The sequence below is a fragment of the Saccostrea echinata genome, unplaced genomic scaffold (genome assembly GCF_033153115.1).
Source record: "Saccostrea echinata isolate AGI-Se365-2 ecotype Australia unplaced genomic scaffold, CSIRO_AGI_Sech_v1 ptg000033l, whole genome shotgun sequence".
Lineage (NCBI taxonomy): Eukaryota > Metazoa > Mollusca > Bivalvia > Ostreida > Ostreidae > Saccostrea > Saccostrea echinata.
In genome coordinates this window covers 24,356,662-24,427,500 of record NW_026889782.1, presented here as the reverse complement: position 1 = coordinate 24,427,500, position 70,839 = coordinate 24,356,662, and the positions used below count along the sequence as shown (strand labels likewise).

At 34.5% G+C, this 70,839-nt stretch overlaps 1 protein-coding gene across 1 annotated transcript; it reads right to left on the bottom strand.

Annotated features, from left to right (window-relative positions):
- Nucleotides 1–33,532: 33,532 nt before the first annotated feature.
- Nucleotides 33,533–35,101, bottom strand: LOC133198782 (uncharacterized). The gene is made up of 2 exons (XM_061334774.1): nt 34,727–35,101; nt 33,533–34,166 (listed from the first exon to the last, which is right to left on the bottom strand). Exons 1-2 carry the CDS (start codon nt 34,995–34,997, stop codon nt 33,652–33,654), a joined length of 786 nt encoding a protein of 261 aa, XP_061190758.1. The 5' UTR covers nt 34,998–35,101; the 3' UTR covers nt 33,533–33,651.
- Nucleotides 35,102–70,839: the final 35,738 nt, after the last annotated feature.

Sequence of the window (70,839 nt, the reverse complement as noted above, 5' to 3'; positions counted from 1 at the left end):
TTAAGAATCACATACGACCAGTATCAATTATATCTTTCATTCTGATGAAAATAAAAAAGAACTTGATTTTAATTTTAACCTATGCTTTACATCGTAAGTGATCACGTTAATGTTGAAAAGTTTTTGATTTACGTTTTAATTGACATGAAGTTATTTTTATTCATTTTGTTTATAACAAAAATTATACAAAAAAGGAAGTTTTATTCTTATACCAAGGACTAGAAAATATTTCTCATCTTTTGAACAGTTCGATGCATTTAATTACATATACTTTTCTTTGGACTTTAGAAGTCACATCAGAGAAGCACTCTAAACCGGAACTGACGGCTACGGTTCCGATCAGCACTCCTCGTCTCTCCGATCAGACTCACCACAGTGACATTCCATCCACACGCACGACTCCTAAGCTTTTACAGATATTAATCAATTCACCACCGAAACAAACACAACCCATTACCGCACACCATATAATGTCACCGACTCATTATTTGTTACCCCGTCTTACCTTGCTGCGACTATGTATGATAAATTAACTAACACAACTAATGATTCTATTATAACTGTTTTCAAGACTAACAATCCGCATGTTTCATCCCCCACCCTGCATGACATCACTGCGGTGAGTCGAACAACCCCTCCTCTTATACCTGAGATGCCTAATAGTAGTTTCAACGAGCCGGATCCTGTGGACTCTCTGGGTATTTAGCATGATGTGTATATAAGTCCATATATATATATATATATATATATATATATATATATATATATATATATATATATTCATTCGCATTTATTTATTTATTTTACACATGTATTCATAAATTTCTAATTCTCTTTGTATTTAACATTTTATTTTCAGTCTTAGTTGCATGCTGAAAATAATTTTCCATCAGTTCATTTAAAAAAAAAAATGAATACAAGTAATTATAATGCGTGTTTTTTTATATGTACATTTATAAAGTGAAGTTCAGAGGAAAAAAATAGGAATCGGAAATTGTGTCAAGAAAATCTAATTAATAAAAATCAAATAAAAAACAAAGATTATATAATTTTAACGATGTGATGTTTCTCTTTTTCCGAGAAAATTTTATGTTAAAAAGAAGCGTAAGTTTATTATGCATAAGAAACTTATTTATGTTATCTTTTGTTCTAGTAAACGAGACCTTAGGAGTCGGAATTAGTGGCTTGGTGGTTGCCTTCGCCCTGTGTCTGCGCTATGTCCTAGAGAGATGGCGCAGACACAGAAGTCGGAGATTGTCAGCATTTGAGAGGAGTGTTCGATACCGCCACGGGGACGAGGACACCACCCCAAAGTGTGTCCTCGACATTGAGATGGGTGGGATGAAGACTTCAGGGAAGCGCCGCGCACCACCGCCCCCAACACCCGGCAAGTGGGAAAGGAGCTCGAGGCCACGTACACGGAGCATGGGTCCGATTGTGGATGTGTAAATTTTTTGTACATGTATTAAAGAAATCCTTGAACCCATGGGGTGTTATTGTCTGTTTATTCAAATCATTCAGGAAATGAAGGAAATTGTAGTCGAGTATTACGGAATACGTTTTAAAATTCTTGTTATTTACTTGAAATTTTTTTAAAAGAAAAGATGAACTTTTATTGTATATTAGAAGTGTACATAATGTTTTTTTTTTTAGCTCACCTGAGCCGAAGGCTCAAGTGAGCTTTTCTGATCACATTTTGTCTGTAGTCCGTCTGTCTGTCTGTCTGTCCGTCTGTAAACTTTTCACATTTTCGACTTCTTCTCAAGAACCACTGGGCCAATTTCAACCAAACTTGCCACAAAGTATCCTTGGGTAAAAGGGGTTCAAGTTTGTTCAAATGAAGGGCCACGCCTTCTTCCAATGGGAGATAATTAAGAATTCATGAAAAATTAATGGCATCATTAAAAAATCTTCTTCTCAAGAACCACTGTGCTTGAACACATGAAACTTATGTGGAAGCATCCTCAGGTAGTGTAGATTCAATTTTGTTCAAATCATGACCCCCGGGGGTAGGGTGGGGCCGCAATGGGCGATCAAAGTTTTACATAGGAAATATACAGGAAAAATCTTTATGAATCTTTTTCTCAAGAACAGCAAAGCCATAATTGGTCATATTTATATGGTAGCATCCTCAGATAGTGTAGATTCAATTTTGTTCAAATCATGACCCCCGGGGGTCAGGTGGGGCCACAATGGGCGATCAAAGTTTTACATAGGAATATATAGGAAAAATCTTCTTCTCAAGAACAGCAAAGCCATGATGAGTCATATTTACTTGGAAGCATCCTCAGGTAGTGTAGATTCAAGTTTGTTCAAATCATGACCCCCGGGGGTAGGGTGTGGCCACAATGGGCGATCAAAGTTTTACATAGGAATATATAGGAAAAATCTTTAAAAATCTTCTTCTCAAGAACAGCAAAGCCATAATTGGTCATATTTACATGGAAGCATCCTCAGGTAGTGTAGATTCAAGTTTGTTCAAATCATAACCCCCGGGGGTCAGGTGGGGCCACATGCAATGGGCGATCAAAGTTTTGCATAGGAATATATAGGAAAAATCTTTAAAAATCTTCTTCTCAAGAACAACAAAGCCATGATTGGTCATATTTATATGGTAGCATCCTCAGGTAGTGTAGATTCAAGTTTGTTCAACTCATGACCCCCGGGGGTCGGGTGGGACCACAATAGGCGATCAAAGTTTTACATAGGAATATATAGGAAAAATCTTTAAAAATCTTCTTCTCAAGAACAGCAAAGCCATGATTGGTCATATTTACATGGAAGCATCCTCAGATAGTGTACATTCAAATTTATTCAACTCATGACCCCCGGGGGTCGGGTGGGACCACAATAGGCGATCAAAGTTTTACATAGGAATATATAGGAAAAATCTTTAAAAATCTTCTTCTCAAGAACAGCAAAGCCATGATTGGTCATATTTACATGGAAGCATCCTCAGATAGTGTACATTCAAATTTATTCAACTCATGACCCCCGGGGGTCGGGTGGGACCACAATAGGCGATCAAAGTTTTACATAGGAATATATAGGAAAAATCTTTAAAAATCTTCTTCTCAAGAACAGCAAAGCCATGATTGGTCATATTTATATGGTAGCATCCTTAGATAGTGTACATACAAATTTGTTCGAATCATGACCCCCGGGGGTCGGGTGGGGCCACAATGGGCGATCAAAGTTTTACATAGGAACACATAGTAAAAATCTTCTTCTCAGGAACAGCAAAGCCATGATTGGTCATATTTATATGGTAGCATCCTCAGGTAGTGGAGATTCAAATTTGTTCAAATCATGACCCCCGGGGTCGGATGGGGCCACAATGGGCGATCAAAGTTTTACATTGGAACACATAGTAAAAATTCTTAAAAAAAAAACAATTTGTTAAGAATAGCAAAGCCATGATTGGTCATATTTATATGGTAGCATCCTTAGATAGTGTACATACAAATTTGTTCGAATCATGACCCCCGGGGGTCTGGTGGGGCCTAAATGGGCGATCAAAGTTTTACATTGGAACACATAGTAAAAATCTTTAAAAAAAACTATTTGTTAGGAATAGCAAAGCCATGATTGGTCATATATATATGGAAGCATTCTTAGATAGTGTACATTCAAGTTTGTTCAAACATGACCCCTGGGGGTCGGGTGGGGCCACAATGGGTGATCAAAGTTTTACATAGGAATACGTAGGTTAAATCTTTAAAAATCTTCTACTCAAGAACAGCAAAGCCATGATTGGTCATATTTCAATGGAAGCATCCTCAGATAATGTAGATTCAAATTTGTTCAATTCATGACCCCCCCCCCCCAACCACTTTTATATTTAAACTTTTCAACCTTTAAGATTGAAGTGATTTCTGCTTTTTTGTTCGCCATAGTGCTCAGGTGAGCGATGTGGCCCCTGGGCCTCTTGTTTTTTTTTTTGGACTCATTTTTTTTATGGAGGAGTTCATTTAGATGAAATCTACAAAACACGGATAATGGAGTCGTTGAAAGTATAAGATTATTTTTCATCAAGAATTCTTTTTCAGCAAGATGTGAATTTATCCATTAAAAATTCGGTAAAGGTGAAATGACGAATGAAACAACTGAAAAAATATCGCATAAAAAATGTAAATGACGTATCGACGGTTTGAGATGATATTGCATGAAAATGACATCTGGAAATGTAGAAAATGAATGTAATGAATAATAGATTTTTAAAAAATCTTTGCACTTGAATGTTAATGAAATTGGGCAATGAGATGCTTTTATTTTAAAGTTGAAACTCTGTTTAGAGATTTGTGAAGCTAGATAATCTGAACGTTGTTCAGGAAAAAAAATCAATAAAACAGTAGATTGGATAGGCTATGATAGAAGTGAAAAAAAAAAAAAACAGTCAATAAATATTGATGTTACTTTGTGTCATTACGAATCAATAAATTAAACACTGAAGTCTTAGAGTGAAGAAGTGATGCAAAATTTAGATTGTTTGATCGCATGAAATACAATCTTTAAAAATACCCCCCCCCCCCTGCTCCAATCCATTCTCTTAGCTATTCAGTTAGCATCCTGTTTTTTCCGCATCATCAAGAATATCCAATGAGAGTAATTTAATCACTGCAAAATAATGAATCATATTTTTTCTTCATCACTTTGTACCAGAACATTATGGAATCATGGTGAAATTATATTGAGAAGACTATGACCCTCCCCCTCCTCTTTCAAAATGTTTCAGTGTGGATATTTTCATCTAATATTCGATACATACGACAGTGTGATGAAGCATGAGAAATTACACGAAAAAGATAATTTCAGGTACGTCAATTATTTGTTTTTTTTTTTTTTTCAGTGAACCTTTTTTTTCTTTCTTTTATCACAGATGCAAGACCGTTCACGGTAGCTCAGTCGGTAGAGCGCTCGCTCCGTGATCGGGAGGTCGTGAGTTCGAATCTCGGCCGCGACTGACCTAAGTCAATAAAAAATGGGTAGAACTGCTCCTTCGCCAGGCGTTCGGCAATTTGAAGTGAAAGTTGCAGGTCCTTCGGATGAGACCTTAAAAACCGAGGCCCCATGTCACGGCAGGCGTTGACACGATAAAGAACCCTCACTGCTCAATGGCCCTGAGTGCCGAGTAAAGGTCAAAATTTGAAGCCCTTCACCGGTATATGGTGACGTCTCTATATGAGTGAAAAATTCTCGAATGGGGCGTAAAACAACATACAATCAATCAATCAATCAATCACAGATGCAAGAGCGACAACTCTGTTTTAATATTGCGTTTCGCTTTTTATTCGGATCACAGTGTAAAATCAAAACAGCAAGTGTAATACAGGGAAAGTTTTTTTTAAAACGATATTTACTCTCTTTACATCTGATGATTGTTTCAGAGAATCAAAAACAATAAACAAGAGATAGAGGAGGGGTATTTTATATAGAAAACAAACGGAATGTCGGGGGGAAAAATCAAAGAATGAAAAAAAAATCACAAATTGTCTCATAAGAAATATAAACTGAAGTAAACAATTGAAAAATGAAGGTTTATGTCCTTGAAACAAGACATTATTTCCTTTATTTACAAAGTATAAAAGATTAGTCCCGCAGATGTTATTAATACTGGTGAAAAATAAAAAAGAAAAGAAAAGAAAAGGAACTAAATTTTAAAACAAACTCAAAGAACCGAAAGTATTTAAAGCATAGGCAATTTTCCAATAAATCAAAGTACCGAGAGTACTGACAACTTTGCAGAACTGTAAATCATTAAGTCATTCAACAAAGAGAAGTTTACTTATTATTCCATTTCTTTTGATTTATTTGAGCTGTTTACTGATTTTATTCATTATTCATCAATTCATTTCATTTATTGTAGACTTTTTGTTCGAGAACAAAACTTATTTCAACAAATCGAAGACATGGACTTGTCCGATATACCAACAAGCAGCACCAAACTTTCCGAAAATGAGAAAGGTGATCAGCATTTCTGCAGACGTGAGAGTACTTCCTTACAAGATTTCACTGACATTGCAGATTCTTCTTTTCATGCAGATCATTCTCTCTTAGCAGACGATAACATTTCCAATTTTCTCGAATTCTCTGACATCGCAGATACCAGTTTTCACGAGATTGACTCCCTTTTAAAGGATGATGATTTAGATGTTTTCGGGGACCCCGTCAGATATCAAGTAGGAGCTGGTCAGGACGACTATAACATAAAACTAATCAAAGAGAAGTCTTTGAGAAATATGGGTGTTGTCGACGTTAATTACCAGTTGACATGCTATGACAGATTTTTTCAAGAACAAAAGAAAATGAAAGAAGTGAAGAACGTTCTGAAGGATGCATTCGAATAAATGATAAATCACGTGAAGACGAATCTTCGACCTGGCGACATCATGCGGGCAGCCATTCACAACCAGCATCTTGATTTACCTATCTATGTTCCATGTCGTCCGATGCAAGATATGGACGCAGAGGTCATTATGGAAAGTTTGTCCATTGTACTTAACAGTAAACAAGATCTCCCTTTCGACTCGACCTGTCGTATCGATGTCGGAGCCATCAAATACCCGCGCCGTTGTACGAATTAAAAATTCCGATAATCTCTGCTTGTTACGAGCGGTTCTCGTGGGGTTTTGTAGCGTCTGCAAAACGGAAGAACACGAATATCAAAAAATTAAAGCCTTACACCCAACTTTTTCTACAGCTGATATTCTCCTCCAGTTTGAGAAATGTCCTGTTTGGTATCGGTATCATGTACGTGATAACTACAGGGGAAGACAGGACATTCTCACCAGAACCCTGTGCCAGACATTGAACATTGTTGACGATCAGCCATTGGCCTATGCCGTCATCCCGAAGTTAGAGGAATATTTCAACATCAGTATTCATGTCATCAGTTTTCATCTAGGTGACACGTTTTCTTACGTCAGTTCGAATCGAGACGAGGAAAGAAAAAACATATTTTTGTATCATGTGATGGAATTTTCGGAACATTTTCATGCCATCGTGAAAATCAGTGGCTTCTTTACAGTTCGTATTTCTGTCAGTCTTGTCTAAAATCCTACGAACACAGACACAAACATAACTGTATCAATCATTGCAATGTCTGTTTGTCAGATACCTGTGTGAAACAACGGACCGTTATATGTCAAGATTGCAACAGGACCTGTAGATCCATGGCCTGCTTCAAGAGACATAAGATTCCAACTGAAAGCGGGACTGTACCTTGCGATCTCCTTTACAAATGTCCGATCTGTCAAAAAACCATGGAGCCGTGGGAGTGAAAGCCCAAAGACCACAAATGTGGCTATTTCTAATGTAAATCATGCCAGCAGTACGTAGAACCCGACCATCTCAGCTACGCGAGGAGTCACGCTACCTCGAAAGATAAGGGTCGACGCTACATCTTCGCCGACATAGAAGCGTCACAAAAGGACGAAATAGTTCATGGCACCTGATCCCACCTCTGATGTTTGGAGGTCCGTGTTTGCTCTGCTCCTATTTTGTATTGATTAATGGACTTTTGAGCTTGAATACTGTACGTTATCTCCATATATTTCATTCAATGCGAATGGGGTTATGTCCCTCGTCATGACGAGAACTGTGCACAGTGTCGAATAGATGAAAACAAATGCTCCAAGTGTCGACTTTGCCGGCATTGTCTGAAATCTTACTGCGGAAAACCGAGACATTCCGTAGTCTTGGCCGTTTGTCAGAGTGCCTGTGCAAAGTGTGAGGTCAAGGACGTCACTCCCCAAAGTACTTGCGAGTCTTGTGGGGATCGATGTAATCGATGTTCCAAAAAAGATGAAAAGACGAAACAATATGTAAATCCTCCATGTCCCGGAAAGTGTGGTTTTCGAGAGCGCGTATTCAAGACCCTGTACGATCTTGGATCCTGGATATTTCACGAGAACCATAGAGGGTATACGGTCCTGTTTCATAATCTGTCTTACGACGGACAGTTTCTGTTACAATACCTATTACCGCAGTCCCTGCGTCCGTCGTTCGTCATCTACAGAGGAAGTAAAATTCAAATGTTCAACGTGAACAGATTACAGATCAGAGTGATCGACTCTTTTAATTTCTTACCCATGACCTTGGCAAAATTACCTCAAGCTTTTCAGCTAGAATCGTTGGCCAAACCTTAACAAAAATTTACTATAGTAAACTATAGTTAACCATAGTGAAAACTTTGATACTTTGATTTACTAAGAAACTTTACGCTGGAACTTTTTTTGAGACTTCAAAGCTTAAAATCTTTAAAATTCGATAACAGTAATGTAAAATTTGGAAATAATGTGTGAATATACAAATAATATTTCAATTTAATATTAAAAAAAATGTGCAGATACGAATTGAAAAACAAAGACTATAACGCTCTGAAATCCATAGTAAAAATACTTTGATTTACTATAGTGAAAGAACTTTGATACTATAGTAAACCATAGTTAACTATAGTAAACTATAGTTAACTATAGTACTTTTTTGTTAGGGAAGGGTATTTTCTTCATTTCTTTACGTGTCGTGAAAACTTAAATTACGTGGGCCCTTATCCGACATGTACGGAGCAGACGGTATGTCAGTGGAAGGAAGAGAAAAATTCTATCGATGGTATAAAGAAAAAGTTGACAGCGGGGAAATGTTTGATTTCAATCGCGAAATGGTAAAGTACTGTCGGAGTGACGTTGACATTCTGCGACGGGCTTGTTTAAAATTCAAAAATCTCCTCCACAGGCCACGGGTATGGACGGAGGTCGCGCCGTGGATGCATTTGGCTCGTGCACCATAGCATCCCTCTGTATGGACGTCTTTAAGCAAAAGTTTCTCGAGGAAGAGTGGCGATTTCTAATCAATGAAAATGATAAAGATATCTGGTTGAACGCCAAAATGCTGAACGGAAAAACAACAGTTTTTTATGGTGATCGCTGGTTAAACATGGACGAATTCAAAGCACTCGGAATTGAAATCATCAAGGAAGTTTTTGTCAAATCGCCCATAGCTCGACCTCCTCCTAATGGATATCAAATTAAAGTCCAATTCAGTAAGAAATCCATTGCCTGGCTTGAATTACTGATGTATCGATCAAGATCTGCCGGCCAGAATCTAATCTAACATGCACTGAACGGCCGAGGAGAATACAGGGTTCCAGGGACCCGATATCGGATAGACGGATACGTAGCACCAACTCCAGATCATCCCTCTTGGATCGCCTACGAATTCAAAGGGTGTCTTTATCACGGATGCCCCGTCTGTTACAAAAACGGTGACGACGTTCTCCTTCCCAATTCGGGTTCGTAGCTTTCGGCAATGACGCGTCTAAAAGAAAGACAACTGAAATCTCGCGGACTGAAGGTCATAAGCATATGGGAGCACGAGTTCGATATCATGATTAAAAAAGATGCTGAGGCCAAGGCTTTTGTCGAAAATCTGGAACTGGTAGATAGACTCGATCCCCGCGACAGCCTGATGGGGGGGACGCACTAACGGTTGCGTGCCATACAAGCGGGCGACACAGGGCACTAAAATTAAGTATGTTGATTTTACTTCACTTTATCCTTTCGTGAACAAGACGTGTCGGTATCCGATAGGACATCCGGAGATTGTAACTCGTGATTTTGGAGACATCTCTTCTTATTTCGGAATTGCTAAGGTCAAGATTTTGCCACCTCGTGGTCTTTTTCACCCCGTGCTGGGTTATCGAACGCAAGACAAGTTAACTTTTCCACTTTGTCGCACGTGTGTAGAAATTGGTCAAAAAGATCCTTGTAAGTGTTCGGAAGCGGACAGAGTTCTGACGGCTACCTACTGCACACCGGAACTACAGAAGGCTGTCGAAAAAGGATACAAGATACTCAAGATTTACGAAGTCTACCATTGGAAAGAAACAAAACAGTATGACACCCATTCCAAATCCGGGGGACTCTTTGCCTCCTAAATTAATATGTTTTTAAAGATAAAACAAGAGGCTAGTGGACGTCCCGAGTGGGTCAAGACAGATGTCGATCTGGACCAGTATATTGAAATGTACGAGAAAAAGGAGGGCATTCGCTTAGACCCTAACAAGATTGAATACAACTCGGGTCTTCGGAGTCTGGCAAAGCTCCTTTTAAATAGCTTTTGGGGAAAATTCGGACAGCGAATGAATCTCACCAAGACACAAATACTACACGACTCCCAGGCACACGTACTTTTTCAACATATGGCTAACTCTACAATCCAAATCGTGGATTTCAACATTGTTGACGAAGAACATCTGATGTTATCTACTAAACGATATATTCTTTTTTTATATATACATATAAAAACCCACGTGATATGAATATTCATTTACTTGAAATGTTTACAGTGAAACTTATACAATAGAGTTAATAAACGTGAAAATGTACTTGTCGTTCCTGAGAGAGAGAGAGAGAGATAAAAGAGAGAGAGAGAGATGTTGCTAAATGATTCTGACAGATGTGCTTTCCATGAACAAGATTGTTAATTAAAATGTATACAGCTGATGATGAAACGTTCCATAGCAATCAATGTCATTGACATTTTTACTTTTACCATATGTTTGGAACGATGACTTGTCGTACGAAGGAAATAAAGAGAGGCTTTTATTATGATTAGAAAGCAATGTAAGGGTAATTTTCCATCAGTGTCATCACTGACTGTGTAATTACAGATAAAGTGAACTGTATACACTGACCACGCTATACCTTCTGCATTTTAAGTCTGGTCATTAAAGTATTCTAAACCATGGAAAAATTAAATATCTTTACCCTTTTTGTTGCCGTTACATACTCGGTGTATTGTTGCGAAGAGTGTCGCTATCTTTTCAGTGACTATGCAACCTGTACAGGGGAATCGATCTGTGTGTACGGGGCCAAGTATGTCCAAGTGGAGTGTTGGTTACGTGACATCAGATCGGATGTAATAATTGAACAATTATTAGTGAAAGGAGATTGCGGTGATGCAATACAATTTAAGCGATTCTGTAATCAAGGGGTACAATTTATCGAAATGATGAATTGAGCCTACCATACCCCTCCAACAATCGCCCCCTCTTTCTTTTCTTTTCCCATAGAAAATCAGCGCACTTTATTATAGAATTCAATAAGAAGGAAAAGTCAGAAATTAGGTATTGAAAATCTTAATTAATAGAAGAGAACAAAACCCGCAAAAATGTAGTGTTAAAATATACTTACGCTTATCTTGATTGGTCGGCGTTGTCATGGTAGTTGTCGCGAGTTCTGGAAATAAGAAAATATCATTCATATACGTGAAAATACCCTCCCCCCTTAATTAATAAAAATAATAATACATAACGACTTTCAGTGATAAAAAATTAAATAACGTTGTTCACTAAGTAATAATGAATGTAATAATATAATATACCAGGACACTGTACGCTCTCTTCGCCAGTAGCAAGCCATCGAGTGTGAGAAAATCAACTCAGAGAACGTGATCAGAGACGATGTTTTTACAGCGTCAGCTTAATTTTACGTGTTCTTATTGGTTAAAAGTTACAGGAGGTGGAGATTTCCCACGCAAGAAGATGGCTTTGAAGTATGCATGGAGTGATTGCATGAATTAGCGAGAGAGAGAGAGAAAGAAAAGAAGCATTTACCTGAACTTCGAAGGCTTTCATCTTTATAATCCAACATGACAATTTCTTGTACATTAAGATTTTCGGTTGTACAAAAATGCTGATACTGCGTCACAGGTCCACATGATCCACGAATCAATAACTATTTTATGACAACTTTAGACTGGATTGTCCGAATAAAGCAATGAACTATCACAAAATGTGCATCAAACGGACACGCATTCTCACTTGTACATTCTGCAAATCCAGACGAATGATGACACAGTTCGCATCCTAACGAATGTCCGATCACGAATAAGGTGTAGAAAAGTATGAAATACATAATAGTAAAATTACAAAAAAGAAAATATGAACAATGTAAGTACGTTTGTATCAGGCAAGCGAATGAAAAAGAAATGGGTTTAAAGGAATGGAAATATTTGATACTGTCGTCAAATGACATGACTTAAATTTGTTTAACTGATTAGATTTGACATCATTAATGAGATAATCTAGAAATTTCATCGTACCGACCCGTATAACTGTGAAATAATGTCAGGTTACCGTGATCTCATTAGAAGGTGATGATTTCAAAATTCGTTACACCCTCTTTCTATAGTCATTGTACGAAAAGTTATTTTTAAAATATCTACCAAACAATGAAAAGAACCACATGATTATATTTCTTATAAAAACTTAGGGAAACACCTCAGAACTTCACTCTGGTACCCTTCAACAGAGCTCACAAAATGGCCTCATACAAGTAAGTGTATTTTCATTAAAACTTGCGCGATTTTTTTTTAAAGAAAATTGTTCTTTTATTTTCGTTTCTTTTTTAAGTTGCACATGTGAAAAAAGGAGGAGATCCTCCGTTTGCTGAATTATATAATGGAAGATTGAAAAGAAATGGAGTGCCCGTGAGTTTTGTTCTTTTCTTTCTTTTTTTTCTTTCTTTCTCTTTTTCTCGTTTTTTTTTTTTTTTTTTTTTTTTTTTTGTTATCGTTTTTCTTATTTTTGTTCTTAAATTTTAAATTAAATCAGTATAAATCATTTACTTTAGATGTGAATTTTTTTAATCTTAGAATGGCACTCAGACTTCATAAGAGAAAGACATTTTTCAGGTATTGATTTTATAATTACGTATGAAGAAATTCAGTGTTTTATTTTTACGTACACTTTGTTAAGTTTTATAATTTATGAAATTTTTACATTCAGTCTGTAAATTTTATTTCAGTACTCCATACGTCTCGTGAGTGTATTAATTCAATCCTTACTTTAATAAATTCCTCATTCTTATTCATTTTTTTACGTACCTAGGGAAAAAAGAAATAATTATTTTTTTTTCAATATTTTTTATTAGCCCTGTTGGAAAAAAAAACCCACCAAAGAAGGGTTAGTATATTACAAGTGTATTAAAAACTCCGGTTTTGATATTCGTGCTTAAATTTGTAATTTTTTTTTAATGAAAATAAAATTACGCAGAAAAAAAAAATAATTAGAGCACGAATATTCGTCTGCATTTCTTTGGAACAAACTATCACAAAATGTTAGGAACTCTAGCTCAGTGGGTATTTTTAAATCTGTATATCTTACTGAGTATTTTAACAGATTCAATACTTAAATTAACTAGATTTCTTTTAATTCCAATTCATTAAATGTGCCAGTTTATGAGTGTATTGTTACAAATATGATTCTACATGTATATATCTGCCATGTGATTGTACTCTTGTATCTTGGTTTTTATTTAGAGGTTAATTTTATATGCCCATATATGATTGTAAATATGCGTTGATGCAGGACCACAATGAAAACTAGCTTTATGCTAATTGTGTAATCCTGGATAAATAAAGGTTATTATTATTTATGATCACAAAAGTAATACTTATATAAAGATAGTTAGATAAAGAATTCGATAGATAAATAGCTAGATCAGACAAACAGATAGATTTTTTTTCTTTTAGACCGCCAAACGCACCAAGGAGACCGGCGTTAGTGTTATATAATTTTATTTTAATATTTTTTTTATTCCTTTTAGCTAATATATAATTTTCTTTAACGTATATTTATTTATATAATTTTCTTATATATTTTTTTTTATTCCTTTTAGCTAATATATAATTTTCTTTAACGTATATTTATTTTATATATATATATATATATATATATATATATATATATATATATATATATATATATATATATACATTTTCTTTCACTTACTGATTATTGTAATGATTTATTTTCAGTCGTTTGGTGATGGAAATTATTAGCGTAGATGAGTACGTTTTTTTTTTACCTCAAGTAGAACTGGGTTTTTTTATCTTATAGAAATAATACGTAGTCTGTCGGTATTGAGAAAATCTTATTATTAAGGTCTTCCGTCTTCAGCGGAAGACCTTCTTGTTATTCTTAGGTTTCTTTTCCACAGTTTTTATTATTCTTTTTCTTACCGATTTTGTGCACGCGAGTTCTCGGAAACGGCTCGCTCGATTTTCATGAAACTTTCAGGTCTGATAGAGCATCAAAAGATCTAGACATATCTTTTTTTGTTTTGATGACGTCACTTCCGGTTTGGAGATTTCCGCATTTTCGTGAATTTTAGAGGGTTAGTTTGTCCGCGAGTTTTCTCAAAAATGGCTCAGAATAGAAACTTGGAATTTTCAGCGACGATAGGTTAATATATGTAGATGTGACAAACGTATTTCATTTTCACCGGGAGTACTGCACGCCGACGCTCGCTATGGTCCGAAAAATAGCATATCGAGAATTTCCAAATTTCTAACACGTTTTCAACAATATCTCTTTACCTGTAAAGATTTTGTTAAAACATATAAAACAAAAGTTGTGCAGAATCTTTCCAACAATATCATTGGAAAGGGGCTGGCCCCTAAAATAAGGGGTCCAGAGGGGCCGAAAGTTTTCTCTTAATATCTCAAAAAGTATTGAGAATTTGTAATACATCAAAGAAGCAAAGTTGTCTAAAATGACAAGTAGAAGCTAGTGAGACCGTCAAAAGACGTCCAATGACGTCACTTCCGGCCAAACAGGAAGTAGTCAAAAATTGTTTATTTTCACAGATACTGGCATGAAATTGAATTATACATGTCACAGAGGACATCTGACCGTATTTCCGATCAAGTAACGTCACTTTCGACCACTTCCGGTTCAACCGGAAGTAGCCAGAAATGACTTATTTTTGCAGGTATTACATGAAATCAAATGATTAACTTCAACCAAGACTTCCGACCTAATTTTCTGTCGATTGGCGTCACTTCAGGTCAAACCGGAAGTAGTCTTAAATTGCTTTATTTTACGAAAATCAGCCTAGATTTCAATCTGAATGATATACTAAATACGGATCAACATCATTTTTGGTTTAGAGGCTTTCTTTTTAACGCATGGTTTATCTTCCTTTACCAATCTTTCTAGCAGGGATACTGAGAATCGACGGAAGACCTACTCGTTGCTTTGCAACGAGCTTTGCTCTATTTATTATTTTGTAGTTCGGATAGTTTAATAAATTTATTAAACAACAGCATCTTCGAGGAAGAAAAGTAAGCAAATCTCCCTCTCGTTCTCTCTCTCGCTCTCTCTCTCTCCCTCTCAACTACTCACGTAACTACTCAAAAACAGTAAATATTAAAAAAAATACTTCAGACAAAATGAGACGTCAATGTCGATCGAACTTCCAGCGGAGAAAGAAAACAAAGACCAAGAAGAGAAGGAAAATGAATGTGAGTTTCTCTCTTTCTCTCTCTCTCTCTCACATATCAGTATTCAAATATTGAATTGTGTACTATATGATTTTTTTTTAATTTTGTAGAAAGAAGAAAAGAAAGATCGCGATATTATTGTAAAACGCGTGACAAAATTAAAATTCTGAATCCAAAATGATAATATTGTGTTCGTGTGTTTTTTTTTATACGCCCGTCTTAAGACAGGACGTATTATGTTATAGCCTTCATGTCCGTCCGTCTGTTAGCTTTTTCGTGTCCGGCTCATAACTTTAATACTATTAGGCCTAGAATTATCAAACTTTGTCAGCTGATACGTCTTGGGTAGAAGGTGTGTCGCGTATTAAAAGTAGGTCGCTCTGACCTTTCATTAAGATGCAAGGCCAAATATGGAAAAATCCTGTCCGGCTCTTAACTAGAAAACTATTAGACTTAGAATCATGAAACTTGGCCAATTTATGCATCTTAGGTAGAAGATGTGTCGCAACCTATTTCAAGGTCACTGTGACCTTTAATTTAGTGAAATTTAAAAAAAAAACTGTCTGTATACTATTAAATTTCACAATCCCCAAAAATTAAGAATGTTGCAGTATCCTTATTAAAAAAATGTTAAATCAAGAAAATACTTTTTTTCTCATTATATACTTTACAGCAATCTATAACAAATGTAATGTTATAAGAGAAATTCCACCTCTCCCATGGGTGTAATCATCAAGCACTGGTCAAGGAGAATTTTGATAACAGAAAATTACATGTCAAATTAGAGAGAAATTAATGAGTTTAGTGTGAGGAACTAACTGGTAGAGCATCTCTAATCAAGCAGGTGTTATCTACATCTCCTGGGAATTGGGGAAAGGAATCAGTGTTGTATTAAATGAATAAATGAATCTATTTGGCTAGCCTTTTAAAATGAATTTGGTGAAAATTAATTAAAACTAACTTGATAATGTATAAGAAACTAATTTGATATTGTATAATATAATTAAAACTAATTATACCCGGGGGGGGGGGGGGATTGGAATCAGCATGTCGGTTTGTCTGTTTGTCAATATGAACTGCAGTTTAAAACCAGTCTGACATTAAATCTCAAAAAATTATCAAGTATTTAAAAAAAATGTTTTATGGTAGATAGTTCCTACAAATCGAAGAGTCATGCAGTAACCTTATTAAAAATATTGCATCAAGATAACACAAGTTTTTGTTTCTTTTTATAAATAACAAATTTAAAAAAAAATCTCTGTTTTCAACATACATGTAATAACATTAATATTCATTTTTATTACATTGAATACAGAATATTAAAGCAGATAGTGCAGATCCATTCACTTTCAAGAAGTGTTTACTATTTTACATTCCATAGTAAAATTACAGAACCTTCATTGGTTAAAAGAGGGGCCATGTGATCTGCGCAGTTGGGTTGAATAATTCATTCACAAAATTATTAATCGTTCATTGGTTAAATAGGGTCATGTGATCTGCATTGATATAAGATTCATACCCATTCTCACACACATACACACACCCCTTCGTTAGAATAATATATCAGTGTCTCGGTACAAGCCCTCACCAGTTAGAATACGTCCCATATAATACACGGAATGAATTCTATCGTTAAACCAGGTCCGTAGGACAATATCATTTAACTAATACAAAACCCCGCGATTTTAAGAAGTGTTTACTATTTTACATTCCATAGTAAAATTACAGAACTTTTATTGGTTAAAAGAGGGACCATGTGATCTGCGTTGTTGGGTTGAATATTTCATTCATAAAATTATTAATCGTTCATTGGTTAAATATGGTCATGTGATCTGCATTGAGATAAGGATTCCCATGACAAGAGGCGCGGGTTGTATCTTCATAACAAGGATTTATCCATTTATCTTATTAATGTTTGATATATGTTGAAAGATAAAAACAATTACACTGATAGTTTCTACCATTGTTTAGAAATATATATCAACGTTTTCATTTTATGTAGAAATAAAAAAATATATTTTGAAATAGTCTGAGAAGATAATGAAAATCCTACATCAATATTTTACATAACATACCGAATAGTTGTACATCTATTTTTTTATAGACAGTTGTAAAATACATGTTCTTGGATCTGTCAGTTAACGTGACAGGATAAAGAGACCGGACATTGAAATAAGATGATCGTTGTTAATTCTCAAGAAAAAAAAAAGCTTGGGATACTGAAAACGTGATGTAAATATCCTTCATGATTGGGAAAAATTTGAGGTGTATTGAGGTAACAGGTTCACGTGGTAAAAAAGGCGCAATTTTTTTTTAATCCTTGAAATGAAAAGCGCGGGTACATAAAACGTGTTCCTCAATATGTATTTGGATACGTAATATATATCTTATATAGGTGGGGAAAATTTCTAGAGATAACGGGTCTACTTAAAACTTTTTTCACAACCTTGTAATAAAAACGCGGGATATATAGATTACACATGTTTCACAGAATATATGATAAATATATTTTGGTTATGTAATAAATATACATTTTTATAATTGTAATACTATTTAGTGCATACTCCATGTACGTATTTAGTGTATATTTTTATTGGTTATCACGATGAAGCTCCGTTCATTTATCTGACCAATGCTGATAGGAGTATAATAAAATATTACATATTTTTAAGTAGAGTTTTCGTTTCTTTTCGTTTTGTTTTAATTAAGATTGCAGGTGCACATCTTTTTAAAAAAGAATATGGTTAATAATGTTTTGTATACTGTGGGGGGAGATCTTGTTTTCATTTTTTCAAACTCTTCGTTACCTTTTTATGAACCTTAATTTGTTATCTTTTAACTGGTGGTTTGCACTCGATTTTTATTGGCGCTCTTTTTAAAATCAAATAATTGTACAATATGTTTTCTTCTTAAAAGAAGTTTTGTAAGAGCGTGTATTTTATTTATTTTATCATTATTATTATTTTGCACAATTTTAACCTTTTAGATTTCATGTCCCTTATTTTGATTATTTGTATTGTTAATAATTTTGGCAGCATCAAGTATATTTTTATCACCTTAATATTCATTTTTAAATTTTGTGTTTTTCAATTTCATTTCTTGTTATCATTAATATTAGCACTAGAAATACGCTTCGATTTTTTTTCTTAAACAAAAAATGGATCTATTTTTTAATGAGTAATTAGTTGTAAATGTATTTCCACTTTTTAGGTCAAGTTTGATAGCATGTATTTTGATAAGAGCATTTTTGTGTTACATACAGTACCAACCAGACCCAATCTGACACCAAAGCAGTCCCAGAAAGCAGTCCCCCGGGACTGCTTTGGGACCGCTCTGGGACTGCTCTGGGACCGCTATGGGACTGCTCTGGGACTGCTGTGGGACTGCTCTAGAAAGCAGACCCAGCAGTCCCTGGGACTGCTTTGTTCACTCATGCGTGAAAAAGGTTCTGAGTGACATGATAGCTCCGCCCCTTGTGTATTCTGAATTTGCAGCTCCTTGTTGTTGTTTTGTTTACTTTCTGCAGAGAGGTGTTTAAGATAAAAGCAAATATAAAAAAAACAAGTATTGATTTCTTACAAAAATTAAATAGAGATACAGTAGTTAAACATGTAATTACTAAATGTCTTCAGAGGGCTGTAAATTTACACAATGGTAGTCTAGAATTAATTTTAAGAAAATGAAAGTATTTAAAAAGGGAAGTCAGGGGATGATTTTTATCCCTTAAATTAAACTTCAATACAGGTGTTTGAAAAAAAAAATTATTTAGGCCTATTTAAAAAATTAATGCTGTCAAAGTAGATATGTACTCAAAGTTTGCATTAGCACTATTTAAAAAAAAACAAACAAACAAACAAAAATTGTCATTTCAGTTAGATACATGTATTCAAAGGAACGTACTGTACTGGATTTTTTTTTCTTAATTGAAAAAGCTAATACCATGCTTAAAAAAGAGCACTCCATGCTATTTTTTTTACCACTCTCAAATAAAACCTAATAATTTATTTAATGACCATGAAATAAAATTATTCTACCATTCTTCTGTCGCATAAACGATGTGAACAATTATTCCGGGATTTATTTATGAATTAGTTTTTAATTTATAAACAAGTCATTAAAAGAGTACATTTATTTAAAAAATAAACATTTGAAAATATCGGGAATTGTGACTTGTTTCTTATTTCTTTTGTTTGTGTTTACCTGGACGGCTAATACAATGGGATTGTATAAAATGGTGTCAACACCTGAGGTTTCAATCGCCTTTGGGCATAATTAGCAGAAAGTCAATGCATGTTATTTGGGTATCAGTGTTACACATCACTGAACACGCTGGTCAACATTGACACTAATTTCAATCTATGTCATGCAAAAAATCTTAGTTTCAATAATTGTGTATAAATTTATTTCGGGATTAATTAATTTTAAACATAATCTGAGGGTTCCATTTGCGTGATTTACAGATGTACACTCGAACATTTATATAATAAAACACTTAAAACTGAGAATCTAACGATAATTAAATTGGGAAGTCATTGAAAATAATCATGACTGAAATATAATACTCGGCAATGTTTAACAAAGAATTTTTCAAAAGCTCCAATACTTAAGAAAAATGCATTCAGAGTATAGTATGGAAATCGGCCTTGCTCTATAATTATTATTATCTATTTAAAGCTAATTCTGGTATAAAATAAACAATTCAAGTTTAATTTTCTATATAAAAAAATAAATATGAAAACCAATATCAATCACAAAAAATGAAGAAATTGGTTTATTTTGGTTAAAAATTAATATACCAGATAATTGTGTTTAAATATTCATGTTATTAATAGGTGTGAACGTCTTCTTCATTCAATAATTATAATTTGTTTCTATACGCGTAATGTGATTTTCTTAACAGTTCAGAAATGACTGTCGCGTAGGAATTGTAAATATTTGTTGATACTACTCAGAAAGAATTGCTCATCAATTTCAGCTGCCTTTTATATAGTTACATTGTTAATTGGTAATCTCATTCTGAGTAAGCTCCGCCCATTAAATTAATTAACCCCGCCCACTGGGACTGCTTTCTGGGACTGCTGCGACCGCTGTGGGACTGCTCTGGGACCGCTCTGGGACTGCTTTGTGTCATGTTGGGTCTGGTTGGTACTGTATAGGCAACGTTGATTAAGTAAAAGATATAATCTGAGTACGTGGTGTTTTTTGGCGCAATCTTTAACTTTCTTAGGTTTATGAGTATAAAAGACAAAACCTCTACACGTGATTTTTAGGCGCAATTTTTTAATTCGATAATTCACGTTCCTTGGGTGTATGGGTATATGAAAATTAAGTAACATCTCATCCATATAAAGACATTTTTAGTCAGTAAATGTCACTGCTTTTTTCACCCTAAATATCAGCACTATTCGAGTTATATTGGTTGAGGGAATATTAAGTACCAAGAAAAAAAAAATAAGTATTATCCTTTTTTTTCATAACATGAATTATACAAATCCCTTTTCTACTGTACTTTTTTTTCTTTCTTGGATAATATTCCCGGTCTGGAAATAAAGTGTTTAAGTATTTTATTAATTTAAATTTTTTTTTTCGTTATTATTCAAAATCAGGATGTCCTTGTCAGTGCCTAGTTCATTTGAAGAGTTCCAAAAAGAATGGAGTGAAAGAGCTGAATTGTTGAACTCCTTGAAAACGGGGTAAATGTCTAATTCCTTAAGGTGTTTTATCTACTATAAAATATTGTGACTTTAGAACACCCAAATATTCTAGTTATTTTTTATGCCCCGCCATGAATATGGCCGGGGCATATAGTGTTTGTCATGTCCGTCTTCCGTCCTTCCTTCCTTCCATCTGTCCTTCCGTCACACTTTGCGTTTAGCTCTGTTCAAAGCTCAGTTTCAAAGAAACTATCCAAGATATTTTTATCAAACTTCATGTGCTGATAGATATTGATGAGAGCCATGCAACTGCATCAACAATTTTTGACCTTGACCTTTCCTTTGACCTTGACCTCACTTTTCTTAAATTAGTGTTTAGCTCAGTTTTAAAGATACCATTCAAGATAGTGTAATCAAACTTCATATGTTGATACAAACTGATGTAAGCTATTCAACTGCATCAACATTTTTTTACCTTGACATCTCTTTTGACCTTGACCTCACTTTTCTTAAATTAGTGTTTAGCTCAGTTTTAATGAAACCATTCAAGATATTTTTAACAAACTTCATATGCTGATACATACTGATGAGGGCTATTCAACTGCATCAATATTTTTTACCTTGACCTTTCCTTTGACCTTGACCTCACTTTTCTTAAATTAGTGTCAAACTTTGTATGCTGATACATACTAATGAGAGCTATTCAACTGCATCAATATTTTTTGACTTTGACCTTTCCTTTGACCTCACTTTTCTTAAATTAGTGTTTAGCTCAGTTTTAAAACCATTTATAATATTTTTATTAAATTTCATATGCTAATACTTACTGATGTAATCTTTCAACTGCATAAACAATTTTTGATCTTGACCTTTCATTTGACCTTGACCTCACTTTTCTTAAATTTGTGTCAAACTTCATATGCTGATAAATACTAATGTAAGCTATTCAACTGCATCAATATTTTTTCACCTTGACCTTTCCTTTGACCTTGACCTCACTTTTCTCAATTTGTGTTAAAATGTTGCATTACTAATATACCCTCGGCGGGGCATTCATTTCCTAAGGACATATTTCTAGTTTCTTTAAAAATTGTTTTTTTTTAATTAAAAAGTATTTATTGCGGTAACTCCTGATAACTTTTTAAAAAGTTTGATTGGATTATAAGATTGTATGTCGTGTTATGATTTATCGGTAGATAACACTAGTAGTAAGTAGCAGATTGTTGATTTTGATTGAGCTTTTTCTCTTTCTCTGTTAAATATTATTTTAAATTTCGTAGGGATGAAACAAATAGGAATGCAAGAAAAAAAACTCAGTGAGACGGAAGATTCTTATATATTGAATGAAAGGTATTTCCTTCTATAAAATAGATTTTCATACAAAACTAAAAAAAATGTTGAAAAAATAGATATATAAACTCCCATTTCAGAAGAATAAAAAGAAGGCGGTTGAGTGGAGAGGAAGACGATTTCCTGTCTGATTTCAAGCAAGTAAATTATATTAATTTTTTTTTTTTTAATACAATAATGAAAATTTATTTTTATCATTTAGATAAATAACAGATAAGATTTTTTTAGTTTTTAGGCTTAGTGACCCACAAAGATTTGAGGATTTAGAAAAACGGGTACGGGGTGATGGAGGGTTGACCTTCATCGGATATGGAGACACGGAGTATCCTTCCAGTGCAGCTACTGAGAACACATCATGTAGCACCGCTTCAAACTTAAGCTCCGTGCTGATGGGAAACACAGATTCACAACCTATATCGATGGAAAATAACATAGGAAGTTCACGCTCTATACCAATGGAAGGTAACTCGCGCAACATGGATAACTCGTGCAGCATAATTTCAGTACCTATGCCGATGGAGAATACGGTTTCAAGCACTGTATCAATAGATAACGGTTTTTACAACATGGATTCATGTACTGGGAGTGTTCCATTAGAGCATGAACTTACTGCTCTTTCTGAACTAGTTGAAAACATGAGTCGAGTTGCTACAAACATTAATCTATATACCTATATCAAAGATTACATGAACAATTTTAGATCTTGAATTTAACATTAGTCTGAAAAATGTTCAACATGACTTTGTGCTTATTTAGTAAAAGTATTCGGCAATGATCAGTGATTTTAGATGTATATCATAAAATATGTGCTGTTATGCGATAATCATGTTTAATTTGATCGGGTTTGGAATTCCATTATTTGTACACCGATATATAAAATCACCTCCTTTGACTGAAGATTCATTAGTCCGTGCAGTTTTAGCGCCATTGGTTTGTTGGGGTAGCCAAGTCACAAATGTAAGTTTTACACTTATTGTTTTTTTATAAATTGTTCCTAGAATTTATTTTAATTGCAACTTTTTTCAAGGTTTACTGCTACGTATATTAGCATATGGAAATTTATTATTTATTTTCAAGTGTAAACTTTGTAATTCAGTCTGTAAGTTTGTAAATTTATTTTGCTTGGCTAGACAATTGTATTATTGCTATTTTTGAAGGTGAAATATCTTATTTACTAGTGTTTATATGAACTTGTTATATTTTTGACTTGTGTAACATTGTATTTATGTAAGTTACTGTTATTTGTAGCTTCTTACCATCATCATTGTACATCATCATCATCGTTCTTATCGTACACCATACGTCATTATGCTGCATACTCGTACACACATGCGTATCATCATGCTCCAAAGATGTAAATAAAGTTTTGAACAGTGCTTTGCGTGGTGTATTGATTGATGGTTAACTATGCAAAGGGCAGATTAGTAAGAAGATTTACTTGGACTAGTCTACAATGGTCGACAATCCTGTTCCAGGAGAACCTGATCCAGGCAAATTTGTGCACGGTAGGCATGAACCTGCTCCAGGAGAAACTGATCCAGTGAAACATGATCCAATAGTTCAGGATGAAGAACTAGGACAGCGTGTTTACAGACAAAGGGTATGAACAGTCGCAGGCCAAGAACTTTACTTAGGTAAAATTAATGACTATCAAAAGAAATTAAGCAAATCATGGAGAAAAATGGAAGATTCTCTGATTCTTGTTGATCAGTCAAAGGATAGTGATTTAAAGAAACTACGCAAAATTGAAGATGAACTTTTAAGACTTAACACAAAATATTCAACGGTGAGTCATTTATGAGAAGACACTCAGATCTTGAAAGGTTAGAAAACTCTACACAAGAATTGGAAAGAAAGGAAGCTGTGATAGATTCTGTATTAAAACAATAAGAAGTATTGAAGTTGGATGCGGCCGAACATCTCTCTCAAAGGTTCATCACATGGATCTTCTCGTGCATCACTATGTGCATCATCCTTAGGATCACAGATTGACAAAAAAGAATTGACCCTTTGTGATAACCCTTTTGATATCATAAATCTGATGCTATAGTTTTTTTTTTAGTAAAGGGTAGGTTTTTTTCTGAGTTTTGGAAGTTTTTGTATCAATTTTAGATCTTGAATTTAACATCGAAAATGATCAGTAATCTTAGATGTATATCATAATAAAATATGTGATAACCCTTTTGATATCATAAATCTAATAAAATATGTGATACCCCTTTTGATATCGTAAATCTGATGCTATAGTTTTTTTAGTAAAGGGTAGTTTTTTTCGGGGTTTTGGGAAGTTTTTATATACTTTTAGTGTTTGTCATGTGTATTGATGAAAATAAATTTTTTATCGTTATATGAGTACTTACTGAAATCTTGGAAATCTATAAGCCTGATGAGACCAGTGGATGTAATTTCTTGTGTCTGAGGATCGAGACTAGTGGATTTTGTCGATATATATATGTAGAGTCTTATCAGGGTGTAACTGACACCTCCCTCTCACACCATATTATGGGTGTGACTAAATGACTGTGACCTCTTTGGTGCCCTTGAGTACTGATAAGAAAATTGACTGTGACCTCTGTGTTGACTGCTGCAATAGTGTCTGTATAGCCCCCCGCTGTGTCTGTATGGCCCCCATGAATAGAGGTCTTTGTATTCCGAAATATGTACAGATAGCCATCATATTTAAAGAGAGGGTCTACGTATAGCCCCCCCCCCCCCCATGAATAGAAGTCTTTGTAACCCAGCTGTGTCCGTATAGCCCCCATGAATAAAAAATACATATAGCCCCCCCCCCCCAAAGAGGAGGAGTCTATATTTATAAAGAATCACTATTAAAACATTAGTATTTTTTAAGTGTACATATAGCACCGAGACAAAGAGGAGGAGCAAAGCTGGAAAAAAGTCATTAAATAATGGAATGTCAATATAAATGGGAAGTCTATGTGATTTCTAAATCAAGAAATCGACAGAAAATTATGGAAAGTGATTGGTGTAAAAATAAAGAACTTTGTCAACAAACGTTTAAAGTAGGTGTATCTGAAAAAGGCACTGATATGCCAGATGATTATGGTGTAAAAGCTTACATCATAAAAAGAAAGGAAATTAAAATGTTAGAAGTAAAATACTGGTGAAGAAAAAAAACGATGAGGGGGAAAGAGGTGTGTCTTAATGTAAAATGGATTATAAATATAAGCAGTGCAAGTTAAAAGTAGTAAAATACGCATTTATATGAGAGACGAAAAGAAAATAACCATGGATTGTCTGGAAAGAGAAACATTTATGTCACAGAAAAGACCATTTGATCAAAAAGATGAAGAAAAGGACATAAAGAGACTAAAACCGTATAATGAAAATACGATTATAGAACTAGACATTGGAAGTAATTGTCACGTGTCCGCACAGAGATTCCGATCCGAAGAAGATGTGTTCATACATATAAGATACTTTAACACGAGTCCCACAGGAAAACTATATCCATCGAAGAAAGGGATAGCGCTTCCACTGGACAAATTTAAACAGCTAATTGAAGACCACTTGGATGACATAGACAATGCGTTACAAGAGGCAAAGAAAGACGATGGAAAAGTCTTCTACAAAAAACATCTCGGGCAAAACATATATGTGGCTGTGGAACAGGGATACACGTGGGTAGATATAAGGAAATGGTGGCGCCCAGAGAATGCAGTAGAAGTTATGCCAACCAAGAAGGGGATATCACTACCAGTTGTGATGTGGGAAGAATTCAAGAAGGCAATACCCGAACTGAAGAAAATGTTGAAAAATGAGTTAGACAATGTGAAATACTGTTATCTTGATCATGACAATCAATTGGCAATGTTACAGTGTAAGAGCTGTAATCCAAATGAATGAATGAATTATTAACTGTACACAAAGGGACAGGAAAATAAAAAAATAATGTACATGTATCAGAGACATTTTAAAACACGTGTTTTTGTATCATTTTTTGTAATGCATTACATTTGAGAGATAGAAATGAAATATTTAAGTAAAATAAAAGAGGTATGAAATAATATTCGTTATGTTTTATTTGACTCAGGAAAGATATTTATTTATATGAAATGATTTTTTATTATCAGTAATAAACATGCTGTCAAAAGAGGAGGAACGTTATTTAAAGAAAATATGGACTAATACAAAACACCCAGCTGCATTTAATGGTCCATATAAGTTATACCAAATAGTGAAACGTGAAGGAAAATATAAAATCGGTTTACATAGAATCAAACAGTTTTTATCAGACACAGATGCCTACTCTCTGCAAAAAAGAGTACAAAGGACATTTGTTCGACGTCATATCATAACAGATTCAATAGATTCGATATGGGACGGGGATTTACAGGACGTCAAGAATATTTCAAAATACAATGACGGAACACAATACATTTTGGTATTACAAGACATTTTTTCAAGGTTTCTATTTACAGCACCGCTGAAACAGAAAGCAGCAGCAGAAGTCATAAAAGGTTTGCGGTCAATATTCGAAAAAGGACGAAAACCTAAGGTACTGAGAACGGACAAAGGAAGCGAATTTAAGAACAAATGGGTTAAAGCATTTTTAAAGAAAGAAAATGTTCATCCGATTTATACGGAAAACGAGACGAAAAGTAGTCTAGCCGAACGAAGTATCCAAAAATTAGAGAACATTTTACATAGAATGTTTGTTCAGAAGCAGTCGTACAGATTTGTAGATGAATTGGCAAATATCACTAAAGGCATAAACGCTACACCATCCAGGCCACTTGGAAACATGGCTCCAGTAAATGTGACGAAGGAGACGCAAGAAGAGGCAAGATACAATGCATATATAGAGAGAACAAAGCGAGACAAACATGCAAGACAAGAAAGAGTTTCCGTAAAAGGAAAGAAAAGACGAAAACAATATAAGTTCAAAATAAACGATAAAGTTCGAATATCACATTTAAAACATAAGTTTCAACGAGAATATGATCAGAAATGGACAGGAGAAATATTTATAATTACACACAGATATCGTCGTCAAGGTATTGAGATATATAAACTGAAGGACTATACAGATGAACCAATTTCCGGTTCATTTTATGCACAGGAACTACAGAGAGTCAATAAAAAGGAAGACGCTGTATGGAAAGTTGATAAAATCCCGAAAGAGCGGACAAGAAAGGGTGAGAGAGAAGTATTAGTTTCATGGTACCAGTGGCCTTCAAAATATAATTCGTGGATTAAAAAATCAGAATAGATTGACGTGTAAAATACCATTGATAATGGATATCCGAATGCTTCTAAAATCTTCAGATAGCCTCACTTTGTTTAGCAATAATAAGCCTCATGACTTTTACGTTCATCTTCCCAGACCTCTTACGTTAACAGGATATTGGTCAACATCATTATTGGAGGCTTGTTTACCATCAAGCAAGATCAATACGGATGTTTATATCTATACCAACTTATGCGAAGACACAATTGTTGGTGATAAAGAACTCCCATTATTAAGGTGTGTCTATTTAAACACAAATCCAAATAAAATATTCACATATCCTTACGAAGTACCCACGAGACTTGGACAAGTACACGATGTGCACATATATATAAAGGATGCAGGCGGACAAGAGGCCTCATTTTTACAAGGAGAAGCATCAGTGACACTGCTGTTGAAGTGGAGAAGTTTATAAAGAAAAATAATCATGTCTGGGTCAACGTATGTGTCCGATCCACGAATATAGAAAACATTTTACAAAAATATGGTAGAGGGACAGTTTAATCCAAGAGGTTATAAAGGGAGACAATCTGGCAGTGGAATTGCTGGAATTTATTCAAAGAAGCCTTACATGATACCCGTTAATCCACATATCACAAAAGAAGAATCTAAGGATGTTGTGGGGAAGCAGGTGACACCAATGGCAGCCGTAGAAGAGCGCGCAAAGAAGAGTTACGAGAGGAAATAAGAGACAATGTTCCTCACATCCCAGTAGGGACTATAAAAGCGGAAAACAAGCAGAAGTCATTCACTTCTCATTCAGACGTTAAAAAGAAGGCACGGAAAAGAACTGCAGAAAAATCTGCACAATTAACTACCAGAAAACGCAAGGCGGGAGAATCAAGTTTGGATTCTAATATTTTTACCTCCAAGAGAGCAAGGAAATAATTGCATTGTCAGAGATGGCTTTCCTTAGTGACAAAATTACTGAAATCGGTCTGCCTGCCGAACTATCTTTATTCACTGTTCCACCTAACCAAGTTGCAGTAGAAAAAATATATTTTGCAGAATACAGACCAGTATCATCATTTAAAACGAAGATGCCCCGATTGAAATTTCCATACCTGGTCAAGGAAACGAGTACATTGACTTGCGGAGGAGTCGCTTATACGCAAAATGCAAAATCGTTAAATCAGACGGATCACCATTAGCAGCCCAGGAGAAAACTGGAATCGTTAATCTCCCTTTGCAATCACTATGGTCCCAGATAGACACATATATGAACGGAAAGTTAGTGTCTCTGAACACTAGTTATTACCCATGGAAAGCTTATTTAAAAATTATCTTGTCCAGTGGCACCGATGTCTCAGACTCGCAATTACAATCTCAACTATTTTTCTTAGACGATGCAACGATGGACGATGGGAATGCATACGGTGGAACAAACGGCGGTTTGGCAAAGCGGTATACATTTACACAACAGAGCAGAGTGTTTGATTTAGAAGGGCCTTTGTACGAGGACATTTTCCGTTTAGATAACTACATATTAAATGGTGTCGACATAAACCTAAAATTATTTCGTAACCGAGCACCCTTCCTTGTAATGAGTGCAGAATCTTCTCCAGCATACAAAGTGGAACTGATAGATGTATCATTTAAGGCATGTATGATTAAAGTGGACAGTGGTGTTTTAATCAATCATGCAGAAATATTGAAAGATATCACTGCAAAATACCCCTTAGTGAGAACAGAGGTGAAAATGAACACGTGTCCCAAGGGATCAGGGAGTTTTATCTGGCAGAATGTATGGTCCAATAATCTATCAACGAAGGCGTATTTTGCCTTCATATCGCAAGCTGCCGTGAATGGTGACTACTCAAAAAACATTTTTAATTTCAAAAATTTAGCAGAAGATATTACAGTGTACGTGAACGGTGAAAGCATTCCTGCAAGACCCATGAAGGTTGACATCGGAGCCAATAAGAATTACGTCACACCATTCGTGAATCTTTTTGAAGTGGCCGAAAAATGGAACAAAGACGCTGGCCTCAAAATTACAAGATCAATGTTTGACGCAGGGTATGCTGTGTATGCTTTCAGTCTAGCCCCAAGTGGCCTTGGAGAAGCCTATTTAAACTTGATTCGCCAGAGAAGCGTCAGATTAGAAGTAAAATTTGCGGCTAATACAACAGAGACGCTTAACTGTTTAGCTTATGCAGAATTTCCGGCTTTAATCGAGATAGATCATTCCAGAGATATCAAGTATACCCGAGTATGAATTCCCAAGAAAAAATCTATAGTCCCCTCCGGTTTCACCGGTAGGGGACTAATAAGAGCATTTACTGCACGAAACAGACACGTATCAAACGTGACAGGAGGAGTATTTGCTTCCAACACTTTACCTGAATCAGTACCCATTTACCCTTCTGCTTACATATGTAACACCGACCATTCACATCTGCCGGGAACGCACTGGGTGGTGCTTTGGATTCACAGCGAGAAATACGCAGAATTTTACGACAGTTTTGGAAAGTCTCCACGCCACTATGGGGAATCGTTTGATGTTTTTATCCGAAACAATTGTGATGTGTGTATGTACAATAATGTTCCCATTCAAAACAAGGACAGTGACACGTGTGATTATCATGTATTGTTCTATTTGTGGATAAAATGTTATAATTATTCGTTGCCTCAAATTGTACATATATTACAAAGAAATAATAATCCAGACAAGTATGTCCAAGAATTTGTCAATAAATATTATTGAAATAAAGAAAAAGTCTTTTTTGTTAAAAAAAAAAATACAATTTTTATGACATAAGAGACTCGTCATGTCACGTCAGTGAGCAGTTGATATCAGACATTGGAAGAGGAAACAACTACAATGCACTGGTGGAAAGGAAAATCTCTTTTACCGTTTCGGTCACCTACAACCTGTCATGTATCGGGTGCAACGATGTCTGGAAAAACACATTTTATATATCGTATATTATTAAATGCAGGGGGGATGTTTGAGATACATCCTCAAAAAATTATATATTGTTATAGTCAGTATCAGCCCCTCTTTGAAGAAATGGAACAAAAGATATCTGATCTTGTCTAATTTCACGGATTACCTTCAAAAGATCAAATAGAAGAATGGGCGGAGGGCTCCACACATACGGTGTTAATTTTGGATGATTTAATGACTCAAGTGTCAAAAAGCGAGGAAGCAGTGGCGATTTTCAGCATCACTGCACATCATAAGAATTGCACAGTGTTCTTCTTGACACAAAATCTATTCGTGGAGTCCAAACATTTTCGCAGTTTATCATTAAATTGTCATTACATAATATTATTTCGTTCTTTAAGAGATTCGAGACAGATATTGTCATTCGGATCTCAAGTGTATCCGGGTCAAACTGCCTATTTTAAAGATGCATATCAAAAAGCAACATCCAAACCGTAAGGCTATTTACTCGTTGATATGAATCCTGCTACCGAAGACAGATATAGACTGCGCACGCACATATTTCCGGATGAAGACACTATAATATTTTCTCCCAAATAAGTAATAGAGACAGAATTTTTATATCGTTTTTGGAGAACCATGAGTCAACTGGTAACATCAAATGCTTCTTTCATCAAGGTGTTATACTCTGCCGATCCGAAGCAAAGAAAAGCATTATTAAAGACTATGACAGAAAATCAACAGCAGGCATTGTGTGAAATAATCCTAAACGTCTACAAGGGAACTTTTCCACTCTCAAAGTATTATATTAAAAGACTGCTTCCGTATCAGAACGCCATTCATTCTCTCAGCAGTAAGAAGGTAAAGAAGAGTGTCAAACGGAAAATTCTGTTACAAAAACATTTAGCACTTCCTATCTTAAAACCGGTACTGAGTGTGCTGAATGATGGCTCGGGAATTAATTCTAATACCAAGAGAAAAGTGTAACATGATGTTAAAGGAGAAAGAGCCAACAATTGTGAAGAATATGAACCATGATGAAGTTTTACCAGTCGCGGCAAAGAAGACGAAACAAAGACAGGTCATTAAAAGATTACCAGTCGCCGCACACACACAGAAAACGGAAAAGAAGACGAAACAAGGACAGGTCATTAAAAGACAACGTGGACAAGGATTTATTGTGAAACAAACAACAGATGGACCTCCTCCCGGACTTAATCATCGTGACAAATTACGACAAAAGAAGGAAAGAAAAACAAAAAAGACTCGTGTACAATGGCTCAAACTTTAATATATATGACTGTTTCACAAAGGTGTTTTTCGAATAACTATAACATATATTGTGCGTTCTTTGTATAAAACAATAAAAGAAAAAAATGTAACTGTGATTATATAGAGGTTAATAGCCAAAGGGTAATGTATCATAAGAGTCCTTTTGCATTGCTCGTTTGGAATACACAAGCTGATATTGTTTGTTTTCTACACTATTGTAAACTTTAACAGAACGTTTAGCTCTAGTAATTTTTTGAGGGTTAGTGACAGTCAATGTTTTGCTCTGATCACCTGTTACAATATCTAACATGGATGTTAAGTTCAAGGATTGCGCATTTTTATAATTTAAAGAAAACCCACGAATGCGACAAACCTGTTGACCTTTAAACGTATTAAAGGCATAATTTTTTGGTCCACCGGACACGAATTCCGTGATGTAATCATCAGTAGACAATTCATTAGTCAATTGACCTAGATAAGGATCTAAGCGTTTACCCGGAAACCACCCCAATACTTCACTTTGACGACTAATTTTAACTTTAAGTTCTTCTTGCAAAAATTTAGTTTTATAGACCGACATGCATACACTAGCAATGGTAATATGATTAAAGGGGTCAACACTACCCTTTAAGTAAAATTCTATATTTCCGTCTTCATTCAAGTCAAAATCAACTTTACCCGTTATGTTCATTAAGATATCTCTAAACTTCAAACAGGCTTGACGAAGGATATCTACGTCACTACGACAATAATCAACGATTTCCTTCGCAAAATCAAATATTTCCCGACTTTCAATTTAAGACCGATGCCACGTCAAGAAGGCACTGCGATCTTTGTCACTCATAGTGTCACATCCGTACTGATTAACGTCTGGGTAACAGCCAACGTAAGTTTGTACTGGGGGGTATTAAAAAAATGAGGAAAATAGCCTTTTTTAGCTCCTATAAATCAAAAGCTTTGGGCAACTGCGATAATTTGGTCGGTAAAAAATTATACGAATCGATGACTCGAATGTTTAATTCATTTGCCACCTGGATATACATGATTTTTGAACCCGAATAGATGACCTGAGGAACAATAGAATTTGCAATGAGATACTCTAGCAAAAAATATTCGTCGTAACCTTTCATATTATGAGCAATAACGGTGTAATGTTTGTTCTGCTCCGAAAAAAGCCACGGACCAAATTTTCTCTGTACGTTTTCCCCGCGAAAAACAACTTCACGAAAACCGCAGGTCTCTTGACAAGGATTCTTTCTAAAACATTTATTTTCTTTATCGTAATGGTTACACTGGGGACATCGCGTTCCGCAGAAGTGACATTTCGAGATCGGAGAAACGTTTTCATCGACACACATATCACAGACCTTTTGTGCGATAACTAAATTTGGGACGTGTTCAAATTTTCCACAGTGAGACTGTTGATAATTTGAACAGAGCGAACACAAGTCCGTTTCATTTTTACAGATTTTACATCTAGCTGCATCGTGATTATATCCGTCAGAGCACTGTAAGATGCGTGCGCTTTGTGTGCATTCAAAATCGAAAAAAATGAAATTTGGCTTTGATTTTTTTGCTTTCAGTTGCACGAATGTAGCACAAATGTGTAGAGTCTACATATTTACCACAACTTTTGCACAACCACTCAGCACACACGTGTTCATTTGGGTCTCTCACCTTTCGATCTATTACTTTCATACACGTCACACATTTCCACCGCCGATAACACGACGACTCTTTTCTTCTACCTTGAGGTTGTAAGTGACTTTCGTAACATGATGAAGATCGGCATGTCATGTGACAATTTTTACAAGATAACTGAACATCGGATACTCTACACCGTTGTTTTCTCTTGCAAACATAACAGGCAGACTCGCACTGATGTAAATTTCTGTAAGGGATTAAACAATCAGAGCAAAACTTGGACTTGCCAAAAAAACCACAGATGTTTACAATAGCATCAAAATGAGAAGTTTTTTTTTATCTGGGTCTTCAACCAAATGTAAATAAAGACGTTGTTTTTGAATTCCTTCAGGGGGAGTCTTAATAAATTTGTTTCCTCCGACAGCCCTTATAACTAAGATGTCTACATTTAAAAACTGTTCAAAAGCATCGATATCTGATAGAGCTAACGGTCGGTTTGTTGGTGTACCTGTCAACCTGCAGAGTTCGTGGGTAAGCTTTGTCTGTCGGTCCAGGTGATCATTACGAAAACGTAGCATAGAATAGTACCAATTTGGGGCTTTCTTATGTTTCCAAATTAATTTTTCTGTGCAATCATCATCATCTTCGTTGATGAGTCCGTGCCATTCTTGGGTTGGAACTGTATTCGCTTTCACGAATGCCATAGCAATAGCAAGAGCCATACAGGTGTTATCCTGATTGTTAATCTTTAAAATCGATCTTTTTCTTGCACCAGAACAATAAGGTCCTGTAAGATGTTGAATGGCACGCCCTCGACCTCCTGTATTTAAAATTAAAAATAAAATTAGATAATTAAACGCTGAAAATGACGAAAGAGGCAATGTCAAAGTGGTCTAAAAATTGGTATTTTTCTTATGACCTTTAGAGGATTTACGGTATAATGATATGGATTTGAGATATATGTATGAAGACAATAAGAACTTAAATTATATCGTATGGTCTTATTTAAAAAAACGATTTTCAGACATTCCACGTTCAAGGGTATATTCTTTTTAAATATCCGAGACAAAGACGAAATGTGTGTGGATTATTTCTTTTTCTGTGGTGTGACGGATGTTTTAATGAACACTATTTAAGAATTCCAAGGTAGGCAGATTTAACTAGACTCAAAACTGTAGAACAATGTCCCATTTGTTTAGAAAATAAGGTGAAAAGTGATTTGAAATGTCAGCAATGTCGTCAGATTTTTTGCTGTAGACAGTGTTATAGGGGACTTGCCACCATACCAAATCAGCGATGTCCTATATGTCGTCATCAATAATAAAATTATGAATTTTTTTTTTTATTTTAGTGTGTTTGTTTATATACACATATACCTACCAGAAGGTACTTCTATTGTACCAATGTCTACATAAAAACTTCCATCTAGGGGCATGCCCTCATGACTGGTTAAAACATGATTAATATGATCCATTATCACCTCTGAAGTCATTCCTCCGACTTTTTGTAATGGCACGAATATTGGAGTAGTTAGAGTGTCAGAATGAATAATAACACGAATTAAATCAGTGTCATTGAGATTTTGTGTAGATTGTTCCAAAGTAGAACTAAACAAGTTTGACAGTTGATCTTGGACATCTTTAACTTTCATTTTAGATTGAGCCACCTCTGAATTCAATTTGACGACGTAATATCGATCGATGGCTTTATTTTTCTTGAAAGTTTTCTCATTTAATTTGGTAAATGAATATCCGAGAGACTTTGAAGTTTGATCACTGGAACCTCCTTCAGTTTGGGTTTGATGTAACTCTTCGTGAAATCGAAATAATTCTTCATTATCACAAAATTCGGCCCCACACCATCTGCATTTTTGAATAAGCTGGGAATCTTCGGGTTGTTTTGCATTGCTTTTTTTCAATTTAGCTGGAATAAGTTAATTTAATTCCTCGATTCTTTCATGGGTATATTTATGAAAGCGATACGCAGCATCATTCTCAAAACTTCTGGAACAGTAAGGACATTGAAATGCCATCTTTTTTTTCCACCCTACAAAAATAAAATACATAAATAAATGAACTTTTTTTTTTTGTTTAATTGGCCGCCGCCGCCTCATCCCCCCCCCCCCCCTTTACGTATAGGTAGATCTTATTTGGAATGGGTAGATCTTTTTGATATGGGATTGCGTGTTAGAATGGGATATCTAGTTTTTCTAAAAAAAAAATTAGTGTGATGCTCTCTCTCTCTCTCTCTCTTATCTATAATACGCATTATCATTATATTTAGGTGACCTTTTACTGGGTCATTCTCAGTTTTTTTTTAGACTCGTCCGATCTTTTTAGGTCTTTCCACCTTTCTGTGGAAAGACCTATTGATATTCTTCTGTTTATTATTATTATTATTAAGGTCTTCCGTTTCAGACGGAAGACCTTATAGTGATTCTACTGTTTCTTTTTATTATTATTTTTTTTTTCCCCTTTTCTTGTAAATCGGATTTCTCAGAGATGGCTGGACGGATTTTCCTGAAATTTTCAGGGATGATAGAGAATGAAAATACGCTCAGGCGTTTTTTTCATTTTTTCAAAATTCACTTCCGGTCGTCAGTTATGTCCGATTTCCGCTTTTTTCAAAAAAGTTTTGTCCGAGTCATATCTCATAAACGGTAAAAGATGAAGACACCAAACTTATATGAGTAATAGATCTTGATAATTAGGCAAAACCAATCGGGTTAACATCGTGCGCCGTCACTTCCGGTCGTCACAGGAAGTGATCAAAGAAATCGAAAATTTCAACTTTTTATTTTTTGAAACTTTTTTGCATCACATTATAGCATCTTGTTTGTAGTTTCGAAATATATCAGTCTCACTGGAAACAAAAACGACAACTTCCGGTTATAAGAGAAGAACTGCATATTTTCAGTATTTTTCTCTCCCATAAATATTTTTTATGCGTAATGTATTTGAAATGGTTTCTAGATATGTTATTCAGACTGCAAATGTCTACAGTAACGTCAAATATCCTTGTAAAATTTACTTCCGGTCGCCTGGTTTCCTGTCCTCAAAATGAGAAGTTATTATAGCTAGATCTCGTAAACGGTAAGAGATAAAGACACCAAACTTAAAGGAGAGATAGATCTTGATGAGTATGCAAAAACAATTTGGATAAGATTGTTCGCCGTCACTTCCGGTCGTCACAGGAAGTGATCAAAGAAATTAAAAAAATCAATTTTTCTTTTATGAAACTTATTTTGCATCAAATTAAAGCATCTTCTTTGTAGTTTTGAAATGTAGCAGTCTCACCGGAAACAAAAACGACAACTTCCGGTTATAAGAGAAAAACTGCATAGTTTGAGCATTTTTCTTTCCTATAAATATCTTTTATACAAAAACCATTTGTAATGATTTTTGGATATGTTATATAAACTGCTAATGTCTACAGTAACTTCCAATATCTTTATGAAATTCACTTCCGGTCGCGTGATTTCCTGTCCTCAAAATGAGAAGTTATCACAGCTAGATCTCAAAAACGGTAAGAGATTAAGACACCAAACTTATGAAATAATAGATCTTGATAAGTTGGGGAATTCCTTGTTATTATTATTATTTTTTTTTCCCTTTTCGTGTCCCCCTCGATTTCTCAGAGATGGCTGGACGGATTTTCTTGAAATTTTCAGGGATAATAGAGAATGAAAATACCCCCAGGCGTTTTTTTCATTTTTTCAAAATTCACTTCCGGTCGTCAGATATCTCCGATTTCCGTCTTTTTAAAAAATATTTTGTCCCAGTCATATCTCAGAAACGGTAAGAGATTAAGACACCAAACTCTAATGGTTAATAGATCTTGAGGAGTAGGCAAAACCATTTTGGATAAGAGCGTCAGCCGTCACTTCCGGTCGTCACAGGAAGTGATAATAGAAATAAAAAATTTCAACTTTTCTTTTTTGAATCTTTTTTTGCATCACGTTATTGCATTTTATTTGTAGTTTCGAAATATGTCAGTCCCACCGGAAACAAAAACGACAACTTCCGGTTATAAGAGAAAAACTACATAATTTGGGTATTTTTCTTTCCCATAAATATTTTTTATAGATGACGTATTTGAACTGATTTTTACTTATGTTATTAGGACTGCAAATGTCTAGAGTAACGTCAAAAATCTTTGTAAAATTCACTTCCGGTCGCGCGTTTAAATGTCCGCAAAATGAGAACTTGTCCGAGTGAGATCTCAGAAACTGTAAGAGATTTAGATACCAAACTGAAAGGAGTATTAGACCTTGAGGAGTAGACAAAACCATTTGGGAGAAGAGCGTCGGCCTTCACTTCCGGTCGTCACAGGAAGTGATCAAAGAAATCAAAAATTTCAACTTTTCTCTTTTGGAATAAGACTTGCATCACATAATTGTATCTTTTCCACAGTTACGATATGTGTTGGTCGCACCGGAAACAAAAAGTGAAAACTTCCGGTTATAAGAGAAAAACTACATAATAGGGGTTTTGAATTTTCCCCAACATATCGCTTATAGATAGAGTTCTTCAAATGTGTTTTAAATATGTTATTGAGACTGCAGATGTCTAGAGTGACATGAAATATCTTATTAAAATTCACTTCCGATCGCGTGTTTTCTTGTCCTCAAAATGGAAAGTTATTTAAGCGAGATCTCGGAAACGGCATGAAAGGAAGACACCAAACTTATAGGAGTAATAAAACTTCGTGAGAAGGCAAAACACATAGGGTTAAAAGCGTCAGCCGTCACTTCCGGTCGTCACAGGAAGTGATCGAAGAAATCGAAAATTTTAACTTTTCTTTTTAAAATTAAAACTTTCATCACTTTATTGCCTCCCTTTCGCTATTTTGAAATATGTTAGATTCCACCGGAAAAAAACTTTAAACTTCCGGTTTTAAGAGATAAACTACGTTATTTCGTGGTTTAACTTTCTCATAAATATCACTTATAGATAAGTATTTGAAATGTTTTTTCCATATGCTGTAGATACTGCAAAAGTCAAGAGAAAATTCAGAGCTTTATATTCAGTTCACTTCCGGTCGTGTGTTTTCCTGTCCTCAGAATTTGAATTTGTTCTCACAATTGTTCGGCAACAGTAAAAGACTGAAGTCTAAAGCTTTCAGGACTTATAGTCAGTCAACAGTTCATTTGCTTCGTGTAAAAATCGTGTGTCGTCATTACTTTCGGTCGTGACAGGAAACGAAGCAAAAAAGTATTTTTTTAAGTTATTTTGTTTCTACATAAGTTTTAGGCTAATACCGACGTTGGAAAAGACATGTTCATGCAAACAGGAAGTAGTGTAACGGAAGACCTTCTCATTACTAGTAATGAGTTTCTAGTTATTATTATTATTATTATTATTTTTCCACCCCCTGATGTGATTCTATGTTTCAAGATCTATCGAAAAGATTTATAGTCTATAAGAATGTACTCTTTAAAAGATTTTTACAGTTGACCCTGAGTATATGAACTTTGACCCCTCCAAGAGTTATTACCCCTTTGGCAATAAAAGCTTGTTATCGCTACTCCTTCGAAACCGTAAACCGTAGAGGTACGAAACCTTCACCAATGTCTTCGGCTAATTGAGGGGACTTTTCAATCTTTTCATTGCGAAAGTATTCGTGGACCCCTTTTATGAGTTATTGCCCCTGAAAGTTTTTGAAGTTTACAAATAATAATTTTTTTTCAAAACGATAAGTCTTAGAGACATGAAACCAACTGGATAAGATTCTTTGACCTCAGACCTTGAAATTTATGTCAAGGTCAAAGGTCAAGGTCATTCAAAATATGAGAAATTAAGCTCTTTTTATATCTCTTTTGTCTTTCAATTTATACTAAGTATCTTTGCATCATTAATATGTCCTCTTAAAACTATTTCAAAGATTTCATACTTGTCCCCTAAGATTGACCCCTTTAAAAGTTATTGCCCCTTTTACTGAAAACCTTGTTATCGCTACTCCTCCTAAACCGTAAACCGTAGAGACACAAAACCTTCACCAACGTCTTCAGGATCTTTAGACACAACTTCAGTCTATTCAGTGCGAAAGTATCCGATGACCCCTTATATGAGTTATAGCCCTTTAACGTCTTTGCGCTTACTATTAAACCTTATAACTTTAAAACTAAAAGTCATAGAAGCATAGGGTCAAGTGCAATGTGACCCTTGACCTTTGACCTTGAATATTTGTTCAAGGTCAAAGGTCAAGGTCATTTCAAAATTTTTAAATTTTCATTTTTTCTATCTTTCAAGCCATTTATGGATTCTTTTTCTATAAAAATTAACTTCAGAGAGTAAAATATGAAAAATATATGAAATTTAAAGAAGGTGGAAAGACCTCTAATTGTTCGAGAACAATTAGTCTACTAGTTTATTTTTATTTTTTTGATACAGCAGCGGTGTCTTTGATGTTATCATTCCCCCCATCCTTTATTGTACTAGACTCGTCTTTTATAGTACTTTTTTTTGGACTATTCAATTTCTGTACCCGTGAGACATTTCACTTTCAACATGGCAGCCAGTGTAGCAGTAGTGCTCTTGGTTATTATGCTTTTTCAAACTGTGATTAGTGAATTTTGCAGAAGTTGCAACTTTTTGTTGCGCTTCCGACTTTGCAAGTTGTAGAGGGGAGTGCAGCTGCATCCGCTTCTCTTACGCGGTGATCCAACGGCGTGTCTTACATATAGAGTTTTCCGCGGGGATACATCGAATTGTGTATGATTCAGATGAGCTCACCATCATTGACAGTGGTTTCTTCCATCCTAGACGAGGTAATGAATTTCTTTTTTTTTATATATATAAAACTGATTTTAATTTTTTAAAAAATAAACGCAACACTGCTTTAAAAAAAAAAAGGAAAAAAGGGTGTACAGGCAGAGAAATTTTTTTTTTTGCTAGAATACTTTATTTTTTTCATATTTTTCCAAAATACTTTATTATTTTAGTCAATGATGTCCATTCCTCCTCCTCCCCCGTTAGATGAAGACAACACAAGAGGGTATAAAGCACATTATTATTTTTTTTTTAATTATAAACGCTATGAATTGACATATTTTTTCTCTCTCTTATGTCACAAGATTCAATCGTCCTGTTTTTTTTTTTAGCGCAAACGAGTGAGCAGGACACGGAGTTGACCACCCCATCTGCCTCCCCCCGCCCCCTGAGTACTGGACAAAGTAAGTTATCATGTCTTTTTTTTTTTTGTTTTTCCTGCGCAGTGAAATATACTTAAAAATTTCTGTTTAGTCTTTAATTTTTCCCCTCCTTGTTTTTTAGCGCCAACGAGTGAGCAGGACACGGAGTTGACCACCCCATCTGCCTCCCCCCGCCCCCTCGAGTACTGGACAAAGTAAGTTATCATGTCTTTTTTTGTTTTTCCTGCGTAATGAAATATACATAAAAATTTCTGTTTGGTCTTTAATTTTTCCCCTCCTTGTTTAAGCGCTTACGAGTGAGCAGGACACGGAGTTGACCACCCCATCTGCCTCCCCCCGCCCCCTCAGTACTGGACAAAGTAAGTATCATGTCTTTTTTATTTTTCCTGCCTAATGAAATATACTTAAAAATTTCTGTTTGGTCTTTAATCCCCCCCTCCTTGTTTTAGCGCCAACGAGTGAGAAGGACGCGGATTTGACACCCCCATCTGCCTCCCATTTATCTACAGGACAAAGTAAGTATCAGGAAATTTAATAGAAACATTACAAATTCTGTGTTTTGGGTTTTTATATATACATTTTGATGAAAAAAAAAATTTTTTTTATATGTAGGCTACGGAACACAGAAAATACATGCTTTCCCGTTGACCGATTCACTGTCGTATACACGCATTGAACAAAGTAATACTGAAAGTTTCTTTAATCATGATTTTTAAACAAAAAATTCTGTCTCATCCAATTTTAATTTCCTGACTGTAAGTTTACAGGTTACGGAACACAAACAACAACACATGTATTTCTCAACACCGATTCTCTGCCGCATACAAAAAACAGCACTGAACAAAGTAATACTAAAAATCATTTCTTTAATAATTAATCACTCGACATTTTCTTCTTTTTTTTAATTGATTGGTTTCCTAACTGTGTAATTTTATTTTATTTTACTTTTCAGACACAAACTCAACAGTAATAGCTTTTCCTTTATATACTAGTAGCACCTTACCTACTTTTACTAGACCTACACAGCATGGCTTACTGTATCTGAGCTTTTTGTCCTTTTTAATCATACCTGTTGTAGCCTTTCCTTTATTCTATTTAAAACGCTATAAACGCATCAATGATAAGCGTAAATTAATCAAAGCATGTGTTTAGCCAATGCAAATGTTTACAGACAAACCTCGATTACTTTAAATGATCCAAATCAGATCTATCAAAATGAAGATGATCCAAATGAATCTTCAACTGATACTTTTTCAATTAATACATCCATTTCAAATCAATACGAAGAACCAATATCAATTTTAAAGTACACAATATAGTCGTTTAAATGTTACAATTGCGTAAAACTTTTATTGTGCACGCTTTTATTATCCATTGTTGCTTTATATCCTTTGTTTACGTCTGTTATTTTTTGTGTAGTTGTATCTATCGTCATCGGTATCGTCCTCCCCACCCTGGTATCCTTTATCTGTTGTATCGCCGCCGCCGCAACCGCCATGTTCCTTTAGATATTCCCATAGTCGAAGCTGTCTCCTATGGACGATGATGACACCGATGATGAGATCAGTGTGGAGTTCGACAAACTGTCCTTAGGACCCAAGAGGCGCAACCCGCCAGATCCCTTTGACGCTAGCCCTGCCGTCACTCGCGCCCAGGCCAAATACAAGCAGCTGGAACCGCCATGTTATTTTGCCAGATATTCCCATAGTCGAGCTGTCTCCTATGGACGATGATGACACCGATGATGAGATCAGTGTGGAGTTTGATAAACTGACCTTAGGACCCAAGAGGCGTAACCCACGAGAAACCTCCGACGCAAGCCCAGCGGTCACTCGAGCCCAGGCTAAATACAAGCAGCTGTAATTTTTTTTTGTCTTCTTTTATTTTTTTATAGTTACGTGATCATATGTTATATGTGATCTATACAGGCAAATATTATATTCTTTTTTTTCTTATTTTGTATTATGAGGAACAAACTAGGGATTTTTTCATGATAGTTTTATACATTCCTGAATGCATTTTTTTTTAACATTATCCCATATCTTCATGGATTACATGCTTAGTTGAAAATTTACATTGTATCACTTTTTTTAGGATATATGATCCTCAGTCATCATTTTCATTTATTACAAGTTTGAACAATTACTGTGGGTAAATTCACATTACTTTGAGAATTCAGATACATTTTTGTGATCATTTTCAATTATTCAATGTCTGATTTTTAAATCCTGTGGATCGAACGACTTTATATCTAAGAATTGTCACGTTGTTTACCAATGCATTAATAGTCAGGAAATATTTAGTTCTTTAATATTGCTTTTATAAGTAAAATCAATGACACACCTCTTGATTTATATTTTAGCTTGTCCACGAACTTTACGGACAATCCTCGTATATATATATATATATAGAGAGAGAGTGAGAGAGAGATAAAAGATAAATTTGTTTTAAAAGCATCGTTTAATTTCAGTTATATATATTAGTGCTAACTCATTTACCTCATCGTTCTTAAGTTTATATGATTTTACTATAATGGTATTGTTTGTTCATTTCATTTACACATGCTTGGGCATGTTTAAAGTAATATCAGCTGCACCTTTAACGTCGGACTTTTTTGTTTCAAAATTGTAAATACTAGTAGTTATTTCAATGACGGAAAAAAAAAGAATGGTGATAAACTTCCGTCGTTCATATATATTTTGCGATGTAAGAACTATTTATAAGCTTTGATTGAAATAAAATTACATTATTGTCGTCCTGTATAATAATGATTTCTTTTATAATACTGTATTTTTAACTGTATAAAAGTCTTTCTTCTGAAACATTTCATGCTGTATTTCAGTTTAATTGATTAAAAGGGATTAAAACAAACATAAAAAAAAATTATTACACATAACAGCAAAATAGAATGCAGCTCATATTGCTTTAACGCAGTAATAAAACTGAACTTTTGTTAATGTACATTCCCATTGCGCGTTTTGAACTTTGTTCATGCACATTCCCATAACGTGTTGTTTTCATATATCTTGATATTAATAAATGCCTTCTGACTTGCATTGTTTTGTTTTTTTTGTTTCCTTGTGTGAGAAAACATAAACTATTATAGAAAGTGTTTGTATTCCTTCAGTATTTATACATGCTACTGTGGACTGAATTACCCTGGAGTTGAACTGAAATTTACTTGGCCGCCCTCAGAGTGAAACAAAAGCCTACTTTTTTCATCATAATAAAACTACTGTATTATATATATATTGATTTGATAATGTCAATCTGTCGGTGATTTCCAGTATAAATCAATGGAGATAACTCTATTTTGTTTTGTTCTAGTCGTTATCAGATTGTCCCGCTTTCTTCTTGACAAAATCAGTGAATTTGAATAGGGAAAATGTCGTGCACTAAACATTCTGTATAGACTTTCAGACTCCCTTAACTTTCTCGTTTCTCCACTGTTTTTATTTAAAATATCATTTATTTATCTTCGTAAAACTTTGTCAACCTACATTTTTCCTTAATTTTTTTTTAGAGTTGTCAGAAATGGATTCAGCAATGCAAGTATTTTTTTTCAATACTTTTTTCTTAAAAAAATTATTTCTTTTAAAATAAAATAGGCAATGACTGACAAGCTTTTTTTTTTAAAAATCTCTTGTAGTTTTATAGAAGAAGTATTTCTCTTAGCAGCCGCTCTGCCGTATGAAATACGGTACCGGATTTACATGATGGTGTGCCTTTGGAATAAAGATATTCAAAATTCTAAACAAGCAGTTCTGAGGGAAAATACATATAGTAATGGATCGTTAGATACATGGCTCGTTCCCTTTATCACTACCTCTGTAGGACGTTTGATAGTACGACGAAACTCTTTACGACTTGTCCACCGTTGCATCAACATTTTTGTTAATGGAACTGACAATGAAATTCGTAGTCCATCGGAAGTAGTTTATATACAGAACAGTGTGAAACGAGGATATTCCCTACTTTCTGCTGTCCATCGGGATATTCGGCTGATTCGTCGTCTTCCCGAGCACTTAAGGATGCCATCAATATCCGTGGTTATAATTAACAATCCTGCAGCCCTTCTTCATTTATTTTAATATTTAAATTACCTTATATGACATATTTGCTATTTTTGTATTGTATTTTTTTTTACAACAAAATATTAATGATTGATTTCATTTTCACTGTAAAAGATGATAACTTAGATCGGTATTCTGATTCTTTGTCATTTATTAAATACTTTTCTGTAATACCTAATGACGGGTGTTTAAATAAAACGTTCTCTATCTTTTCATTTCGTTTCTTTTTTTCTATGCATTTTATAAACATGTCATAAACTTTGTTCACTTTAAGCCCCCCCCCTTTTTTTAATAGATATATATATTGACTTTTTAAAATACACATTTACAGAATTTGCTTTCGAAGGTAGTTCATTAAATATATGTTTATTTTTTATTGCCAGATTGATATAAGTACTCATTGTTTGTCTTCATTCACTTTTGACGTGTTTTATCTTGCTCCTCATTTACATATTTTATCCTATATAACACAGTATCACCCATATAATACATTACAAATTGCAATTTTAAGCTAACGTTTGGAAATTATTTCCCATCCCTTAAAACACTCTTCCAGAATGGCCCAGAAAATGATCTCTGAAATGTAAGTATGACTTTATCACAGTCTTCTTCATTGATACTTCTCTCTCTTTTATTGCATCCTTAGTAAGATTAGTTTTATTGTTTTATAGGTTGATTAAAAATCCACAGCTCCGCACTGCATATAAAGATTTGCAAAGGTCTGATTAACCTCCTCCTCCTTTTTATCTTACAGATTCTCTTTCTCTTTAGTTATATTTATCATACTTTAATAATTCGTTTCACTTAAATTTACAGTGACGAAGACTTGATAGACTTATGCTCTGAAACAACGCCTTCTTATGGGTATTTTTATGCAAACAATTTATCCTATTTTGTATATCAGTCTTTATATTTTCATTATTTTTATACGCATATATATACATATATATTTCAGCTCACCCTCGGAAGCATCTCTGTTATCTGTATCAACCATTACAGGGTATTTCCACTATTATGTTATCTCACTTTTTAAAAATAACGATATAGCATTTCCCATTTGTGAACACATATCTTTTTTTTCCTTTTAAAAGGAGGTTCTCCCCTTACCAGTCATCAATACCATCTTCGGAGTCAAGGTATTTTTTAAATAAAACTTAATTTCACTATCATTTAAAAAAAACTTTTTTTTTTAAATAATTTTTAAATATAAACTTCTATTTTATGATCTTTTTTTTTTCGTTACAGGTCATCGTCACCAGGATCTCCTATAGCTTCCTCTCAAAGGTGAGAATGTTTAGACTTTTCTTATTTTTATCCCGAATAAGTGTTTCTTATTTTTATCCCGAATAAGGGTTCTTTTAATTTTTACAATTATCGTTCTTGTTCAATGTGTAATCTTTATCTTTCTTTTCTTTAGTTCGAACACATTCTCGCATGATGAGGAGCTTGAAACTCGTGTTGATGTAACATCGGCAAAAAATAATCAATTACATGCGCTTCAACAGTTAGAGGAAAAATTAATTTGTGACTTGGACAAAAAAAATCGGAGAAGTGTTTCCTCGTACTTGAACTTCAAACTGTAGATAGCGAAATACAAAAACTTACTACAGACATTGCCGTGTTACAAAGGGATATTAATAATTTAATGACACAATTAGGATATCAGTGAGTTTTAAAATAACCCGGGATTTACAAGTAGTGCATATTCATTTTCAAGTGACTATACGTTTTCTCATATATATTTGGACTTTATAAATTTCCCATTTAAGGTACATGTAGCTTTTCATTTGTCAAATTCATTTACTTAGTATATCAGTACTTAGTATAAACAACATTATTTCAATAAAAAATATCACTTACTTTTATCTTTGTTCATTCACCTCCTTTCCTTTTTTACTATTTGCATTCTTAATTTAGACTTATTAATAATTATTTGCAACTTTCTTTGACAGTCAAACATACCCTTCGATTTTTATTTATATATCTATCGCTATTCACTCGTATTTGATTGACTATTTTATTTTTCCTTTATATGTACAAACTAAGGTGTGAACCTTTTATTGAAACACCTACTTATATTTATTCATATATATATACCATGAACAAAGTTTCATTGTTTGTCAAATACGTTTTGATACCAGAAATGTATTACTTGTTTGTAATATACATTTTGAGACCATATTCATTATATAAAAACTATTGCATCAAATCCCAATTTGAATGAAAAAAAATATTAAGTCATTACTTTCTTTCAATTTAATAGAAGTTTTTGACTTTCTTGTTAAAACAACTGAACGTTCTGATGAATTCCATCTTGAAATTTATAACCTTTCCGTCTATTAAAATCGAAATATAATTCCTATTTTTGTTCTTCATATGTCTGTCCGTGTATATTTCTTTCTTTATCCATTAAGATCCTGTATTTTAACTGATAAATACTGATACTGTCAACATTTTTTTTTTATGAAATCCAAGATATTGTCACAAAACTTTTAAGAATGCTGTCTGATAATTTCATTGATGATCCTCATGCGCTCCGTCAAATGATTCCACTCTAAAACTCTTAACTAATACCGTCTTTAGTAGGACAGAGTTTAACCTGGTTATATGTGGGGCAATATGGTTTCGGTAGATGTGGGTTATAGTATGGAGCTGAAACAAATTTTCTTAAAGTTACACATTTGTATGGCGAGTACACTTGGATGTACGTATCATCACCTAATCGACGAAAAAAGTTTATTTCACTTTCTTCATTTATCAGCTGATGTAATGCTTCCGTTGCAAATCCTACCAACAAATTAAAGTTATTCCACTGATGAATGCTTAACACAATTCCTACTGGATTTTCTTCTTGCTTATCAGATAATTCTCGTATAACGATAGACATTTTGTTCTCTTCTTTTAGAATTCTTACATCTCTGTTGTTTCCAATATCTATATAATACAATTCCACCATGTTTTTTTTCTCGTTCTTGTTTTATAAAACTTTTCCTTTAATAAATTACTATTTGCATTCTTAATTTAGACTTACTAATAATTATTAATAATACCCCTCTCCAACTGCCCTGACGTTTATTTGCTCCGCCTTTTTAAAGTTAGACCCTCCCCCGTTTTATTTATGAGGGCTATCCGAATATATTTGTGGGTACAAAGACCTCTATTCATGGGGGCTATACGGACACAGCAGGGGGCTATACAGACACTATTGCAGCAGTTGACCCTTAGGTACTGATAAGAAAACTGACTGTGACCTCTTTAGTGACCTTGGGTACTGATAAGAAATTGACTGTGACCTCTGTTGACCTTTAGGTACTGATAAGAAAAGTGACTGTACTGATAAGAAAAGTGAATGTGTGCTACTACCTATACTACTGTTTACAGACGGACGGACGGACAGACAGACGGACGGACTACAGACAAAATGTGATCAGAAAGGCTCACTTGAGCTTTCAGCTCAGGTGAGCTAATGAGGTGAAAGAAGACAAATGAATGTGACTTTCTCTCTCTCCCTCTCTCAAATTATGAAATTGTGTCCTACATGATTCTTTTTTTTTTAAGGAGATGGGTGAACATGACGAGCGATAAGCCTATAGTGTGACAAACATGAAGATGAAAAATTAAATTTCAGTTATATCAAAATTTTCCTTGATATTTCGTCTAACATTAAAGTATACTTTATGAAAATCTCTAGATTTTGCAAAAATCCCTCAAAGATTGAAATTATTTGCCTGTGAAATATTAGACACACACTAAAGTGGGCAAAAAGAGTCATTTTCTCATACTATAATACTATTTTTCGATATGAGTGGGTCTTCGCTCCACCTTTTTGAAAGTTAATCTTCAAAGTTTGCATAAAAATATACATTTTTTGGTTACCAAAAATATGGAGCAATGACCCACTATACCTTAAAAATATACTTTTATGCCACACTTCATCAGGACTTGTGTAGTCCAGTGGTTAGCGTGCTAGTCTCGAAAGAAAATGATACTCAGGATTTTTATTGCTAGGGTTCGAACCCCACGAATACCACATTATTTTTTTTAATAAAAGAATAAATTTAGCCGAGAAAATTTTCCTCAAGTTTTGTTTATCATAATTTCATAAATTTCAATAATGAGAATTTTACTCTAAATACTAAATTCTCAAACTGAACATGATTTTTATATATTTGAAGCTATAGGCTTTCTGTACGCTATGTTCGCCCATCTCCTTTGTAGAAGAAAAAACAAAAACTCGCGTTGTTTTTTGTAAAACGCTTTTTTGAAAAATAAAAACCGACCCGAAATTGTTTTGAGTGATTTTTTTTTTCCGAAAATGCAAAAAGCAGACGAGATTCTGAAGGAAGAAAGCGGATTCATAGATCCTAAAATGGGGGAGGGGTCTGGGAGCCGCCTAGGCCCCCAGAAGCTCTGGGATAAATGGTGCAAAATCCTGCATTCTGAGCATTTTCTGGCACTTAAGTTTTCACTCAGAAATTACTTTCTTTTAAAGGAAAACAATTACTAACGATACTTTTTACCAACGTTTTGTCGTAGTTTTTGACACTTTTGTTTATCAAATCACGTCATCTTTTATCTGTTTCATCAATTTCATCTGTTACAACAATCGACATTTCCAATAAATCATTCAACAACTGGCTGATTAAATACGTTGAACTACATCTTTAACAATTTTGATTCCCCAGACTTTATTCACATTGTACAATTTTTGCATCCATTACCGCGATGGATGCTTCTAGTAAAACTCCAACGATTGGTTGAATTAATATTTCTAAAATCCAAGAACCATTGAAATTGAACGTTACATTATTTAATCAATAAAGTAGGAATAAAGTGAAGCAAAAACAGACTAAAAGGGTATAATCGGAAAATATTGAGATACTTAACAAAGCGGAATGCGAATTTTAAAGCGGATTAAGCAGAGCGGAATAGCGGAATTCCGCCTTAAAGCAGAAAAACCATGCCTGATACAATGACCTTGTCAGCAAATACAATTTATCATTGAGTCAAATGCTGACTGACGTTTTTCATACTAATTGTTAGGCCATTATTTACACACTGAATTGTCGACGTATTTTTCCGTTATTTCCCGATCATGACAAGGAGCACACGGCGGGTGTGACCGGTCGGCAGGGGATGCTCACTCCTCCATGGCACCTGATCTCACCTCTGATGTTCAGAGGTCCGTGATTGCTCTGCTTCTATTTTGTATTGTTTAATAGACTTTTGAGATTGAATACTGTTCGTTATCTCCATATATGTCATGCTATGACTATTTAACGAAGAATAGACCCAAAAATAACATTGAAATATTTATTTATTTATTGTTATTTTTTTAATATGTCGGATATATTAAACGAAAGCTTATAAGGTCAAATTAAGAAAGAAAAGAAATTAAAATTGCATTCTTTTATTTAAATTTTGACTGCTGTTCGTTCTTTGATTAAATTGATCTACTAAGTATATCCTGTATATCTGTTTGTTTCGCCATGACTACAGTGGTATTTACAGCACGGCCTTGAAGTGAGTCATATCTATCAAGAATTATAGAATACAATCTAATGAAATGTTTTCAATCATTTGTCATCAACGTTACGGAGACTAGGCGACAGGGAGATAGCAATCCTAATTTAAGATTCATTGGTGAAACAAAAAAAAAACACATAGAAAATTCGGGATTTGGCTCCCTGATTAGAGACATGTCTAAACACACAAATGTTCAGTATATTACAGGAACTGAAGAAGCCAAAAATGCTGTGAATAATCCTGATTTTATATAAACCTGACCTTGTTAGAAGATTCAGTACATGAAGTGGAGAAAGCAAAATCTAGAATTACATTAGATGCACCCTTATCAAACTGTTATGTTTGCTGCAGACTGCAGCAAGTCTGCTGCAAATTTGCAGCAAACAAAATTGTTCGCAGGAAGAAAATTTTCTTGTTCGCAGATGGTTGCCGCTAGCTGCGATCTTGTGGCAAACCATTGCAGCAATTGCTGCAAGCTTTCAGCAAATTTGCAGGAACTGATCATCTTTGCAGGAACATTGCAAGTAACATACACGCCAATCTGTTGTTCGCAGCAAGTTTGCAGGAAACATTTCACAAATTGAATTTTTGCAGGAAGTTCGCAAGAACAGTAAACAAGTCAAATCAGCCAATGAAATGCAGATTGTACTGGGGTCAACACAGAATTCGCCATTTTAAAATGTTTGAATTGTAGTTGTAAATGTTTCAGTATGTTGTTAAGAATAGATAACATTTTGGTTGATTACAAAAGCATAATTCTTGATGTAAGTGTGCAATGACATAGCTAAGATCTGATTTTGTTTTATTTTAATATGAAACAATTATCTCTTTAAGTATGTTTAAGTAACTGATGTACTCACTAGGTCAAATCTTAATCTATTTTTCTTTTAGTAACACATTCGTATGTCTCTTTAATGTACTAATAAAAGGTTCCAAATAAATTATAATAAATGTTTATATATTTTTACAAATAAATTCATTACTGTAAAAATTTAATTATAAAGTCATGTGCAAAAGTACTTAATTTTCTGTACATGTAAGAAAAAAACATTTTATTTTACATTTTAATTAAGAATTGTGTGGAAACATTGTCTAGAAACATAAAGAGAGACTACCAACACTTCAGATACTTGCAACATTTCAATCACATGCGGTGGATTTTCTCTTTAATAAACAGATTAAGCTCAAAACAAAGGCTTTCTGCGAACTTGCTGCTTACACGCATGAATGTCCCAAAAATAGTAGCTAAATTGTTTGCGGCAAGTTAGCAGCAAACTTGCTGCAATGTTTGCCGCATGCTTGCAGCAATGTTTGCCGCAAGTATATAGCAAGGTTTCCATATTTGGAAAATCCAATGTTTGCTGCACACTTGCAGCAAACCTCATTTGCATGGTAAAATATTTGCTGCAAGCTTGCAGCATACTTCCCGCAAACTTGCTGCAAACACAAAGGCTTTGTATAGGCTGTCATGGTTTACTTAGCTTCATTGCAGCAATCTTGCAGCAATGTCTGCAGCAAGTTTGCAGTAATGTTTGCTGCAGACTTGCAGCAAATGTTTGCAGGAGGGCAGTATTTTTGGTAAGGGTGTACCTATACAGGTAGGGTACTTCAATTTGCAATATGCCAAACTTAGGATGCCCGTGCTTCATTACAATTTCATGGATCATTATTGTGACCTCTTAGTTTCTATGTATTGTGAGATTGATACGGACAGCGCTTATGTGACAATATCTAAGGAAAATCTGGATGGCATAATTGAACCACACATGAAGCAACATTATTTACATGGTCTTGTCAAATTTTGTAAACAGACAGACATTGAAGCTGATGTGCGATATCATTGGTTTCCTAGAGAGTTATAAACAACAGGCTAAAAGAGATAAATGTACTTCTGGTCTGTTTAAACTAGAGTTTGAAGGAGATGGATTCGTAGGACTCCGTTCTAAAACTTATATCGTAAACAAAACTAAATCATTCTCTGTTCAGTCATATGTTTCGGCGAGACGACTTTTCAGGAAAGCCAAAGGACTAAAACCTGTTAAGCGGTTACTATTAAGATCCTTCCAATCAACCAGAAAGTGCAAGTTCAGCTGTACAGGAATTAAGGGTGCAACGATAAACCGTTTGACGGTATATCGCGGTATATTTTTCCACGGTTCAATTCACGATACGCTAAACTGATATCGCGGTTCGGTTCAATCGGTCCAGAATTATCCGAATCGTGCGTTTTGTTTCCTTTTTTTACAATTTCAAAATGGCTTCCGCGCAAAACGTGAGGTAGCCGATAACGCATTAACGGAAGTTAAACTCATCTCCAGCATCTTACAGACCTCAGATTTAACACGGAGAAGGACTTAATGTGATTATAAGTTTTAGATGTTAAGACAAATGATAAACCCTTTAGATCTAAACGTATTCTTTGGTAATACACGATATTTAATCACGTGTGTATTTCGATGAAAATTCACTTTCTTGTTGACTAAAACGTGTTAACACGAGAAATATGACAACTGGTTTTCTACGTAAATAAAATGAATAAAAGAATGGATGTCTTCCTTTTTCATTCCAATTTAAAAGGAAGATTATTAGGAAAGGTCCCCGTAGTTCCCTGTAAGTGTTCATCATTGGTTTAGAAAATTGTCAAAACTCAACGATCTACCTTACAATCCAATTCAAGTTAACAAAATTTTATTTTATTTATTATAAAAAAATATGAACATTTTATAAAACCCTGTCAAGTTTTAAAAAAAAATATGACACAAACTTGAAAGACTCTTTAACCTTGTCATGTATCGTGATACGTATCGTATCGTGAACTGAATACCGTGATACGTATCGTATCGTGAGGTTAGTGTATCGTTGCACCCCTAAAAGGAATCTCCAAGCGCGCAGTCCAAACACCGTTAAAAGCATTCAAAAAGGTTTTAAAAACATCAGCCTGTATCAGCGCCATAAACAATGGTTTCCGTGTTAAAAGACAATGGTATATTTTGATATCAACAGGAACGATCTGGCTTCACCTACTTTTACTGTAATCTTCAAGTTCATGATAATGGTATAGACATTAAGGTGCTTGACGTTTTTCTCTGTCCAGAAGAAAAATAATTTTAAACCAAGTCAAAAAAAAAATATCCACTTCTATACATTTTTAACGACAATAAATGCATACTACTTTACAATTCACTACTTTTGTTGTGTAAGTCTAGTAAGTACACTTAGGGGGATTATTCCGATAAGTCTTTTCTATTGTGCGGTAGTCAGGTGTAAACCTTTTATAGTAGCTTTCCTGTAGAAAAAGATCCTCAGGTCGATCCTTATAGCCTCTTTATGTAAACAGACAGTTACATAAACATACCCAGAAATGAAAAAGATTAAATAAAGTCGCAGAGCGTATTATTCATATCAATATTTACACTGGTGTAATTTTAATCCCGTGGATTTCTGCTTCGTTGAGGGGGTAAAGAGGAAATGGTCATCATCACAATATTAAGGCACGCTAAGAATCCTCTTGGTTTTGTTGTTAGTATTTAACTTATTTTTCAACGAGGAACTTGTTTTAACGAACCTTTCAGTCTCAGTTATAGGGTCTGTAGGTCTCGTTGACTTTCACTTTCGTTTTATAACTTCCGGGTACCTGAGCGTTCTTGGAGACAATGGATTACTGCTTTGCTTTCAGTTGTAAGCATCGCAGTGGAATTATAAAACTTGTAGTTTGTTTGATTATAAAACTTGTAGTTTGTTTTGATTCCCGATTGTTGTATAGAAGCATTTGTTGTATTTGTGAATTTCATGGTCCCAGCCCCCCTGGGCCTGAGGGGTGGGGCTTAAACCACCAAAATTATTGCTATCTTTAAAAATCTTCTTCTTTACTTCTTGCCATCAAACAGTCAAACTGTTGGCATGATTGTAATAAGCAATGAGCTCTCTATCATAATTGTGAAATTCATGGCCGCTGGGTCAGGGGTTTTGGTGCTAGGGTGAGGCTTTATACTCATATAATGAAAGTGCATTATTTCTGATAAAAAAAACTTCTCTGCTCCTGGGTTTTAAATAAACTAAGTTAGTACAAGTTATGATGAGCAAGAGTGCCTCTTCGAAAATTGTAAATTTCATGGCCCCAGGGTCAGGGGTTCTGTTGGAAGGGCGGGGCTCTATTGATTATATAGAAAAAATGCATTAATTCTTTGAAAATCTTCTTCTCTGCTCCGGGGTATTAAATAGATTAATTAAGTACATAGTGCTTAGTACAGAAATATGCAATACTGAATATGACCCCCGTGCATTAAACTATCAAAATAGCTCTGGTTACTCTTCATATTTCTGAAGTGTGTGTTTGAATTTCCCAGGAATAAGCAGCACCCCAATATTCCAGTTATATAAGCCTGCAAACATGAGGGAACTTGGCCTGCACCATGATTACCTCAAGGACACATTTAGTGAGAGACATTTGAAATTAATAAATGTGTCAGAAATTTCTGAAGAGTCTGCAAGGCAGGTAATGGTGAAGACGGCAACCCAGGCAGCTAATGATCTGTGGTTTGAAGGGCGGTGTAAGCGCCTACATTCATCTTTCTAAGCTAAAATTATATAAAGCTACAGATAGGACAGACAAAGCAAAACTTGCTCAGCGCCTGACAGAATAGGGACAAGGACTGAACACAAAGCCTATGCTTAACAGCAGAAAATATGAAAAATCTGCTTTGAAAAAGTACCAAGAAATTTCTGGAAATACTGTTTATGACACTTAGCAGCATCCCCTGATGGCATTATTGATGAAGAAACTGTGATGGAGGTAAAACGGCCATATGTAGCGAGAAATAATTTCATTTCTTCTAAAACTTTACCATATGTAAGACAATCTGGGATCAGATTATATCTAGATTTAAAAGCATGACTATTACTTCCAGGTTCAGGGACAACTTCTTTGTGCTCAGAAACGGAAATGCATATTTGTCATGTACACTTTTAATGACATTTTGTTCTTTTCTTTCGAAAGAAATGACAAATTTATAAATAACATGAAAGAAAATTGAATGAGTTTTACAAAACTTACTTCAAATCTGCCTGTCGCCCGCGTGGCGCATTGGTTAGAGCGTCTGCTCTTGAGTCGCGAAGTAAGGAGTTGATCCTTACGTCGCGGGTTCGAATCCCACTGTGGGACGTGGAGACCGGTCCTTCGGACGAGACCGCATAAACCGAGGTCCCGTGTCGCAGTAGGTGCTGGCACGAAAAAGACCCCTCACTGCTCAATGGCCGTAAGTGCCGAGCATAGGACAAAATTTGCAGCTCTCCACCGGCAAGTGGTGGCGTCTCCATATGAGTGAAAAATTCTCGAAAGGGACGTTAAACAACATACAATCAATCAATCAATCAAATCTGCCTTGCTTGAGAAAATGTTTTACAAAACATATGAATGTGTTTGTAATGGCAATAAGAAAATAAAAGTTTAAATTATATAACACTTTTTATTCGGTGTTAATTAGATCTAATTGATTATGCATATGACGGCACAATGCAATTCTTAAAGTTAAACAACATGAGACAAATGTAATTTCAGATGACAGTTTTGATTATTAACTGTTCATTGGTTCACTTAAAATTTTGTAAGTCTTTTCAAGTTCAATAATTCTCTCTATATGTACACGTTTACTGGATGTTTTTCTATCTTTAATAGCAGTTTCACAGGACATTCTATTTTTCCTTTTTTTTTTCCTTTTAACTAATATTTATTTTCTTCATTTCAGTTATGAAGAAAAAGAAGTAGCCATGATTCCTCCGTAAGTCTACAATGGTTATTTTCGTTACATCTATACATTTTTTTTTTAAATTCGTCACACTCCTTCTCTCGCTCTCCATAGATAAACAATTACTTTGTATGTAAAAAAAAAAATGGAGTAATTCAGATGGAATGAAAAGGAAAACCTTAATTGGTAATACGATAGATTTTTCCTCTTTTTCACAAAAGTTGTACTTGTATTTTCCGGAGTAAACTTTAATTCGTTTCATTTTGTCAGAAACAAAAATAAATCCGGTTTATTTTCTTGTCATTTATTCTTCATTTATTTTATTTTACAGGTCACAGATTCAGAAATGGAAAAAAAATTCATTTTAAAGAATTTAAAAAATATTGAATCCAATACCATTGTTTCTTTTTTCATTCAAAAATACTGCAACTTTTGCATTGCGTCATTAATTAATGGAATTATCTGTACTAGCCTTTTCCATTGTGTCGCAGTCAGATACAATCCTTTTATAGTGGTTTTCTTAATTTAGAAAACCCCAGGTCAACACGTATAGTATTTCCATATAAGCATAAGGTCAAAAATACATTTCAAGATATTAAAAAAGGTTGTATGAATTCACAGAGTATGTCATTTTCTCTGATATCAATAAAGGATTCATTCTGATTGAAAATGAAAATAAATTAATTCATAAAGGAGGGACAATCTATACGTCACAATGCAGCCGTCCTTATCTATATAGTAATTTACAATGTTGCATTCAATTAACCTTAATTATCCCCATACGACAGGTGACCTTGATCCGATCGAAATCCCTAATAAGGATTCATTCTGGTGTGGTGATTCCACTACGGATGGTCTTGTAGATAAACTGGATATGGTTGTCAAAGTCACAATCATACAGGAAGCTGCTAGTATTCCAAGTATTCCACTGGTTCGTAGCGTAGTACAGCGCTTTCGCAGAGAGCTGCTTTCCTCGGTCATCTTCTGCTTGTCAATGGGAACAGTAATATAATTGTGTTGATTCATTTATAAGCAGGATCTTTATCAGTATTCACGTGATTGGACATTGCTTTTAAAATTCTTTTCTTTCCAACACAGTTTTAATAAATGTTTTTTTTTTTCCTTTGGGGGGGGGGGGGTAAGTAATTGAAAATGCTCACAAAAAATGTCTCTGATTTCACATAGTAACGTGAATTTACCCATGGAATTTCTTCAAAGTTCATCATTATAGTTAATCTAATTTTATAAGGAAAATGAAAGAAAAAGCGAGCAAGCTCACATACCCCACGCTCCATCAAAACTCGACAATGCAGCAAGTAATGAATGGCACAGTGCATTTTAAATACACAGTATAATTCAAAGAGGGGCATTACTTGCAAAAAATCATCTCAACAAAACCTCTTGCATACAAGGACATTCAAATCTTTATATGTTACAAATTAAATTGGGTTGAAGTTTCTAGATAAATAATGGACTCAAAATTTCTTGGTTATATACAAATCTATACATTATGTCTGAAATACCTACAAAGTTTCAGGAAATTCAGTGCAGGAGTTATGCTGACAAACTGTTATTTAAATTCCTCAGTGATTTCGATTTGTTAATGAGTGTAATTCCATGTCCAACACATGACAATTTACACATTTAAATAATTGATGGAAACAAAATCATGATGTATATAGTCATATGAATTTGTTTATGTACTGTACTTATGAAATTATTTAAGGCAAAGCACCAATTTGAGGGGAGGGGGGGGGGGGTTGAGGACTATCCAAGATTCTGTTTGTGTGTGTGTTAAATCATTAATATTTTGATCTCAAAATCAATAGGGGTCTTTTAAGGTCATAAAATATTTCACACAAAAGCTGATTCCAGTGGATTTCCTTATTACCTAGCTGAAAAGTTCCTTCAATAATAGGCAATCTTAAGGCAAAAATAATGGAATAGGAATTTCCTGGTAATATTCACATCTATACACTTTGTACTAAATATCTGCAAAGTTTGACGAAATTCTGTGCAGCGGTTTAAGAGGAGTTGCACTAACAAACTGTTCATCTCTCTCCTCAACATATGGCCAAAAATCTAAGTTGAAAAGTGACGAAATTCCCAAAAACAAATGGAATCGGAATTTCCTGGTAATATGCACATCTGCACAATGTACTAAATATCTGCAAAGTTTGACCAAATTCTGTGCAGCGGTTTAAAAGGAGTTGCATTAACAAACTGTTTATCTCTATACTCAAATATGGCCAAAAATCTAAGTTGAAAAGTGCCGAAATTCCCAGAAAAATAATGAAATCGGAATTTCCTGGTAATATGCACATCTACACGCTGTGTACTAAATATCTGCTAAGTTTGACCTAATTTTGTGAAGCGGTTTAACAGGAGTTGCACTGACAAACTGTTAATCTCTATATTTAAGATATGGCCAAAAGTCCAATTTGAAAAGTGCCGAAATTCCCAGAAAAATAATGGAATCGGAATTTCCTGGTAATATGCTCATTTACACATTGTGTGCAAAATATCTGCAAAGTTTGACGATATTCTGTGCCACGGTTTAAGAGGAGTTGCGCTGACAAACTGTTCATCTCTATACTCAAGATATGGCCAAAATTTTTATTTGAAAAGTGCCGAAATTCCCAGAAAAAATAAAGGAATCGACATTTCCTCGTAAAATGCACATCTACGCATTGTGTCCTAAATATCTGCAAAGTTTGACGAAATTCTGTGCAGCGGTTTATAAGGAGTTCCGCTGACCAAAAAAAAAAAAAAAGGACTGACGGACGGGTCAAAAACATTATACCTCACGCTACTTGTTGCGTGGGGTATAATTATCAAATCTCAAATATATTTTCAGGAAATGCGAATAAAAACATCAGCTACCGTATATACTCGCCTATAAGTCGGTTTTTTGGGAGTTTAACTTTAGTCCAAAACTCTATGTTCGACTTATAGGCGAGTCACAAAAAGATTAGCATTTTTCTGGATGGCGAAATGTAGTATTTTATACACATTTTCCCTGATTATCGTTGAACAAAGTCTGGAAACATTATATCATTTATGTATTCTAAAATTATGCATAAAGTACAAGTATTTACATATTTTGGTAACTTTATTCTTATCTTAAGTGTGCATTCTATATTTTTCTTAATGATTTGAAATGAAATATCAGCGCCATTTCCAAATATATTAATCGAAACCAGCTTAAACATCAGAGCATTGATTTGAAATTGTCAACTGATTCTGGCAAAATGTTGTACCAACTTGTAAGCAGGTGAATGGCAAATCCCTCCAAAATAACCCAAAATATACAACCGACTTATAGGCAGACCGACTATGCAGTATACGGTATGCATTTTCTAATTGAGAACTGATCAACAAATATAATTATGATAGAAAAATTTAGGTATCCAGGCATTTGGAAAAAAATGTGTCTCTTTTATGCTTGTACAGTATTTTAGTTCTTTTTTACTTCAATTGTCATATAATACATAGTGTAACAAGATGTGTTTGTGAAACACTGATGCCCCCGTATGGCAGCTTATGTCGAAGGTTAAAGTTTCTCAAATGCAAGTCAAAATCCAGGCCAAAAGATAAAAAATGTTGATACCCAAAGAAAGATCTTGTCTCGAGGAAAACACCTGTGAAATTTGAAAGACCTAGATACAACTGTTCTAAAGTTATGGTGAAGGTTAAAGTCTTTTAAATAAAAGTCAAGGTCAAGGTCAAAGTGGTTGGTATCCAAAGGAAGATCTTGTCATAAGGATTACATATGTGAAGTATGAAAGCCCTAGCAACAACCATTCAAAAGTTATGGCTAAGGTTAAAGTTTTTCAAAAGTAGGTCAAACTCCTAGGTCAAGGTCAAAGGGTCAAAGTTGTTGGTATCCAAAGGAAGGTCCTGTCACAAGGATTACATATGTGAAGTATGAAAGCCCTAGCATCAACCATTCAAAAGTTATGGCCAAGGTTAAAGTTTTTCAAAAGTAGGTCAAACTCCTAGGTCATGGTCAAAGTCGTTGGTATTCAAAGGAAGGTCTTGTCACAAGGATTACATATGTGAAGTATGAAAGCCCTAGCTCCAACCATTCAAAAGTTATGGCCAAGGTTAAAGTCTCATAAAATTTTGCAAAAGTGGGTCAAACTCCAAGGTCAAGGTCAAAAGGTCAAATATGATGGTACCCAAAGAAAGGTCTTGTCACAAGGAATACACATGTGAAATATGAAAGTCGTAGCTTCAACCAATCAAAAGTTATGGGCAAGGTTAAAGTTGACAACAGACAGACAGACAAACGGACAAACAGACAGACAGGACAAAAACAATATACCTCCGGGATCTTTCGATCCGGGGGCATAAAAAGCTTGTGCTATCATCGCTAGACATCACATCTAATTTCATATCATGCTAATAAGCAGTGGTATCTTAGGCTAGACTAAAGAAAATTAGATTTCTCTAAAATTGAATTCATTTTTTTTCTTTTATGGGGTACAAATGTCAACTTTTTACAGGAACATTTTTAAGACTTTGAATCATATTAAGGTGCATAAAATGAAAACTAAGATTTAAATTTCAAGCTTCATTCCGAGACCTTTTAAATGAAATAATAAATTTAAGAGTTATCCTTCCTGGCTGAGGATCGGATATCCTTAAATGAATCTAGAACGAACAGGTTTTCATAAAAGTATTAATGAAAAGTCTCTTTAAGGATGTTCTGGAGAGTAATTCGTCATGTAAAACTATATTCGAATCTAAGAAAAGAAAATTAATTATGATCTTAAATTATTCTCAAGTTTTTTATACCCCCCCCTCCAAAAAAAAAAGAAAGAAAGAAAGAAAAGCTCAATTTCGAACCCTAAGACTTTTCATAATCCTGGAATTATCATAAAAAAATGTGTGTATGTGTTTGTGTGTGATGAAAGAAGGGGGTTGGACTTGCATTGGTGAATTATTTCCTTTCTAACCGTTGACTTGGATATCCCTGAAATTAAATTTTGTCACTTTATTCATATTTATGTACTTTATTGTTATCTACAAATCCCTTTTTATCTCAGAGTCAATATTCATTATTTGTTTTAACTCTCCTTCATGAAAATTATTTCATGAAGGAGGGACAATCTTAACGTCACAATTCAGCCGTCCTCATCTATGTAGTTATTATCAATGTTGCATTAATTTAACCTTAATTAACCCCACAAGACATGAGACCTTGATCTTTTGTCGATCGGGATCCCTAATTAAAATCGATCAGGTTTAATGTATCCACCCCTCTGACCTTAATTAACATAATTGACAGGTGTTAGGGGTGACCAACAGACGCCTATACTACTCCCATATTTATTTTAGCATATGTATATTGAAATATTACCAAAGAAAAAAATCCATCTTTTATGATTTAACTGTAGAGATGATTAGAAACGAAGAGAATGACAATGAGAACAACAAGGCAACAATATACGAATAGGAAAGTGCTTTGTAGTAAATAGCGTTCGTTACTGAATATTTAACAATTAATATTAATGTTTATTAAATAACTATAAGAAAATTCTCAGTATGTTTACAGCTGTTTTTTAATTATTGTTACTAATTTTTTTAAAGTGTATTCATTGCAGACAGCAGGACATTTGCTTTCGAGATTGAGGAGACGTCCCTGCTTTCCGCTGCCAGAAAGGGTACTCGGGTGAAGAGCAAGATCCCGGTGGCGGCTGAAGGTACAGGATACAACCTTAGCTCAAAGGATAAAAAAACGGAAAAGTTTGTAAATGAAAGTAACGGAAAAAACGACGTATATTTTTAATGATTCGTTTTAAAATTAATACTTTAAAAAGTTTCAATTAATATCATCTTGTATGCTTAAAATAAAAATAAAATCTACATTAATTTATTTTATACGATAGATTTTTCCTTTTTTTTTTTTTTTTTTTACGAAAGTTGTATTTGTATTTTCCGGTGTAAACTTTAATTCGTTTCATTTTCTCAGAAAAAAATAAATAAATCAGGTTTATATTCTTGTCATTTATTCTTCATTTGTTTTATTTTACAGGTCACAGATTCAGAAACTAGAAAAATTGTATTAAAATTTCATTTTGAAGAATTGAAAAATATTGAATCCAATAAAATTGTTTTCTTTTTACACAGAATTACTGGAACTTTTTAATTGCGTCATTAATTAATGGAATGCTCTGTAATAGTCTGTTTCTATTCTGTCGCAGTCAGGTACAAACCTTTTATAATGGCTTTCCTATTTAAGAAAACCCTCAGGTCATCACGCAAAATATTTCCATATAAGCAGACGGTCACAAATACATTTCCAGAGATTGAAAAAGGTTGTATGAATTCACAGAGTGTCATTTGCTCTGATATCAATAAAAGATTCATTCTGATTGAAAATGAAAATAAATTAATTTATAAAGGAGGGACAATCTTTACGTCACAATTCAGCCGTCCTTATATATATAGTAATTTTCAATGTTGCATTCCATTCACCTTAATTAACCCCATACGACAGGTGACCTTGATCTTTTAACGATCGAAATCCCGAATTAAAATCGATCAGGTTTAATGCATTAACCCCCCTGAACTTAATTGACAGGTGTGCAGGTGTTAGGGGTGGCCATCAAACGTCTTTACTACTCCAATATTTATTTTAGCATGTATATGTGTATTGAAATATTACCAAAGGAAAAAACGATCTTTTATTATTTGACTGTAGAGACGATTAAAAAAGAAAGAGGATGACAATGAGAACAACAAGGCAAACTATATACGAATACGAAAGTGCTTTGTAGTAAATAGCGTTCGTTATTCAATATTTAACAGAAGTATGTTTATTAAATAACTATAATAAAATTCTCAGTATGTTTACAGCTGTTTTTCAATTATTGTTACTAATTTTTTTTATTGCATTCATTGCAGACAGCAAGAGATTTAATTTTCTTTCGAGATTGAGGAGACTTCCCTGCTTTCCGCTGCCAGCAAGTCAACTCGGGTGAAGAGCAAGATCCCAGTGCCGGCGAAGGTACACGATACAACCTTCTCTCAAAGGATAAAAAACAGGATAGTTTGTAAATGTAAGTAACGGAAAAAAACGACGTATACTGTTAATGATTCGTTTTAAAATTAATGTTTTAAAAAGTTTCAATTAATATCATCTTGTATAATTAAAATTAAAAAAAATCTATATTAATTTATTTTCCATAAAATTAATTAATGGGGTTGAATATAACTATGTACGTGACCGGTTTGAAATCCTGTGTCCTGTACTGTGTTACTAATAAATGTTATTATCTGTACACATTGACTCCTCTTTTCGTAAAGTGTAAACTATCAGTAGTCCGTTTTTTTTCACAAAAACGTCTAAGACTTACATTTTTGTTTTCAATATTAAAAAATCATGCTAAGGAAGTGTTTTGGTGTGCAAAGTATTGCAAAAATTCAGTAACTTCATTCAATATTTATAGTATGATGTGGTGTTAGTTCTTAAATTCATTTTTTTTAAATTAACACCTGTAGTACAGAGCATTACTCTATCTACAATGCAATAGTTCTAAACAGACATCGATACTATAGTTTTAGTTTAATTCATTAAAAGTCAACATACTCGGTTGTACATTTCACATGGAGGACATGGACGGGGACCCGGGCTTTGTTCTTGTTGACTTCAGAGAGATTACCGATGTCACTTTCCACGAAGCAGATTCTCTGTTAGTGTAAGATGACCCCTTCGACTTTTTTGCAAACCAAGGTAATACCGGTCGTATAATCTGAAAAAAAAAAGCTGGAGCTGTGGACGTCAATTACGAATTGACATTTAATGATCGCCTCTTCCGGGAAAAAAGATGATCGAAGTCAGGAGCTTGCTCAAAGATGCCTTCGATCAAATGCTTCAAAACGTGAAGAAAGATCTCTGACCTGGGGACCTTTGGGGGATGTCATTTACAACGACCATCTGGACCTACCGGTGTTTGTCCCCTGTCGACCCATGGAGGAGATGGATGCGGACGCCATGTTAGAAAGTCTGATGATCGTCTTCAACAGTCACCAAGACTTACCTTTCGATTCATCCGGTCGAATCGACATCGGAGCCCTCAAAAATCCCCGCGGTGGTACGGTAGTAAAAATGTCTTCCGTCGCCAAAGCCATCGCGGACAAAAAATCCATCAAAAAGATACAAAATACCGATAACGAGTGTCTCGTCTGCGCGACTCTCGTCTGTTAGCCAACATCTGTAAAACCCACGATGTCGAATTTGGAAAAGTCAAGGCTCGTCATCCGACTCTCAACACCGGATGAAATTTTCCTTTTTATATGAGCAGTGTACGCTCTTGTATTACTAAGATTTGTGTAAAAACCATAACGAAACTCAATACAATTTGAAGAAATGAGTGTGTACAACGATGAACTTCGTCGACGACGCTCCGCTGACTTACATGTACATCCCTTGTTTAGAAGAATTTCTCGGTGTTAACATCTCAGTCATCAGTGTTAAGATGGGAAACACCTTCTCTCACATTAGTTCCAACCAACCACGACGAGGAACTAAAGAAGATATTCTTACTCCACGACGACACAGAGGAGGCCGAACACTTCCATCCCATCACGTCGCTGGCAGGTTTCTTTTGCCGATCTCGATCCTGCAGTTCGTTTTAAAAACAATAGGAGAAATGATATGGACATCAACGTCAAAATTATTGCGACAACTGTCCCGTGCAACAGAAGAACATTTTTTAATCCAATTTTCCTATTTTCTTTTTCTTGAATTCTTAATTAAATGAATAAAATAATTTACTCTAAATTTATTTTCCATCTTAGAATGCTAGTAGCGATACATAAGAGACCAGGATGTTTTAGGTACGGAAATTTTAAAATACTTCTAAAACGTTGATGTTTATTTTATTTAATTTTTTTTTGCATTTTATTTAAACTTTACAATTTACTTACATGTATCGCATTGCTTATATTTTTGTTCAAATTGGATGTTGGTTTTTTTGTTCGATTTTGGAAGTTGTATGCCATTTTATTGTTCATTAAAAAAGTTACATCAAAGACCTGTAAAATTTTTTAATAAAAGTTAATAATTAATTTATCCTTGATAAAATACCAACCAGCCTACCAAGTTAGGCGTTTCACCGCCATTTGGTATGTAATGTAACCGTTTTTGAACTTTGAAATCAACAGAATTAAAACGTTATGTATAAAATTTTGTTTAATATTGTAATTACGGTGATATAACAGATCAATGTGTAATGAAAAAATAAAAATGATTATTATAATGGGCATCATAATATAACATGGCGGAATTTTACATCGGTTAGCATATATTGCACTTGGGTGACTCGATATCTGGACATGTCCCAGATCAGACCCAAATTAAACTAGAACTATGTCCATAGGACATGAATGCCACGCCGAGGGTATATTACTAATGCAACATGTTAATTTGAATAAGTGTATAAAATTTGATGAGAATATCTTGAATAGTTTCTTTAGAATTGAAATTGAAATCTAAAAAGTTGGATATACGAGATGATATATTCTCACCAAATTATGTATAAGTGCATAAACTTACATAAATATATCTTAAATGGTTTCTTTAAAATTAAGCAAAATGCAAACCTAAGAAAAGTGAGGTCAATGTTACAGGAAAGTTCAAGGTCAAATGTTAAATACTTCCCACAAATAGGTATCAGCATATTAAAGTTTGATAAAAGTACTTTGCATGGTTTATTTTAAACTGAGCTAAACACTGATTCAAGATAAATGAATTAAGGTTAAAGGAAAGGTCAAGGTCAAAAAATGTTGATGCAGTTGAAAAGGTTACATCAGTATGTATTATCATATGAATTTTGATAAAAATATTATGTTTTCTTTAAATCTCAGTTAAACACAAATTGAGAAAAGTGAAGTCAAAGGAAAGGTCAAGGTCAAAAAATTATAATGCAGTTGAATAGCTTACATCAGTATGTCTCAGCATATGAAGTGTGACACTAATTTAAGAAAAGTGAGGTCAAGGTTAAAGGAATGGTCAAGGTAAAAAAAATGTTGATGCAGTTGAATAGCTCCTATCGGTATGTATCAACATGTGAAGTTTGATAACACTGTATTGAATGGTATCATTAAAACTGAGCTAAACACTAATTAGAGAAAAGTGAGGTCAAGGTCAAAGGAATGTGGCGGTCAAAAAATGGTGATGCAGTTGAATAGCTCTCATCAGTATGTATCAACATATGAAGTTTGATAACACTGTATTAACTGAGCTAAACACAAATTTAAGAAAAGTGAGGTCAAGGTCAAAGGAAAGCTCAAGGTCGAAAAATGTGGATGCAGTTGAATAGCTCACATCAGTATGTATCAACACATGAATTTTGATTACACTGCCTTGAATGGTATCTTTAAAACTGAGCTAAACATTAATTTAAGAAAAATAAGGTCAAGGTCAAAAATGTTGATGCAGTTGCATAGCACTCATCAATACAGGCCCGTAGGAAGCAATTTCAATTTGAGGGGCACAGCCATACATTTTCAGTTGAGGGGGCACTATCAACTACCTAAAATTTCTTGACAAGCAAAAAAAAAAAAAGGTCATCAGACGTATTTATTGAGGGGGCACAAGCATATAGTAGCTATGTTTTCTTTAGTAATCTATATATCTGCAAAATTATTGGGCAGGGGGGAAGGGGGGGCACGGCCCCCCGTGCCCTCCCGGTTCCTGCGGCCTTGACTGAAGATCTCACCAACACAAATGGGTTCCTATCCAAATATTTTACATTATCAAGGTTGTCCAATAGCTCCCTTGTTATATGTATTACAAATAGAGCCATTGGCTTGTGCCATACGCCTAAATTCAAACATTAAAGGTATACATATTCCTAACAATATCCAGCATATTGAATGCAAAATCAATGTTTGCGGATGATACACAACTTTTTATTAAGGATGAAGAATCTATAGAAGAATTCTTTAAAGTTTTAGAAATATATGAAAAGGCATCAGGAGCAAAAATAAATTTTGCTAAAACAAAGGGTATATACATTGGGAGATCAAAGGGTAAAAAACCTAAATTTAATAAAATACAGTGGACAACAACAAATGTTAAAACTTTAGGTGTGAACCATGGATATGATATTGACATAAAAGCTATTTGGATGGAAAAAATAGAAAAAAAAATACCAATTGTCTTCATGTTTGGAAAACTAAAAATTTAACATTTAAAGGAAAAACATTAATAATTAAAAACCTAGTAATTCCTATTATTGGATTTGAATTTGAAATGAGAGGCATACCAAATATTTATAGTAAAAAGATAAATGACATTATCTGGTCTTATATATGGGATCAGAAAGTAAACAAAGTAGATAGGAATGTTTGCTGCCTCAGGAAAGCTGAGGGAGGATTGGACATCAAATTTTGATGATATAAAGACCTACAAAGAGTGTTAAACAAAAATGTTACTCCCAAATCGCAAGAAAAATGGGAAAATTTGCTGCAAATTGACATTACAAGGGAAAGAATTTGGGAGTCAATTTACAAAGCTAAATTAAAACAAGCAAGAAGTCTGTGAGCGAATGCTCACTAGTAATACCCCCGCTCTGATGTGAATATACGGTTACCCTCTCATGTTGACATCTAATTCATACAAAAATGAATCCCACCATCTGGCATGCCTAAACAAAGATTGTGCTAAAATTCCAAGCATCTTCGCTGAGTAGTTGCAGAGAAAACTGTGACGGAAATTTGGTACAGACAGATGCACGGATAAACAGAAAGTTGACGTCAGATTTAAACAAAAATGAGTCCCACTATATGGCCTGCCTAAACAAAGAGTGTGCTAAAATTTCAAGCATCTGTGATGAGTAGTCGCTGAGAAAACTGCAACGAAAAATTTGTTATGGACAGACACACGGATAAACAGGAAGTTGACATCTAATTCATATAAAAACAAATCCCACCATTTGGCATGCCTAAACAAAGACTGTGCTAAAATTTCAAGCATCTGCGCTGAGTAGTTGCTGAGAAATGTGCGACGAAAATTTGGTACGGACAGACGTACGGATATACAGGATGTTGACATCGGATTTGAACAAAAATGAATCCGATCATATGGCATGCCTAAACAAAGATTGTGCTAAAATTTCAAGCATCTATGATGAGTGGTTGCTGAGAAAACTGTGACGAAAATTTGTAACGGACAGACACACGGACACACAAGGGTAAAACAGTATACCCCCCTCTCCTTCGGAGCGGGGATATAAAAATTCAAGAATTCCAATGGAAATGTTTGCAAAATATCTTTTACACCGAGGAAAAACTACGTATAATGGGTTTATCAAATGGCAAATGCCTTTTTCGTAAAGCAAATATTGAGAGCCAGAAGCATTTATTTTTTGAATGTAAACACGTCAAACCAGTTTTAGAATTGGTACAAAGAATAATTTTACTAATATCTATAAAGGATTCAATTAAATTTGATGCATGTACTGTTCTACTGGGATTTGCCAGTGAACCCAAAAATGTTCGAATTTGTGTTAACACTTTGATTTATATATATATAAGTGGTCAATATGGAAAACAAGAAACAGTATCAAGTATGAAAATAAAAAAATAACTACCTCATTGCTCCAAAAAACATTCACGAAAGAAATGAAATTAATTTTTCAATTGTTAAGAAATGATAAACGCAATTTTAAGGGAGATATGAATTTAACGTTAACTGTATTAACAGAATTCGAGGAACTGTTACCTGTTTTCCACAGTCCAGATTTAAATTAAGTTCAATGGGTTTTTTTCCCATTTATTCATTATATTGGAACACATTCATGAGTCGCACCGGATTGCAAATACGAACAAGAAATTAAGAACCAAAATTGCATCCGGATAAATATTCTTTGATATTAGATATTATACAATTTACTTAATATACATATTGAATGTATGATATGAATAAATTATGTGAGACATTGTGTTTAGATATAGATATTTAGCACCCTGAGTGGTGCTGTAGGGATTATTATTATATATTGTTATAGAGGGAGCTTAGTCAGGGCCCCATCCCTGGTAGCTGTCCTATATATCATCTTTAGTGTTATAGGTTTGGGAAATGTGGAAAAAAAAATCTCACCAACTTGAGATGCAGAATGTTCCATATGATACGAAACAACGAACAGGTTAGAAGTGCATATACCCGTGAAGGGAAAATCCATGTCGCTATGAAAATTTGGAACAGAGCAATAATAAAATCCCCAGATGATTTGTTCTAGATTGGCTTCAATGAAACTGACCACAAAGGATTAGGCCTTGTACTGGAAAGCCGCCACCTGATAATGCTGCTTACAACTCCAGAAGTCGCTTAAATTTTTTTTGACTCTAAGTGTTTGTGGTTTAAAGTCAAAAGCTCAGGTCACCAGATTTAGAAAATGTGTGTCAGAACTACGATATTGTCAGTTTTAACAAAACTAGATGATAATGATTCTGTCAATATTGCAAATTTCACTGGGCTTCATTTCTTAAACGTCATGAGTTTGAATCTCGGCCGCGACTGACCTAAGTCGATATAAAATGAAAGCAACTGTTCCTTCGCCATGCGCTCGGCACTTTGAAGTGAAAGTTGCGGGTCCTCCGGATGAGACCTTCGAGACCAATGCCCCGTGTCACGGCAGGCGTTGGCACGATAAAGATCCCTCGCTGCTCAATGGCATAAGTGCCGAGTAAAGGTCAATATTTGAAGCCCTTCACCGGTATATGGTGACGTCTCTATATGAGTATATATAAATTCTCAAATGGGACGTAAAACGACATACAGTCAATCAATCTATATGTATTATGGACTGTATTTTCATCATAACTGACAGTTAATACTTATGCTTGTAAGTATGGTGAATCCACGGCTCCCCAAACCTTGCCGCCATCCATTAAATATTATATATTGCAGGGGCAATAAAAAAATTAAGAAAGTGCAACACAAAGAGCATATTTTTTCTGCAAGATTTTCTGGAAATCAGTCTTGTGGTCCTCCCCTAATTTACCAAATAAGGAGTATTTGGTAAATAACACAGAAAACCACTCATTTTCCTGCAGTGAAATGCTACCATCCCATTATTATTTTTTTGATTTTGCTGGCATTTTACAGAGTTTTAAAAACAGCACACAAAAGTTCCTCAACAAAGAAAAGAAATATTCACAGACGAATATGAGGACTCAATATAAATTATACATCTGTTCTGGACGGAGTTACATATAAGAATGAAGAACTTGGCAGAGTAAACATGACAGACGCTGGACATGATTGGAGAAAAAAATGCTTAAGACACAAGTGTGGTGGCCATTGGAGAGAAGACACATAGAGTATTATCCTGTGAACATGTCACCAAATCTGATGATATTGTGACTCAAAGGCACGAAAGATTGGGAATTTAACAGAAACGATTTATCAACAGCTAAAGGATCAAGATGTAACAGTTGGTGTTCATGCTCATGATAGGAACTTATCCATTCATAAATTCATTAAAGAGAAATGTGATTCCGACAGTCAGAATGTCACTTTGCATGCTGTGAAATCCGTGAAGTCTGCCTTGAAAAAAAAATTCCAGTAAATCAGCTTATTTGGAAGGGAAAACCTGGTCATCACAGTTAGATAACAAAGTAGAACCTTTAGCTACCCATTTCAACAGGGCTATCAAAAACTGTGAGGGAAATCCAGAGAAACTTCGGTCCCTTCTTTTAAATATTATTCAACATTATTTTAAAAAAAACATGACGCAAACATGTACCACTCAACATCACCATGAAAAAAATTCAAATTATGAAAGTTTCAGGAAAGGTTATAACAGATCTACTTGCAGAACAACTATTATTGGGAGTTATAAAAACTCCATTACATTTAAAAATCCTCAAAACTATCTACTATGCCGGGACACATACAATTTTGAAAGTTTTAATAATGTAAATGTATAGAAAGACAAAAGAATTTCATTTCCTGATGAACAGTATAAGAGCTTACTTAGT

What these genes read in the sequence shown, in the direction of transcription:
- LOC133198782 (XM_061334774.1), bottom strand. Translation starts at nt 34,997, where the DNA reads ATGAAAGTTAAAGATGTCCAAGATCAACTGTCAAACTTGTTTAGTTCT. An exon ending in TACAATAGAAGTACCTTCTG is followed by an intron (nt 34,167 to 34,726) that starts GTAGGTATATGT and finishes TTTTAAATACAG; the next exon opens with GAGGTCGAGGGCGTGCCATT.